Raw genomic sequence first — 72,089 nt, 5'->3', positions numbered from 1 at the left:
TGTGACATTGATGCGTAGGGTGATGACTATAGATGATCATCAGTAACTCCCAAATCCCTCCTTCTCTCTAGAATATTTCCTTTTTGTTTAGCTTTAGAAATTTGGTGATTTTCTTTCCCTTTCTCATCTCTCTCTGTTCCAGAAACATGAAATTATCTGAAGTTTGTGCTGCCATTGAACTAATTTAACAAGCAGAAGTATTTAATTAATTTAAATCAGATTATATAAAAACTGTCTCAGGAATTGGTAAAGGACATTGTTCTATTTTTTGTAGTTGTGGAAGATAGAAAAGCTGAGGTCTGAACTTTGCAAAAACCTCCATCATTAACAAAGCTAAATTTTTAGGTTATTTATCAAAATTACTCTTATATGTCTACTTACTAAGGATTTCTACCTTTCTGCATTTTAAACAATGCCTGCAAGTTTGGAACACTGTTTTCCTACATGTTATTTTTTCTTTTCAGAAAAAGATTCTCTTTTTTTTTGAAATTATAAAATTTGCATAGAGTTTATTTAACAGTTTATAAATAGGTATCATGCACCTATATTGAATGTGATTTTATTTATTGACATTTTATTTTATTTTTAAATTATATTTTGAGGTGACACATTAATGCGATTATATAGGTTTTGAGGGTGCAATTCTGTGATAAAAGAAATCAAGTATACGGTGACAAAAGATTTGACTTTGGGTGGTGGACACAATGCAATATACAGAGAATCAAGATTCTCTTTCAAATGACATGATTTTATTATTCCAATGTCTAATGTGTACTAATAATTAGGCAACAAACTATAAAATTGTGGAATTAAAACTAAATACTATAAATTATGTGCAAAATAAGAATAAGTTAAAAAATTTGAGATATTGTGATGTGTAGAATGTATACAAATGCCAAAATTTACTAAGAATCTTATAAGTCAGAGAGTTCTGCATTTAATTCATATAGATAGATATTTTGTGAGCTCCTGTTTTGTTCCTGGAAATATGCTGGCTGCTATGATACCATCCCTATAGGTAAAGATATAGCATCCCCTTGTTTTGTTTTTTTATTTTATAGTATTAAAATCTCTTGAATTAGTATTATTCTCTCTGTCCCTCCTACTATTTTCTTTGAACAAATCTCCATCCATCATCTCAGACCCGTATGCCTCCAGGACAGTCCACTTCTAATCCATCCTTTCTTGTGCTTTTCCTTGTATGCAGACCTGCTAATGCTAGTCTCCTGTATTACCTGTTCAGTGTCACTCTATTTCCTTTAGTTTAGCATTCAAATTTCTAGTCATGATATAGTAGACATATCTTGAGTTTGCTCTTTATAGCTCCTTTTACCAACATAGCAACCCCACGCCCCGCCCATGCATATATTTTTTGGCAAGGAAACTCTCCAAGGAGTGAGCACATGACTAAAACTAGATGAATCAAACTCTTCCAAGAATTGACTCCAGAGCAGAATGACAAAAAAGACCTCAGGTGGTTAGAGCTGAGTCAATGCAATGACTGTGCTCTAAAGAAAATGCCATGAATTCCTGCTAACTGAGTTACCTGGGAATCTTTTTAGTTCCTGTATTTCTTGTAATCTGGCTACATAGCTTCTCCATCAATTATGTGGTTTAGTCAGTTCAATAAGTTCTTCATTTTCTAAAATGTTGTCCATAATTAGTTTTTATTGCTTTTAATGAATTTATTAATAGACCTCTTCATAGATGTTCAGACTCATCTCTTACAATTCCCAATTCTGCATCTGAGACTTAATTCCCTGTTCTTCATTAATTCATAAGCTGTTTTTTACCATTGTTCTCACAATATGTCCCAGTTGTTTCTCATCTGGCCCTAGATATTTGCTCTTCATGACCCCTTTCCATGAAAACCACATTCCTTATCTGTACACCTCTAATTCCTAAATATCCTCTGAAATTCAACTTTCATTTTCTCCAGGAGGACTTCCTTTATATCCCAGATGCTTCTGCTTCCATAACCCACTTATCACATTTTGCAGTTGTGGCTTATCTGCTGTGAAAGAGGAAGTCCCATAAGGGTAGAATCTGTGTCTACCTTATTCATATTTTATTCATAGTGCCTAGCTCAGTGCCTAGCACATAAAAACAAATTAGCACATATTTGTTGAATAAGGAGTGAATGAATGAACAGAAGAGAAATTCATTTCATTCTTTAAGATACTGTATAATCAAACTCCAACTTGAATATAACCATGGTTCAGGCCTTGAGTCTCTGGCTATAACTATGGTCCAGGCTGTGACTTTCTGGCTACTTAAAAAAAAAAAAAAGGTAGGGAAGGAGGCAGGAAGAACAGGGGCTTGATTTGGTCCTTGAAGACAGATAGGATCTAAGAGTTGCAAAAAAAAAGTGAAGAAATTTTGGCCCCAGCATTGCGAATTTCGTACTTCAAAATGTTGCTTGTGAAATCTGCAGCTTTTTTCCTAGGGTAGGCATTTCATCACTATGTAGATGTGTTGATAAATGTTTTATCTCACATGTCAATTCTGACTTTTAGTGAGACAATGAGGCCTCATCCAGTCTTGACATAAATGAGTATGATAATTAATTAGCAATATCTGCCTTGGAAGAGGAATGAGGGAGTGATAGGTATTTTTCATTCATACATAGACTGATGTAATCCATTACCCTCAAGTTGCCTTTTTAAATCATTCTATGAATTTTCCATGGAGTATAAATGACCCCGGGAATTTTCCAGGGAGATGTAGAAATTGGCAGTTGGACTGAGAAATCTGTTGAGGGCTCATCTAAAAATGATAGAAACCTCAAATTGTTAACCTGTCTCAGACATATCTACTAGTATTTACTTTACAGATTTGTAAGTTAAGGGCTGGAGAGGAGAAGAGGGCTTGCCCAAGAATAGCCACCTACAAATTAGCAAGAATATTATTTTTTCTATTTTCTGGTCTGGAGTTTTCAGGTTACATAGTCAAATTTAAGTTTTATCTTTAAACCAAAGACTCTGATATAGGTAAAGTCATGTGTTAGTTGTGACAACTTGCCTAATTTACAAATATCTGGCTTTTGTTCAGCTCTCATTTGGATAGGAATGGTGGAGGATGTTACCCTATGTGTGAATGGATGTTACCCTTCCATTTTCAAATAAGTAAAAATAGTTAATAATTAGAACACACCATACTATATGTAATTATTAGCTAATATCTGACACATAGTAATAAATTAGTAAGTGCTAGCTAATATTTCCACTAAGACATTTTAATTTAAGCATAACATTTAAGTGACTAAACATCCAAATTTTTTGGAAGAACCGTCTGTGTGTTTTCAAGATTTCGTAAAATCTGTTGTGTTTAAGGGAATAGGACCTCATATTATAAAGGGTTACTAACCCATTCCATTATAACTTCTTTACAAAACCTTCTCCTCTACATCAAACAGTACAGGGACGAAGGCATCTAGAAACTTGTAGGTAGGACTTGGATCATGAAAGAAAGTAAAGAACTAGGAACAGAAGCAGGGCTGAAGAAGGAGGAAGCATGGACGAGAGACAAATTATCATGTGTGATACTTTAAACAAGGTGTTTTTTTTATTCTCTAATTACATAGCTTTTGTAATCATGTTCTATTTTCAAGGTTAATTTTTCCTTGTCTCAGTATAAATTGTATGGATGATTACATTTTATTTACACAACAGAGGTAGTGACAGCAGCAGATATGGCTTTGTTCTCTGCCCAACACTCTGAGGTCAAAGTTATTACCATCAATGAAATGAGAGATAAGCAGAGCTAGCAAATACTAGTACAGAGTCCTTCTTGTAGGCCAGTCACTGAGCTAATTGCTTATTTACATGATCTTAATCACTGTAGTAATTCTAAAAGGAAAATCATTTCCATTTTATGGAAAGACACATGAGGTTTGCAACACTTACCTTGCCCAGAGTCACATAGGTAACAACCAAGTATAAAAGTACAAAACCTCCATGTCAGCAAAGTCCGTGCCTTTAACCGTTATAATGGGCTGCAAGGAAGCACTCACCTCCCTTCTCTTTCTCCTGGTGATTTTCACACATCGGTAACATCCTCCACCATCCCTGTTCAAATCAGAGCTGAACAAAAGCCAGAACCTTGGGAAGCCCTCCAGCCCCATCTCCTGTCCTGGCTGGACGGGAGTGTGCTCCAGGTGCACCGTTTGGCTGGGCTCCTCTGAACTATTTGTGACGCCTTTGCCCCTGCTGTTCCTTCTGCTTGGAAGATCCTTCCTCAGTCTTGTCAGCTCATACTTCTATTTCTTGGAAAAATTATCTGACCTCCCAGGCATGAATCAAACAAGGTCCTCAACCCTTCCGCCCCTGGGACTGCTCCTTCCACTGTGGCCGACCAGGGCCTTAGACTTCCCTTAGTCACATTATGTAAGACTTGGCATTAAAACTGTTGGCTAACTTCCCACTTTCTTCAATAGATAATGAAATGAGAATAGGAACTCGGTTTTATTCTACTTCTATCCCTCATGCCCAGCACAGCAAATACCACCTAATAGATACTCCAAAAAAGTATTGTATGATTTAATAATGAATAATAATTAATAATAATAATATAATTTTGAATAATTCTATGAGGTAGGCATTGTACTTAGTTTTCCCATGTGTTACCCCATTCAGTTTTTCTAATCAATCTGGGAGCTAAATAATATTATTTCCACTCTAAATCAGGAAAATAAGACCTAGAGAGGACATGGGATTTTCCATTGTTTATACAGATAGTTTGTGCCAAAGGAAATACGAACTTTGGTCTCTCTAAAGTAGAATTTATACTTGTAAGCACTGCACTATTTTAGATTCCTTCATGAGGGAAATAATGCAAACTTTAAGACACATGATCTTGCAATGTCAACTTCCACTATTGCTTTCCCATTAAAAAAAAAATAAAGGATGGCTTAAAATAGCCTCATTTCCTGGTGTTCTCACACTATGCCCCACTTGTTTCTAAATCAGTGCCTTTGTTCTTGTGTTCTCCGTCCCAAGATGCTCATTGCTTTCTGCCTGCTTATTCAAACCTTACCTGTCCATTGGGGGATAGCTGTTCTTCCCTGATATCCTGAGCTCAAATTTACACTCACCTCTGAATTCACAGTATATTTTGTCCCTTTTAGTCACCCTTTTTCTTGTGTTTTTAGAGAAATTTTGTTAAGATTAAGAGTAGTTTTTGGAGTCAGAGTGTTTGTAGATGACTCAACAGTATATGAGCTTTGCCTTAAGGTTAGTATTGATTTTACATGATTGATGCCTCCATGGTGATTTACTTGGCCAGTAAGAATCTCAAGATCCATGGGCAGGCGTGGGAGTGGGCAGATTAGGGCCTCAGGCTCTGGGTGCCTGGCAAGGCAAATGAAGGCTGAGTTGCTGGTGAAGAGAATAAGGAGAATAAGAAAGACAAACCTACCTGGCCAGCATGGTTCAGTGATTGAGCGTTGACCTATGAACCAGGAGGTCATGGTTCAGTTCTCCTTCAGGGCACGTGCCTGGGTTGTGAGCTTGATCCCCAGTAGGGAGTGTGCAGGAGGCACCTGATGGATGATTCTCATCATTGATGTTTCTATTTCTCTCTCTCCCTCTCCTTTACTCTCTGCAATCAATAAAAATGTATTAAAAAAAGACAAACTTACAATTCAATGGGAGGAAATAAGTCGAGAAATTGATCTAAAATAGAAGTTCTGCCATAGAGGTTGAAGAAGACATTGGGGAGGTTGGGGTATATCCCAAAAGGCCATTATTCACAGGGAGGTTAAGTTTTGGTCCAGGGACTTGACCAAGTCCATGTAGGCGACAGTCCTCTGGAGCGTAAGGAACAATGAAAACCACACCGTCTGTCTGTGAGATCTGTAGAAATCGTTTGCCTTGTGGCTGTTTCTACCCTGTCTGCTTCTGACAAACAGGCTTTTTGTGGTTGTTATATTTTTTGTTAAGTTTGTATTTGTTTTCTATTCTTATGGCTAAAGGAGGATATTTGACCTCTGCAAAGCCGATCCCCTTGGCTCCCGACATTTGTACTGAATGAAGAGCCAAATGGAACAGGTGGAAAGGGAATATTCACTTATTTCTCCTGTGCCCTACTAGGATGCCCTAATCTCCATGCCACCTGCAGCATTTAGCAGTCCTGATTAAAGAGCACGGGGCCTGGCAGTCTGCGCAGGGCTGCTCCCTGAAGTGGCCTGGACTGCCGTGGGCTGCTAGCTGTGTTCTGGTCTCCAGACAATCTGTCATTTCTGCTTTGTCCCAATAACCTTTGGCAACAATAAAAGCAAACAGGTACCTGAAAGCCAGGGATGCTGATAGAGAGAATTTGCCCTTTCTACCTTTTAACAAATGCAGGTGTCATTGGCACCACAAGAAGTCATTAGGTCTTGAGAGAACATTCATTTAGAACCAAGATCACCTATGGGCATGTAATAATTTCAAACAAAAAAAAAATATATGGCACCATCTTTGTTATGTCTTTTACCCTCTCTTTATAAGGCTCTGCAAATAGGATGAACGATTTGGGGAGATAATAAATACATATGTATGTGTGTGTCTGTACCTTTCTCTTCCTTTATTTATGTATGTGTGAAAAGAGAGTTACAGACTCACATAATACATAACACACACAGTTATTTCCCCAAATATAAGAAAGAGTTAAATACCCAGATACATGAAGAAGGCACTGCAGTAAAAGTCTAACAACTGCTCAGCTGGCATGGCTCAGTGGCTGAGCATCGACCTATGAACCAGGAGGTCGTGGTTTGATTCCCCGTCAGGGCACATGCCCGGGTTGTAGGCTCGATCCCCAGTGTGGGGTGTGCAGGAGGCAGCTGATCAATCATTCTCTTTCATTGTTGATGTTTCTATCTCTCCTTCCCTCTCCTTTCCTCTCTGAAATCAATAAAAACATATTTTTAAAAAGTCTAACAACTCAGTTTCCATTGAGATGCACACCATGCTTTAGACTAGGACCATCCAAAAGCACACAAAGTTGAGAAAGATAATATCAGTGACTGAAGCCAGGCCTGTGTCTGGGTGATGAGGATAGCACAGTGGAGGGGGTAAGATTATGGAGAACTGAAGGCTCCATCTAATCTGGAAGGGGCAGCAGCCACTTACCTTCAATTAGTTCACTGTTGCCTGCAGGGTGCAAGTCCACTGTTGCCAGATTTTCCTATGTCAGTAAAACTGGAAAAATATATACAGGGTGTCCCCAAAATGTATACACACTTTGAATAATTATAAAGGCAGTGTTTGTACTTCAACTGTTTTTTTTTAACTTCCAGGAATATTTTAGGATGACTTCTTTTGTTCAAACCTCAGTCTGACTGAAAATAAAGAAATATCAATTGAGCTATCTGCTGTTAAAGTGTGTATACATGTTTTTGGGAAACCCTGTATATACAAAAAATTTTTAAATACAAAAAATTGTGGATGTCTAATTCTCCCATCCCAAACTCAGCTTTATATATTATCCATTACTCAATTGTCCCTTTGTCATTTGCTGTTGCCAGTTTCTTTCTTTCTTTTTTTTTTTTTTTACATATCTAAGTTACACCCTGGGCAATAGCCTCATTTCATAGATGAAGTCACTAAAGCATAGAGACATGAATTGCCAATTCGCACAGTTTATGGCAGAGGTGGTAGCTGAAATGTGATCTCAACTCCCCAGCCAATGGGATTTCTAAGATGCCTTATTCATGTTTCTATCTAAAACAACTGAACTTTATTATAGACGTTGGATGAGGGAGAAGTTATACAAGTTGGATGAGGGAGAAGTTAGAGAAATTGTTTTATTATGTCAGTAAATTTCAAATCATTATACTTCTCATGCAAATGGTAGCCCAAGTTATATTTGCCAGTCACGGATATTTGGAAGTTATTTTATTGGCTTAAAAATTATGTGATGTATCAACAAGCCATGTTTTTAAATAGATGGTATTAGAATAGTACTAAATCCCCACTTCTATCCATTGAAAGGACATAGAAGGGTTTGCAGTCAAAACCCGGCCAGGCTCTTCTGGGATCATTTATTTGAACTATACATTCTTACCAAGTCATAGTGAGGTTTATGGTTCTTTATGCATTCTGTCAAAAGTAAGAGTTAGAATGCCAGCTATATCCTTAACATGAAAAAAATTACTTAAAGTACATGTGCTAAAATATAAATATTACACTAGTGCAAACTACCGGACCATTGTTTTTGTGAAAGACCAAATTTCTAGAACAGAGGGCAGGATGGGCAGAAGAAAGAATTTATTCTTTCATTTAGAAAAAGGGATGGTTTTGTTAAGCATTTGAATCAGCCCTTACAGATAGTTAAGTCTCATGTAAGAGTATGAGAATTAAGAGTTAATATGTGAACATGATATAGTGTCATCCCTGACATGAAGAAAGCAATAATTATTGAGAATTATTAATTAGTGACTCTTATGCCTGTTATATTGTACAATGGCTTATTTTCCTGTGGAAAAATTTATTTAAGATCCCTGAAATAAAGAGAGATGATTGAACATCAAGAATGTACTTTTATCCTGGGGCACAAGCCAAAATTTGTTGAGAAGACAAAGTCCCTTTTCTTTGAGTCACATATCACTTTAATCTTACTTCTGAATAATCTGTAATCCAAGAAACTATTTGTTGAATCCAAAATGTTCCAGAGAATACTTCTATAATCAGTACTCCCTAAGGCTTGAATTTCAAAACAGTTTTGGTATAGTTCTTCTGTTTATTTCTTTCAATTTTTTTCAGTGACCATGAAGGAAAAGGGCTGAATTTACATGGACAACTGACCTCCAATATGTGGATTCAGTTCCTACATGTCAATTCTCCAACTCCTCGTGGTAGTCTCTGCAAAAATGGGGCTGTGAAGGACCACCAATATTAATAAAAATAATTTAAATGTTTATCTTTTAGTATTTGAATAGCTTTGTTAAAGAGAAGTACTCTACAGTAATTTGAATAGGGCCTGTTGCAACCTTCACCCTGAGATAATTATGATTTCAGAAATCCAAATTATATTCAACAATGTGGTTTCACAGCCTTCACTGTTATGAACATTGAGGCAGTGTTTCATTATAGTATGCACATTGGCCACCCTCCAAAGCTAGATCCTTCTGAGCATGTTATACTTCATCTTTCAGGATTGTATAATATCCAGAGGCCTTTCTCCACTCTTACATCAGTTGCACACTAGAGCTAATGGGCAAAGTGGAGATAGCTACAAGTAGCAGGAACTAGTGTTACTGCAGGACCTACGAGTAGCTGTTCTACAATGCAGAGTCTCATTTATAATGTCTGAAATTGAGCTTCCTCTTTAAAGGACAAAGACATTTAATTTTCAAAAATATTTGAGTTTATTGTCTAAGAAAAAAACTCTGTTTTAACAGGTTCATTGAATTTTATTTCGTCACTTTACTTATACTCATGTTTTCCTTTGTGGGTAGAATTAATTGTAGTTACTGGTTGTATACTGCATAAGGTAAAATCTCCAAGTTTATTTCAATAACATTTTTAATTCCTTGTCATTGTCAGTAAAATGTATATATTTTCTTTTCTATCTCTCTTTTTCCTTTCTATTTTACTACCAATGTTTTATGGTAGTAAAGTCAGATTTTATTGTTTAAATCTTCAGTTTCCCCACTACCTTCCTCATATCCATGTGTTATTTTAGTTTCTGAAAAGAAACCAATGAATCAATAAACATAAGCTGTAGGTAATGTTGATGCCACAGACAAATAATAAGATAACACCTCAAATCTGCTTTTGAGCTCCTCTAGTAACTTAACTACTTTAATTATTCTTATTTCCAAGTCCAGATATTCCCTCTGGTTTTAATTTTTAAATTATTTCTATATCTTTCTTGAGATTCCCTATTTAGTATATCATTGTCATAATATTTTAGTTTTATTTGAACATAGCTTATTTCATCCTTTGAGCTTCATTATTATACAGTAGTCCCTCTTTATCCACGGGGCGGGGGGGGGGGTACATTGGTACATTCCAAGACCTCCCCAGTGGATGCCTGAACACACAGATAGCATCAAACCCTATGTATACTATGTATTTTCTTATACAGACATACCTATGATAAAGTTTAATTCATAAATTAGGCACAGTAAGAGTTTAACAATACTAACTAATAAAATAGGACAATTTAAGAATATGCTATATTAAAAGTTATGTGATTGTGCTCTTTCTCACTAGCAGAAATTTCTTTTTCTTCACAATTTTATGGATAAAAGATTCATTTCTTGTCATAGATCTTAGCAACGTCAATAATATTTTTTTCTTTCCTTATTAAGTTGAGAGCTTTCATCTTTTCACTTAAAGGAAGCACTTTACAGGTTCTCTTTGGCATCTCTGAATTTCCAGCATCACTATTGTTGAGCTTTGGGGCCATTGTGAAGTAAAATAAGGGTGACTTGAACACAAGCACTGACAATACTTTGACAACCAGTCTGATAACAGACAGCTACTAAGTGACTAGCAGGTGGGTTGTATATAGCGTAGAACTGCTTACACTGGATGAAGGGCTACAGGGATGATTCACATTCTGGGCCGGTCAAAGTAGGACAGCATGAGATTTCATCATGCTACTCAGAATGGTGCACAATTTAAAACTCATGAATCGTTTATTTCCAAAATTTTCTAATACTATTTCAGACTGCAACTGACTGTGGGTAAATGAAACTGTGGAAAGCTAAACTGTGGATAAGGGGAGACTAGTGTACTTTTTTTGAAGTTAGCCCTCTATGGATGCCTTACTTCCCTCATCTTTCTGTTAAATTTTCATTTCTGTCTCTCTGCCAGTCTTTTGCTTACTCACATCAGTAACTTCTGCTTACCTTCAGGATTGGCCTTCCTGTTCATTTGCAGGTAAAATTGCTACAGTTTCCATGGGTTTGGAACTGGTGCCTACTTGGCCCCAAATGTAGTAAGAAGCCCTGGGTGGTGAAGGTTTTTGCCTGTACAGCTTGTCCTTCCCTGGTAGCATTATTGCAAAAATGGAGCAGAAAGGGTCCTGAATACAATCCCAGGTTAAAACATTTCATATAAATATTCTTACAAAAGTTTCAGTAGTGCTCTTTGAATAAACACTGCTTACTTTGTTGAATGGCTTTGGTTGATTTCTACAATCCTGGAATTACTGCTTTAGAAAACCTGTCAAGTCTTTGCTTTTGGGGAGTGGATTTGCTCAGGTCTTTACTCTGTCATTCTAGAAAGTCCACATTATTATTGAAGTTCAAAAGGAACTACTCAGTAGGCCAAGTCAGTATATAAAATTAGATCTCTGAGTCCAGTGGCCTTGCTCTTTCTGCTACAACGGCAGAATATCAATATACCAAAGAGTATCAGAGAACACCAAAGTGCCCTTCACGGCCCACCTCATCATCTCTAGCTTATTTAGGATGACTTTTCCTTACTCTGATGACTGTTCTTTTTTATATGAAATGTCTATTCTTTTCATATTGTATGTCATCTATATATATAAAAGGCTAATATGCAAAGTGTCCCCTAGGGAGTTTGACCGGGAGACCAGTAATTCTTTCGATCGCTATGACATGCACTGACCACCAGGGGTGGTGCAGAACAAATATAGGCCCCGGCCGGCAGCTGGAAGGCCCCAATAGGCCCTGATCGCTGGTCAGACCTAGGGACCCTACCATGCATGAATTTTGTGCACCGGGCCTCTAGTATTTTATAAGATTATTACTTTTTCAAATAAAACATGTTTATTTTCAAATAAAAGATGAGTTTTGAAAATATCAGCTTTATAATGAACACATTTTAAAAAGTCTGTCAACATCACTTCCAGTGTTTTTGTTTCTTTGTTTGTTTGTTTTTGGTAATCCTCAACTGAGGATATTTTTCCATTGATTTTTGGAGAGAGTAGAAGGAAAATGGAGAGACACAGAGAGAGAAACATTGATGTGAGAGAGACACATCAATTGGTTGCCTCCTGCACGTGCCCCGAGCAGGGCTGGGATGGATCCTGATACTGAGGTATGTGTCCTTGACCAGAATCGAACCTGTGGCCCTTTAGTCTGCGGGCCGGTGCTCTATCCACTGAGCCAAATCAGCTAGGGCACTTTCAGTGTTTTAGGCAAATCAACAGACCTATATGAATTTCTTCTTTTGTAATTGCACTGCCTATGGTAAGAATAAAAAACATAATATGCATTATACTTTGACGGACTATTAATGAGGAAATCATCCTTTCGACCTGTTAGAGTTTGAGAAAGGTGAATTATTAACAAAACAAAAATGAACCTTCATATTTTACAACTTTATGGAAACTTTGACTTCTCTTTATACTATGTTTTATTGACAAATAATGTGACTTTTGAAAATGTAGATAATTAGCATTGTTTTAAATATCACTTTTTTAAGTTTGCTAACTAACAATGAGGAGGACCACCTTACCTTTCTCTGTGAAATAATTCTAACACCAAACATAACTGATCAATTAATGATGATCACATGAATGTGTGAATCTGCATAGACATTCTGAAAACAGAGATCACTAATCAGTTGAATTAGCTAAATTAACCAATTCATATACACTGAATGGCCAGATTATTATGATCTCTGAATGCATAATAATCTGGCCACTCAGTGTGTGTGTGTGTGTGTGTGTGTGTGTGTAATATATATATATATATATATATATATATATATATATATATTATATATATGAGGCCCGGTGCATGAATTCGTGCATGGATGGGGTCCAGCCAGCCTGGCCAGGAGGAGGGGACATGGGCAGTTGGCCGGCCTGCCTGCTAGTCGAACTCCTGGTCGAGGGGACAATTTGCATATTAGCCTTATGTTATATAGGATTTACACTGAGTGGCCAGATTATTATGCGTTCAGCGATCATAATAATCTGGCCACTCAGTGTATTATGCTTGACAGAGTTCTTTTAAAATTAGAGTCAGAAAGAATTTCAATAGCAAATGTTTTTCTGTAACATTAGAATATATAGTGATGCACAGCTTCTTTCTCCTCATGGCACCAGATTGCTGGACCGAGGCTACAGGGACAGGTTGCACTGTTTCCCACAATCCCCAACGCTTCCTTTAGTGTCCTTTAGGGTCTAGTTCACACACATATGCTAATTTCCTGGCAATAGTCTTCATGGCTCTCTGAGTTAAGTTTTAATGTATTATATTTGAATGCAAGGTCTTCCCTATCACCAGCAACCAACCCCAACACTAAAGTGCCTGATAAATGCTGAATCATCCTTAAAAACATAGCTCAGCTGACACTTTCATTGTAAGACTTTCCTCATACCAATAGGCAAGGATAAATCCCTATTTATTGGTAGTTATACATCTAGTGTAAAGTGTTGTAACTTCAGGTTCACTTGGATTCCGCATGAAATTATGAGTTTTCCAAGAACATACTATCATCTTTATCTCTGACATCTCAGGACCTACCACATTAACTGAAGGATCAATGGGTCTCAAATGTTAGTCAGGGATTAAATGGCTAGAAACTCATAGGGCTGGTACTATATCCAAGTTACCCAACTTGTGCTCCAGGGCCATTTCACCTCTTATATTTCATTTCATTTTGATATTATTAGTTCCTAAATATTCAATTATGTAACCTTATGCAGAATAGCAAAGAACCCCTGTTGTGACTTTGATCCTCTTCTTTTTTCACAATATTTATGTTGTCTTTGCCTGATTCTCTGTCTTTCTTTCCCCTCAGAACTGTGATTTCCTTAATGAAAATGGCCATGAAATGTTTGTCTCTACATCCCTATATTCTAGCACAATGCTTAACACAGGGCAGGGATTTAGCAATATTGGTAGAATTTAGTTTAGTTAAACTGCATTCATATTTGGAGTCAACGTATTCGACTGAATTGTGGCTATAACGTAATCAAGTGAGATAATTGTTCTTGCTGTTCACAAGGGCTGGATAGATTTTAGAAACCTCCAACAGAAGGTCTCAACAAACAGGTATAGTGAAATTCAAACAGATGGCCAGCAATCATGCCAAGTCCATCCTTGTTTCCACTCCTTAGATAATTATTATGGTGAGCCCTGGCATGGATGGAGTTTGATAGCCAAAATAATCATCATTCACTAGGTTCATTTTTAGGAGACCCAAGAAGTCAATGAATGTGATGGTTTAGCTAGTTTATAATGGGCAGTTTTATGTTGGTTGAATCAGTCAAGTGAGTTAGAGGGTTTTAAAATTATTAATTTTGCTAAGTTATGAATAACTTTTTAGGAAGACACATACTTTATCTGTAGAAGTACGATATACTTTGTTTTTTCCCCTGGCCACCATTGACACAGAAAGATGTGGTCTTGTCTGTAAAAACCAGGTACAATTTTATGCCTGTCATTTAAATGACTTTTCTATTGTCTTTCAAATAATTGTAAGTATTCTGTACTTCCATCTGACTTTGTGGTTATAGAAACATTAAGGAATGTAACAGCTCCTGGGGAGCTTTTAAATAAAACTACAATACTCAGATTCCTCCCCAAAAACAATTAAACCAGAGTCTCTTCAGAGTAGATTAAAAAAAACAGATTTTCTGTATTAACAATAGGTATGACCAGGCTCTATTCTCATTTAAGCATTTTTATGCTGTTCTGTGTATGCTGTATAAAATTTGAGTTAAAGTGCTACTAGTAACCTTAGATTCCAGGTGTTTAATAATTTTTCTTTTTTAAAGTGATTCATTAAAAATGATAGGTTATCTCTGCTGGTGTGGCTCAGTGGTTGGGTGTGGACCTATGAATGAGGAGGTCACAGTTGTATTCCAGATTAGGGCAAATGCAAGGGTTGAGGGATCGATCCCCAGTGGGGGGTATGCAGGAGACAACCAATCAAAGATTCTCCCTCATCATCAATGGTTCTGTCTCTCTCCCCCTCTCCCTTCCTCTCTGGCATCGATGAAATGTATATTTTTAAATGATAGTTTAGGATTATTCTACTGATACATATTCAAAAACCTTCTCTATAGCCTATATTCCTGCTAATAATTGGCACTTTTAGGTACTCCTACCTGAAAATGTTTTAAAATAGGGAAACAGCATGTCCTATTGATAATTTGAAAAGACAATCAGGCATTCCATCTTGTTATTTACTAATGTTAGCTTTATTATTATAATAGAATACAGTATGACATAAAATTAAGAGCTTTTGCTAAACGCTGTAAAGCAATACATGCATCTGCGATAAACAACCTCAATTCATCTTAGGTTTTATTGCCACTTCACTGCACTAATGTGCAATAAACATTCAGTGTCATCTTTAAAAATATTCCTGGTAATAAACAGGAACTGTCCTGTGTAACAGCGTAACTTTATATTCAAGGAAGACTTAACTAGTATTACATGGTTTAGCAAAGCACTGTAGAAAAGCTACATAGAATTATTTGTCTTCCATTAAATTATGTAATCAATTAATACAATATAATATTATCCACATATACTAACAAACTAAGAAATGAGAGAAATGCCATCATTGCATAGCAGGAAGCTGACTAATAAGAAATATTCACATCTAATGAGCAAAATACAGACCAAACATTACTCATGATGAGTCTGGAAGATAAAATACTTTTAATAAACACATTAGATTGACACAGAAAAATAACAAGATAAACAGTAACATAGAAGTTAGAGCCATATTTTACTTTATTTTCTATACATGATATCTACACACGATACCAGAGGATGAACACCCTTGCTTCAGCCTTTATTGGCCTAGCTCATGGAATTTCGGCAGGACCAAATCAAACAATAAAGCACATTTAAAAAGAAACCAGAGTTTGTTTAGGAAAACAGAGTGTATTTTCCTACATCATTGGATAGCAGCTTTTTGAGAAAGACATAGCTCCAAACCTGGGTGTGGATCCCAACTGTCTCATTTGGCAACTAGCCTGATAGGCTTATGTTGTTGTATCCTAAATGTGTTGCTTAGACTATGACCTGTGGATTCTGGATGCTAATTTTAAATACATCTGAAACCCTATCGGACAAAAAGGAGACTTCAAAAATACCTTCTGCATAAATATTTATCTCTAAAACATCTGGGAAGTAATGAAACCGCCTAGAACTTTCATAGGGAGTATTAATGGACCTCTTGTCGTTAAAGCCCTTACATAGTATACCTACAAATATATTGCTACAGTATAAATGAAATGTAATAACATTACTCAATAAAAGCTATTTCCTGTACATTCTTTCATGAATTTTTATAGTTGGTGCTACATATGGTATAGCACATCGAAATAGTTGATATCAGCAAAGATAGCGGTAATATACAGTTGATTTTCTCGCTCTCACTAATGCTTTTCCATTTCATTTCTATATTACAAGAGCCTAATTTAGGGAACTGTGGCAGGACTGGGGCAGATAGCAACTGATTTACTACTGTACGCCAGACAGCAGTTTGCAATTATAAGCTTTCTCTACGTAAATAAACGTTATGCCCATATATTTGAAGTTCCACCTGATTCCTGCAAGCTGTTCTGGTCTTGAATGCAGGCTCTAAAGGTATTTCCATAGCACTTAACAACATTCTAACAGCTAAGAGCGGTGAGTCTTACACACTATTTTAAGAACACAACCTTAAAAAAAAAAGTAAAAAATGTACAATCTCATGCTGTATATTTACATAGATAATTTATATATTCTATTTTTGTTCACTAGTCATAAATTTCAATCTAAAGCTTTTAATGTACTGTATATAAAATACATTCAACAATTCTAGAGCTTGCAAAATATTTTTGCCCCTCTAAAGCATCTTTATAATGGGAATGAAGTGATTCATGGGACCCATGTGCTATCTCTAAATAGGCATGATGAGAACGGGAATATTTTTAAATTATTTTATTTAATTTTCAAAATTTTTGGCTGTTATTGAGTATCTATGTTTTTGTTGAAATGATTCTTCATCAAGTCCAGTGATGAAGGCGCAGATGATAGTGAAAACAGCCTGTGTAGAGCATTTCTCTCCTTGGACGAAATGTGCTCTACAAGGAGGGACTGCTCCTCTTTGAATTTTAAAATAGCTCTTAGCAACAAAATAGCATGTTAGGCATTTATAACAGGAGAAGGAAGGGGGGTCCTTAGCTTTGGAAACAAAAATATTGAAGTTATCCATCAGTTCAAAAAGCAACACAAAATGTAAGCACACCATAGTTTGTGCAATAAAGATATAGATTCTTTGAAAATGTTCTCCATTAAACATTTATAATTTTTTTCTTTTAAACACCTTCACATAAAAATATTTTTGACATATATAGTATCTTCTTTGTTTAGAATATTTGGAAATATATATCTACAAATTATCTAGAGTTATAGTTGTTTTATTTTTCTTCTACTTTACCTCCTTTCTTGGGAACTATGTCCCCCTTCTTCCCTCTCTCTTTCGTTCTGTCTCCTTCCATTGTGATTGTGTTTGCTCTCTCGTTCTCTCTCTCAGAATCCTGTCTCTTAGCTGTATTTTCTGCTCTGCTCTGCACTGCTGGACAGGGGTCTGTTCTTGTAGGAATTATGGAAATAAGGGAACCCTCAAATTCTTTAAGACAGAGGCAATAAAGCAGATGGGAATTACTGCGTTGAGAACAGAAAGCAATTTCCATTGCAGAGGACTGAACAGCAGAATATGAATAAAAGGGCCTACTTATGTGGGGTGGGGGCTTTGAGCTGAGGCTCTCTGTTTAAATAGGTAGCCCAGTAAACCAAGTTGAAGATTCCAAATAGCAGCGGGAAGGCTATTCTTGACAGGCGGTCAATTTTGCTGACACTGTTAAAGGTTTTCTTGGGTTCTGGAGGTTTGACTTCTGGCTTGACTTCTTTCGGTTCTATGGTCGCACTTTTAGAAATGGTGGCTAAGCCAGGGTCACCCCTGGCCATGTTAGGGGTGTAGCTGGTTGCTGTCGGAGCGTAAGTGTTGTTTTTCTTCATAAGAGGATCCTTCACTTTCTTTGGCTGTAAAAGAAAGAGTAAAAACATTTTGGTGGGTAAACTGTGAGATAAGCACGTTTATAAGTTGCTGAGTAAAAGTGACCTTCACTTTGGAACCTAAATCTGTGCTTTATTTAAAAATCTAAGAAATGTAATTTATGACTGAATTATTGGGCTAAATTAAAATTGCAGACACCCATATCCAGTCATAAGATTAACAATTTGGGAGATATAATGTGCAGCATGGTGATTATCTACACTAATAAAAGAGAAATATGCAAATTGACTGTCACTTCATGACGCCCACCAGCCAATCAGGAGTGGGTATGCAAATTAACCTGATAAAGATGGCGGTGGCCCCGCCCCCCAGCAGCTCCAGGCCTCTGGGCAGCACGCATGCAGGTGCGGAGCGGCTGGGCCTGGTGGGACGCCTGCTATGAGGGGGAGGTTGGGGGGGGGGGGGGCAGAGGGCGCTGGGAGCTATAGGAGCGGTGTTACGGCCGGAGTGAAGACAGAAGGCAGCGGCCAGAGCGAAGGCCTGGGTCCCAGGTGCCGGAGGAAAACCGGTGATGGCAGCCAGGGGAAGGAAGGCCTATTGCACGAATCTTCGTGCAACGGGCCTCTAGTAGCTTATAATACTACATCATATATTTGAATGTTGCTAAGAGAATAGATGTTAAATGCTTTACTACAGAAAGAAATGGTAACTATACAACAGGTGGATATGATAGCTAATGCTACAGTGGTAATCAATTCACAGTATGTATATGTATCAAAGCAATCACACTGTACACCTTAAACTGCCCCAATGACATGTGTCAATTATATCTTGATAAAGCTGGAAAAATGCCGACACAATATTTCCCCCACTTTTCTATCAAGAGCTGCGCTCTGTTTCCCTGCCTGTGACTTTGGACAGAGTGATGCTGTTGCAGTGTAGGAGCCTAACGTCAAGAGGCTTTGCAACCTCAGCCTTTACCTTCTACAAACATGCCACTGCCGCATGAAGAAGGCTGGGCCAGACTGCTGAGTGGCAGAGACGATGTGAGAGGCCCAGCCAGCATCAGGCTCCAGACATGTGAGAGAGGCCATGTGGGTCTTCTCACCCTGTGAGTGAGCCCAGGTTAGACTAATGGAATTACCCCCGGGCTGTTCTCAGCCCCAAATGCTTGGTTGTTATTTTAAGATCTATACGTTACTGTTGCTGTTGCCGGGTTGTTTGTTTTTCAGCAATAAGTTGCTGAGCCAGTTAGTATTATTTGCTCCTTCTCCCCAGGTTTCAGGTAGGCAAACGATAAAGCAGAATTATTCAGAATATCCAGAATTCAATTCTTGTTCATGTTAGCTGCTCATCAATGCCGTCTATGCAACAATTGGCAACTGCAGCATTTCTTAGGATTTCTGTCATGTAGACATTGCCAAAAAATTGAGTAGATTATTGTTTATAGCTGTGTGGCCCAATACAATTGCCAATAGCCACATGTGACTACTGAGCAATAAAATGTTGCTAGGCTGATTAGATACATGCTGTATGTTTAAAATACACATAGTATTTTGAAGACCTAGTGTGAAAAAAAGAATGAAATCTATCTCCTTAATAATGTTTTGTATGGTTTCCATGTTGTAAAGATAATATCTACACTAATAAAAGAGAAAGATGCAAATTGGCAGTACCTTAGTGACACCCACCAGCCAATCAGGAGTGAGTATGCAAATTAACCCAACAAAGATGGTGGGTTAATTTGCATACCCAGGCGCTGAGCGGCGGGGGCCATGGTGATGATGCAGGCGTTCTGCACAGCCCCAGCAGCTCCGGGCCTCTGGGCAGCATGGGAAGGCAGAAAAGTGGCTCCGGGCCAGAGCTGGAGTGAAGGCGGTGCTGGCAGCCAGGGGAAGGAAGGCCCATTCTTGCATGAATCTTCATGCATCGGGCCTCTAGTTTTTTATATATGGGCTAAAGTATATTATTAAACTTAATTCTACTGGCTTGTACTTAAAAATAAAGCTACTAGAAAATTTCAAAGTACATATCTGGCTGATGCTTGTAGTGTACTTATATATCTGTTGGACAGCGATAGTCTAGAAGAGTGGTTCTCATTCTTTTGTGTACAGTAAATTACTAGTAACATTTTTTAAAGTACTGTGTCTTGGACACAGTCTCATATTTTGATTAGGATTCCTCATGATTTGAACCTGGTTATTGACGTTGCAAAAACTTAGCCATCGATGAGCACCTAAACTTGAACTACCAGATGCAGTACTCTCTGAATAATTTGTATTCTTAAATTATTAAATCAGAATAAATTATTACTTCCAGAAGACCTGATGCTTTTCACTAGACACAATAGTCAGGAATTTTAACAGGTAAATTTATTTATTTCCCAGCTATGTGCCCTGTCTGCTATTTTTTTCCTCTCCAAATCCTTAAGCTATTTTGAGACTTAAAAACAAATATATTATTATTTTTTCTAATATTACTTTATTAAAATAAGGTCACTTTCTCTAAGTATACACTCATTTTGCAGTGAAGGCAGAGTTGGTTAAGCTTTATGAGGAAGAATAGAAATTTCCATAATTAAGTTAAAGTGATTCTGAATGTGGTCCAAATGACTACAGGTCAGAAAGAGATTATGATTTATTTCAACACCGTTAAAGAGCCAAACTGACCTTATGTTGAGTTCATTTCTTTAAAAATGAGAGTTTTAATATTATAGATACATTAAACAGCTTGTTATGCCCTTTAGATAATATGTATAATGTACTCTGGTGTTGAAGAGAGGCCAAGGGTTCCAGTCTAACCAAAACTTGTTGAGTGACAGACATCCTATTAGGTAAACTGAAATAAATAATCTTCTAAAGAAAAAGTTCATGGAGATTTCATCTCTTACCATGTCAATTTATTATAACTCACTACTAAAAATTCTCAAATTAAGTGCTTTTTTTGCAACATCATGTTGAATAGAATATTTAGAAATAACTGTTTGGTTTATCAGGAAATACTAATTTCTGAAAATATTGAGCTCCCCCATGTTCTTAAGAAGTTGGCATTTCTTTTAGCAATTAACCATAGAAGGATGGATTGTAAGCAGGCTGTGTATGCTCACTGGATAATGTGATGATCCTGTGGGAAAGTTCTTTTGAATTTTAAATTGAACCTTGTTAAGTGGTTGAAAATTTAACTCTCCTAGAAACATTAACCTAGTACCAGAAAAAATATATTCTTCTTCATCTGAATGTCAAGATGAGACCTAGATTAGAATAAGCAAATCAAACTGTCAAAGCCTGTGGGAAGATTTTTACAGAAGCATAAATAATTTATAGAAAATATTGTCTATTTAATGAGGATGATTAATGTAAATATAGATGTGTTATTACATATGGATGTATTGCAGAACATACATATATATTGACTAGTATGGACTAAAGATTGATAGAGATTAAAATATTTTCTTTGAGACATAGCACATGAAAGACTAATGTAGGGGTCAGAATGGGATAAATAACAATCAGAACTATGAGCTCACCAATGCCTCAACCAAAATTCCATGGTCTCCATAAAAATTTCCATTCATCTAACCACTAGTCACTAACAGCTGATATTTAGGAGCCAGAATCAGAAAGATGTTTGGCCTTTCACAGCTTGCTAAGAAAGTAGTAAGCTAGAAAAGCAAATTTCCCAATGTTTGCACCCCACTTTCACTGTATGTCACCCATGTTTGCCTATTACTCATTCTGAATAATTTCAGTAGAATATGTCAGTAATCCTAAGATGTACGTTTAAAAATTTTTCACAGCTCTGTCTCTGGGCTGCGTCTTACAATTCTCAGTGTTTTATGATAACCTGTCTCCTGGGTTGGCTCTCTCTCCTTCAGGCTGCCCTTCTGGTCTAGGACAAAGACAGCCATGGACGACTAAGGCACATATTTGACAATAACTTTGTCTCCACCTTCTTGGCCCTCTCTCTCCAGCTGGTATATGCAGTCCCTGTATCTTGTCTCCTCTCTCTACTCAACCTGAGTCAAAGTTCTTGGTTTGCAAATTCAAAGAATGTTTATACTGGGCAAGAATGTTTCAAGGCAGGCTGGATTTTCAGGGCCAGTTTCTGGTACACTTTGGCTATGATAGTGCATCTTGTACAGAACCCTTTTGCTTTTACTGATGTAGCTCACTGGGGTGTTGAACTGACTCATCTGTTGCTGATGGTAAATCTAAAAGAATTTTACCTTAGCAGCATATTTTCTTTTAATTGTATTTGACCATAGAGCTGTATTTTCAGGGACCATCACAAGAAGATAGCATTCAATGGAGTGGAATTCAGGGAAAACTGCTGAAGAGTGAATCCTCCTCGATTACTTCTAGAGGTCTTACAACCTCTGTCTCTGACTTTGCCCTTCTTCCTACCATCCCAAGACTCACTTGCATTTTGATATATTTTTCCTTCAAACCTCAGAAGTAGAAATAGCCTCTCCAACTGTTTTCAAATCTACTCTAAAATAGTTTCTGAGTGATATTCTCTCTCTCTCTCTCTCTCTCTCTCTCTCTCTCTCTCTCTCTCTCTCTCTCTCTCTCTCTGTTTTTTTGGTTATTGTTAATCCTCACCCCAGCATATTTTTCCATTGTTTTTTAGGGAGAGTAGAAGAGAGAGGGAAAGACAGACAGAAACATTTGATGTGAGAGAAACATTGATGTGAGAGAAACATATCAATTGGTTGACTTCTGCACGAGCCCCCACCAGGGCCTGGGCCAGGGAAGAGCCTGCAACCAAGGTACATGTCCTTGACCAGAATCGAACCTGGAGCCTTTTGGTCTACACCAATGCTCTATCCACTGAGCCAAACTGGCTAGGGCTGAGTGATATTCTTTTTTTTTTTTTTTTACTTAACTCCCTCATTTATTTATTTTATTTTTTCCTTTATTGATTAAGGTATTACATATGTGTCCTTATAGCACCATTGCCCCCCCCCCACCTCTCCACTCATGCCCTCACCCCCTGTTGTCTGTGTCCATTGGTTAGGCTTCTATGCCTACATACAAGTCCTTTGGTTGATCTCTCCCCCTACCCCCACCCTCCCCTACCTTCCCTCTGAGGTTTGATGGTCTGATCGATGTTTATTTGTCCTGGATCTGTTTTTGTTCATCAGTTTCTGTTGTTCGTTATATTCTATAAATGAGTGAGATCATGTGATATTTATCTTTTTCTAACTGGCTTATTTTGCTTAGCATAATGCTCTCCAGTTCCATCCTTGATAGTTTTCTACATTTTTCTGTGATTTCTGTGTGTTATGACCCTTAAAGCAAGCATGCCTCTATTTTGAGAAGAGAAAATGTTTCCTGCCCTTTGTTTCACTGATAATTGGAGATAATGCATTTTGCAAACACAGTTAAATTGAGGCATTATAGTAATGATGTTTATAACCAAAGGTATTAGGTTTAAAAAGTAACCAAAAGCCTATGATTTTCAAGTTATAAAAATTATAATGCTGTGTGTCAGTTTATTTGCTCGTAATGTCAGGCTTGTTAAAACTCTTCTCAGATCAATTGAAGCCATAGAAAATTATATTTGAGTAGAAATATTAATTTTTGTCTCCTTTATCTTCTGCATCTACTCTCCACTCAACCTTTCTTTAACAAGAATGAAATTATCATAGCACTTAATCATTGATGACATAAGAATTACAATCCTCATTAACCACTCTCTGCATTCTTCATCCATTTCGTCAAGTCCAAACATGCCATCTAATATGTTTAAAAAGACATATTAGTGCTATACCACAGGGGATATTAATGCATTTACCTTTTCTGGAACCACGCTTTTGCCATCCCAGGCATAACCTCTCTTGGTGAAATAGTTTACGGTGGCGAACTCAATCAGAGCGGAGAACACAAAGGCATAGCACACTGCGATAAACCAATCCATAGCAGTTGCATAAGCCACCTTAGGGAGCGAATTCCTGGCACTGATGCTCAAAGTTGTCATGGTGAGCACAGTTGTTACTCCTGTAAAGAAAGAAATTAAGTGAATTTGTCAATTGCTACTACACAATGGCATCACTGGATGTCATGCTACTTGTACAGAGGGAGAACCACAGTACCCCAGAGTATACGTTTTCCTGTTCATCACATTCTGGTCTGGAATGGATGAGTTTTAATTTAATCCCAGTGTAGTTTTCAGTTGATGGAATGGCAATTTGAAGGGGATCTCTTCTAGGGATAAACTACTTTGCTGTTGAGCTGTTAATAAAATAGTGAACTTTTAAAATGGGCATCTTGAACGTGGTGTCCTGGTTAGAAAAGGAAATAATATTCCCTCATTTTCTCCAACTCTTTGAAATAGAAAGCATCGATCACTATCTCTGATCCACAGAAAACTGAATCCTCAGCTCTGTTTGATATTCTTCCCGTGTACCTCTAACGTTATAAACCAAGAAGATAATAGTGTATTGATGATTGATAAGTGATAGATAACTAAATTATCTTTAGATAATACTTTGTTACATTATTAACTCTTCTGCTTTTATACTTGTTTTTTTTTTGCTTATTTTGAAGTAGCCACACTTTTGAAGAAATTCCTAAAATAAGTTGCATGTAACTTGCCTGAGGTTATACATTTCAGAAGGAACAAAGCCAAAATTTAATCACATTTTGAGATTTAAATGTCCACAATCTTTCCTTTTCTGTTATTGCTGCCCCAATGCCATCTTTAAGTCCATTGTTTTTAGTTAATTTATGTAATTATATGAGTTGGTATGTAAATAATGATATCCATTAATGTTCACATAACAAATTAATATTATCAGCCTACTAAATGTCATTCACCTTATAGTTAGACTATTGCAAGGTTCCTTATAAACCATTTGAGAAGTATTTAAAAATTCACCATAATCCAGTAAGGATGACTCAGGCTGCATGATGTGGAAAAATCGTGACCTGCTCCAGTGACTACTCTCAACCTGACCACTTATTAGCTCCATAACCTGAATAAGTGAATTAACTTCCAGGGACCTCAGTCTTCATATCTTTGGAGGCTCGATTGAAACTTCATTTTCTTGACTGTCTATATCATTGTTGAGGTTCTAAGAGAGGAAAATTTCCACACAGTCATTCACAAGATTTTTTGAGGATAAAATGCAGTAATATGTACAAGCCTTTTAAAGATGTAAATAAATTATTGCCTTAGAAGATGCTATCTTCCAATGGGGTCTAAAATTAATATCTATACTTCCCCCCACTTGATGACTTTTCAGAGAATTGGTAGGAATACAGAGATGGGGGGGGTGGCTAATTTTTATGAACTGCTTTAAACCATCCAGTATTTCCTAGTTTTCCATGAATTTCAAGGTAGATCATCTTGGCAACTATTTTAGAAAGTGATAGGATTTAGAAGAAACACTGAGACTTTTATCGAGTCATAGTTATTACTTTGAACTTTGACGGTGTTACAGAAAGTTCTGGGGCCTTGTCTATATTACCTAACCAACAAATGGCTTAAAGAATATTGGCTGGAAAACAGCTCTCAAATGTACATGCCGATATTAACTTGAGCAAAGAGCAAGGTAACTAAATACCAGTATCTAGGAAACAGAGCAACCCAGTTTTAAATCTCAGTTCTGTAATTGCTGAGTGACCTTGGGAAAATTGCCTCACAATTCAGAGCTTCTGCTCCATTCTTTAAAAATAATTATTTCTTTGTAAATTTATGTCAATAAGTCTAACTCAGAGGAGTGTTGTGACTATTAAATACAATACAATAGTAGAGTGTTTAGCACTTAGCCTGATATTTACTTAGGGCAAGATTAATTACTTATTATTATTGACAAATACAGTCCTTTTGGATAAATTCCTGCTATAGTGAATTCATTTCTTTATTTTTGTGAATTTTGGTTTATATAAGCAGCATAAGGAATTTGGGAGTAGGTGTTCTTAAATCAAATGCATGCATAAATTAAAAGCAGTGAAGAATAGCATAAAGAGGTTGTGTGTGTGTGTGTGTGTGTGTGTGTGTGTGTGTGTGTGTATGTGTGTGTATTCTTATAATTCCTGCTATAGGGGAGGGGAAAAGAACAAAAGTGTGTTGAGCATCTCTTAAGTTGCAAGTACTAAGCCTGAAAATTTACATATTTTATTTTTATCACTTAATCTTTTAAACAGTATAATTTGATATTAATTGTATTCACATTTTGACAAATGAAGCTTAGAAAAATAGATTAAAACTAAAACTTGAATCTGTCTGGCAGCAAAATTCCATGACCACATTGCCTCCAAATGTGAGCATGGAAGGTAAAAAATATGATATTTTAAGACATAAAACAGCCTTCAGCTTTGTTGCAGTCTGGGTTGCCTTTTAGTAAGTTCTTATAAATTACAACTCATGACCCTCCCAGGCATCTTACACAGCTCAGAGAAATATGCTGAGTTCAGACAAAAAAAAAAAAAAAAAAAGAATAGAAACATGTCTACTAAATAAATGTTAAGAGGCTGGGTCTTAGAAAATTGTATTTGTGATTTTATTGAGCTTGAAACATTAGAAATATAAAACTTGATGGACAGAAATACTTGCCACAGCTAAGGTTATGTATAGGTAGTTATGTTTACCGAAAAGGCATGAGTTGCCTGATTGTTGAAAGTGTTAAAAGCAAGGTTTTTAAAATAAATGGATACGTATTTTTAAAAAAAGCAAAGTTTTTGATTTATAAAACAGTCCAAAATGTTTTAGAAAATTTCCAAACTGGAAGGATCAGCTATGTTGGGGTAAAGTGGGGGAAAATTACATTAAAAAACATTTTTCACTGTAGTGCTTGATTCATTCTACATAAAATATAATGTAAGTATCTTATGTGTTCTAATTTTTAAAAAAAATTCTTGGGGGAAAAAAGGGGCTCAAATTTCGTAAGTACACAGAAGTGAGTGTCTTTATTTCTAACAAGTAGAGTCAAAGCTGGTTAATATTGACAAATGGTGATAAGGAATGTTTGGAGTGATCACCTTTGCTTGGTAGCTGACTCTTTCTGGATCTTGATTTAGTTGTGTTCTTAGGGTATTGTCAGAGCAAAGATTTGGTGGTTTCCAACCTAGAAGCACCTTGCAACATTCAGAAGGAAATAGTCTTTTCTGGGCATTTGGAGTAGAGTCTTGCTTTTTTTCTGAGATAACTGATTTTCTCATACGTTGCATATTATTGGAGGATGGCATAGGGATCTTTGCATATGAATGATCTCCAATTTAGATTTTAAGCTTCTTAAGGCTTCTATTCTGTAGTTAAGGGTCTTACATATAGCATTGTGCCAGCTGATATTTCTGGAATGAACCTTGGTAACCGCACCTTTCACCAATGAATATATGGTTGTTATTTACAAACCAATGATGTTGCCCACAAGAACCCCATTCCATGTCTTGTCATTGGGACAGGGTAGCCCACTGGTGGGGGTACAGCATGTCATTAAGGGCACAGACTGTGGATCTAAGGTTTTGGGTTTTCCTCCACACTACTTCACCTCGTAGCTTCTGACCTTGAGCAGGTTACTTAATCTCCTTTTCCTTAGCTTTCTTATTTCTAACACAAGGATAATAATAATACACAGGCTTTTCTTTTTAGTGTTAAGTAAGATAGTGTAGGTTTTTTTTCGTAGAACAGAGCCTGCAATAAAAACACTCAGTAAATAATGTGTATGATTGTATTGTTATTCAAATATTAAGCTCCAAGTTATAACCTTCATGAGGGGAGTGGTTTATGTTAAGGTCACTGCTGTATTCTGTGTCTAGCTCATAGTAGACTTCAAATAAAAATCACTGAGTGAAGGAATGAATCAGTAAGTTTATGGTAATGGAATCTTTTGTTTACATCAGTCTAAAAAGTATAATTAAGATAGTATAACACTTTTTATGAAGTACAGATTTCTTAAATAATAAATTAGGGAATGACTTTTCCTATTAGTAAAAGGTTATTACCCTTTAAGCAATTTTCCATTACCTTGCCTTAACTTGAAGCACCTAAGGGCATTTTAAGCATTTTAATAGAAAAAAATTGCATATTTGTAGCTCTTCAGAAATGCACACTTATAGGTAAACTAGAGGCCCAATGCATGAAAATTCATGCACTTGGGGGGGAGGTGGAGGTCTTTCAGCCCAGCCTGCACCCTCTCGCAGTCCGGGAGCCCTCAGGGGATGTCTAATTGACGGCTTAGGCCTGCTCCCCAGGGGGAGCGGGTTAAGCTGCAGTCTGGCCTCCTTCTGCAGGAGGAAACTGGGCAGGCCAGTCAGGGGACGGCGCCAGCCAGCAAGTGGCTGGCCTTCAGTCCCCGCTCCTGGATTGCCCCTCCACTGCCACTGGTCACCGCCACCCCCCCGATCGCCATCCCCTCCCTCTGCCCGCTGGCATGCGCCTTGGCTGGCCTGGCACTGCCTCCACCCCCTTCCCCCTGCCAACCGGTCATTCCGCCGTTCAGTCAATTTGTATATTACGCTTTTATTATATAGGATGAATTATTCCTGTACTGTCATATGATATGGTCATTAATGCTCTTGCCCTATGTAAGGAAACCCTGCTTTCATATATGTAAGGAAGTAGTTCTGCTGATATTTTCTTAGATTCTAAAAAAATACACAGGTATATGATTATGTAATATGAAAGTAGGCTTTAAATATTAATGTTTCTCTGTGTGTGTGTGTGTGTGTGTGTGTGTGTGTGTGTGTGTGTTTTAATCTAGTATGATACACTTTATGCCTGCATCATTCCAGTTTGTCTCCCAAAATATCAGATCAAATGTTCATTAATCACATTGATTTACTTTCACTGAAGCAGCTTGCTATTTAGGGCAATAATTTTAAAATAATAAACAATTTATATTGTACTAACTTCGTATTTTAACGTACAATTATTTTTTCATTCTATTTGCACTATCACCCAAATAACTTGCCCTCCAAACCCTCGCATGCATGTTTTGCTTGGCACTTACCAAAGACGGTCCTTGCTGGTACGGACTCTCTGTTGAGCCAGAAGGAGACTTGGGACAGAATGACAGTCATTATACATGGCAGGTATGTCTGAATAACAAAATAGCCAATCTTTCTTTTCAGGTGGAAATGAGTGGTCATAACAACATATTCTCCTAGAGGGTGAAACAGACAGTAACTTTGAGCAATTTGACCTTGAAAAAACAAGTTAATCTCTGAGGTTTTCCATCAGCAACAAAGACCTGGAGGTTAGACACGTCCTTTCTCCATGTGATACCTAGTTCCTGAAGAGAAAAGCTTTTATCCAGGAAAGAGAAAAAGAAGACACTTTAATAACATGACAAAATGGCTCTGAGGATGAGATTGATGTGCCAAGGATGTCGCCGATAGTCTTATATCCTTATCCTGGTACATACATCTAAGACATATTTTTCATATAATATCAGAAAGACGATATGTGTCTCTACATATATTTCATTATCATCTTTTGTTGTTCACAGTGTACCATTTTGGGAAAATTCTTCAAAGAATATGATTTTGGTGTTCTAAAGAGCAATTATTTGACATTTTACTTGTTTTATAAACCACTTCCTTACTAAAAAATTAGAATAGGAGAATTTCAGATCTTTTAAAATCATCTTCCTAAATTAAACAAAATCTAAGTTTTGGCATAAAATATTTTAAAAAGGAAAGAAAAAGGCAGCCAAATCAAAATCATGTTGTAATAATTAAAAAGGGAAGGAAAAACACAACAACAAAAATGGTCTCCTAAATTGGATTAAAAGAATATGTCTAGATATCAAGTGTTTATGCACTAAGCATGTCAAATTATTTTCCTCTAACTCAACAGTCTAGAAGAATTGTAATTCAAATATTCTTGTACATCATGTAACACTGAGGGAATCTTGTAAGTTAGATGTGACAATATTTCTGTTACATTACAATACAAAATTAAGGGGAGTAGAAAAATAGAAGCAGGGATTTAATTTTGTAAAGCAGAATTGAGTGTTTATGTAGACCTGGCCTCCATTCTTTGCTTTTTCAAATGTTAGTTACTTGAAGGGTAAATACCTTGCTTAACCTCTTTGACTTTTTCTCATTTGTTCAATTAAAATGATAGTGTTTACTTCATTATTCCTGAGATGCTGTGAGGATAAAATTAAATGATAGAAGTGAGAGTACTTTTTCAACAGTGGGAGTCACTTGCAGATTTGCAGTGTAAAGATAGAAAGATTAGAAATGTATTCTCTCCAGCTCAAGAGATAAACCATTCACTTTTTCAACAAAATTGTAGTCAGCATTGATTCCATGTACAGCTATTATTTTTTTCTTCCAAGTATTCAAAAGTTAGTATTTTCTGTAAATACTACCTTTTTAAGAGGAACGAGATAATAAAAATATCATTGGCAGAGTGGTTGGTATTTTAAATTCTGCTTCAGAGTATACTGAAATAGAAACGAAACAGTGATTATAGTTTTAGGCCACTTAGCCTCTTTGGATCCGTCTTGTTATCTGAAATATGAGTAGGTTGACCAGATAACTATAGAAGTCTCCCTATCCCACCCCCTAGTTTTCACATTTTATGGTTATAATTATTTCTCTGACTACCATGCACTAGGCCAGTGGTCGGCAAACCATGGCTCACGAGCCACATGCGGCTCTTTGGCCCCTTGAGTGTTCTAATGCCACTTCTTCAAAATAGACTCACCCAGGCCCAAAACCGACTTCTGCGCATGGGCCACGAAGTTTCAATCGCACTGTACGTGCGCGCTTGCACGTGGTATTTTGTGGAAGAGCCACACTCAAGGGGCCAAAAAGCCATGGTTTGCCGACCACTGCACTAGGCTGTGTGAGTGGGAGCCCTCAGGTTCCTTTGATGAAGGTTAATCACCATTGTTGCTCCCTGGTCAGGGAAGACAATTCAGTTCCTCATTTATTTTGACTGTGTAATCCTAACTCAATGCATCCTTAAATCACCTCCTCCACAGGAAACTGGAAAGAGGACCCCACAGTTTCTCTTGGTCATCTGTTATAACTCATTCATGAAGAAAAGACATTTCTGTTCAGCAAAATTAATGTACATTTCCTTTGATCAAATCTGTGTGTTGATTTAGGGCAGTGGTCGGTAAACTCATTAGTCAGCAGAGCCAAATATCAACAGTACAACGATTGAAATTTCTTTTGAGAGCCGAAAACCGACTTCTGCGCATGGGCCACGAAGTTTCAATCGCACTGTACGTGTGCGCCCACACGTGGTATTTTGTGGAAGAGCACACTCAAGGGGCCAAAGAGCCGCATGTGGCTCACGAGCCGCAGTTTGCCGACCACAGACTTAGGATAAATACGAAGACTTTGTAGTCATTGTGTGTTTTTAAAAAGGGATTACATATTATTTCATTCTTATTCTCTACTGGCCATGAAGTTATTCTTATGACTAATGGCAATTTAATTATTTTACTTCTCTGTATGTCATATTGTCATGTTCTTTAATCACTTTTATAATTTTTACATGGATTCTCCTTAAATAATTACTTAGGAAGCATACTGTGGTATAGTAGAATGGGACAAGGGCAATGCCTGGCATCTATTCCAAACTGCCTTTCCAATACATAAAGCAAAAAAAAAAAAACACTCTTCTTTATGTCATCAAGTAGCTCTCTTGTACTAACTCTATCATTAATAGTAATAGTTAATATTTATTATATAAATTTTTACATGTCAGATACTCTACTAATCAGTCTGTATGCTTTTTTTTTTCATTTTAGTCTCAAAGTAACTCATGATGTACAATCTCTTACTATCTCCAAATAGTGCAAAGGATAAACAGAGAAAGGTCTTGCCAAAGGTCACACAGTTAATAAGGTAAAAACAGCCTTTAAACCCTGATAGTATAACTTCAGATTCCACACTCTTAAACTGTGCTTCATCACATTGTTACATTTCCACACATGCCTGTCTTGCCTGTTACCGGTGTGTCAGAGTATGTGGTTGGCAGTACATAATTTGCAACTTGACTACCCAGCTTCAGATCCCCTGCCATTAGCTGTGGAAAAATAGTTAAGCCTCTCTGGGCCTCAATTATGTCCCATATGTAAATATGGGGATAATAATAATGTCTCCATCATTCAACTATGAGCTTTTTGAGAATAGGAACTGTATGTCCTTCTCCAGGCCTAAGCACAGTACATGAGGAAATAAGTAAAGGAATAAGAGAATAAATGAATGAATAACAGATAATTGTACTGGATTTGAAAGCTAATTATGTGCCTTTAAAGGTTTTGCTCTGCCAGTTGAGTAAGTACATTTAAAACTATGTCTCTGATTCATTTTCTTCCCTAAAATATGATGGCAGATTCCAAGGAAGGGATTGCACCTCTAAAAAACCCAAGTATTGGACTGAGCCTCATATATTTAGCTCCTGTGTTATAGAATTGGGTATTTTGACCTGCAAGAGGTCACTGGTAGTGTGTGTGTGAGTTTGTTCCATGTGAGTGTGGATTGCAGGCAAGTGGAACCACACCTTCTAACCTTCTAAAAGATTATCTGAATTGATTCTCTCCCCACAGAGATTTTAAGGTGGAAAAAGATGTTCTTTATTTAATCATTGTCAATGTGTGTGCTCTTTCCTGCCATCATTCCTAGTCTTCTGGCAGAGTCAGGGAGGTAATAGCACCGAATGTCATTTATCTTGATGTTTTCAGGGCTCCACTAGGAGATGTGAAATATGGGATTGCAGACTTTACAAAAGATCTTTGTTTCTTCCCACAGAAGTCTATCAAGGTGAAATTTTTTGTTGTTAATCCTCACCCCAGGATATTTTTCCATTGATTTTAAGGGAGAGTAGAAGAGAAAGGGGGAAGACAGAGAGAAACATCGATGTCAGAGAAACACATTGATTGGTTGCCTCCTGCATGAGCCCCAACCAGGGCCTGGGCCCGGGAGGAGCCTGCAACCAAGGTACGTGCCCTTGACCAGAATCAAACACAGGACCTTTTGGTCTGCAGGTTGATGTTCTATCCACTGAGCCAAACCGGCTAGGGCATCAAGGTGGATTTTTGATGAGCCAAAGTAGACCCAGAGGAAGTGTAACTACACTTGAGTGTCATATTGTGGAGTTGAATATGTGCATTGTACTGAACCCCTGCGTTTGAGAATTTGGTCATTATTCTCCCCACCAATACCACCAATATTCATTATGGGAATGATAAGAAAAAGCTCCAATTTTGTACAGATAAACTTGCCCCTCTAGCACAGAATGATGACTTTTAATGGACTGAATTTATGAGGTTCAGACAGCTTGGGGTTGATGAGTTGGGTCACTGTCTCTCACCTATTGCCCCTCTTTGTGACTATGCATCTTTCTGAGTAACTAGAATGCAGCTAGGCTGAATCCTTAGGAAGCCAGAGATGAAAGTGGTCTCCAAGTTAATTGGACTAAGACATCAATTTACATACATGAGAACTGGGGCATAGAGAAGGGATACCATGACAGGTCAGTCACTGGTGCTGTGACTAGAATAAAGGCACTCCTTCTGCTGAGTAACGTTTGTGGCTTGTATATACTTCTATTGCACGTGTGCTGCTGCACTTGCATTACTATTTCCCTGACATCCTCCAACTTCCATCCTAATGATAATAGATGGGGAGTTTCTTGAGGATAAGTTCTATGTCTATTATTCTGAATGCCTCTAGCAGAGTGATTATTTGGCTCCCAACTAATACAGATTAACAAAATGAAAGTTAAATCCTGCAGTAATCCTTCCTTGATTATTCTAGGCTGGATTCATTACTTTTTATTTACTTAGTACCTCCTATATTTCAGCTACTATAATAAATGCTAGGGACACACACAAAAAAAAAACAGATGTAGTCCCTGCCCTCACAAAAATGTTAACCATGGCACTTACCACTCATTTTGATAGTTATAGTTTATGTGTTTGTCTTCCCTTAGACTTCATGGCAGCAAGATTTCTGCCTTGTCTATCATCGATTCCCTAGTGCCTGCCATAATATTCAGCTTATAATAGCATTCCATTTCTAAAAAGTCAACACTACTCATTTTAATACATTTTCCAACATAACTTGTGAGGAGAAAAAACTTCAGTGTTTTCCACATTCTGTGATATTTTTTAGGACTATAGCAACAAGTATTACATATCATTTTGAGCATTCATTATATAAACATTGTAATCAATGTTTTATATTATCTCATCTTGAATGCAAAATTATAGAATCCCCATTCTTAGAAGAGATCAAAGTTTATAATTGGATATATGGCTTTCACAAAGTCACAAGGCTTCTTTTAAGGGACAGGACCAGAAATCCAGTCCACATCTTTCTCACTACAAAGCCTAAGTCCTGTCCACTATGCTACATGCATTTTTTTTTAAATTCATTATTTTTTAAATGTGTCAATTCTATGTGCATTTTTAATGTTTTTAAACCTGAGAAACAACTTTCTCCATTTTTCAAAAGAAGAAACGCAAATATTTGAGCTTTTAGGGTAGCCATAGATACTTTAAAGTAAGCAAAACACAAATTCTATTAAGCAGGGATTATCCTATAATCTCAGTAAGAAATATTGACCTATTTCTTAAACATGTTAGAATGATCAGGGTCCCAATATAAAGTCTGAAATCAAAGAAAAAAAGTTTGAGGAAGAAAAAAAAGCAATCCCACTCTTCCTTATTACTAAATTGTCTTTAGAAATTACAAATCAAAATGAATAAATTAATTTAAAATTTTAAAAACATCCATAAAAGCAATTGTTGAGTCTTTCTACACTTTCAGTAATTGAACATAGTTAAAAATATTGGGATTGGAGGGGGTAAATTTTACTAATTGTTAGAACCCAAATTTTATTTATAATTATATGCCCTTATGATCACAATTAAGTTAGTCACAAAATGGATACTTGCATAATTAAACTCTTATCTTATTTCTTGATACAAGTTTAAAATTTTGGATCCAGCTGTTTATTATTATTTGATCTATTTCTGAGTATTGCATTTGTAAGGTAGTTATAACTTTAAGAAGGATGGCATGCCACCTACTTTTAATTCCAAAATGGAGTTATCAGTAATGTGATTATATTTCTATAGGATATAGCTGAGGAAGATTCTTGGCTACAGATACAAATGGATTTGTAGAATGAATTGTTTTTTGATGTCCCATGTGTAATGATCACTGCTATAATTTCACCAGGATTCATTGAATCATGGCAGTAGATGGGGACTAGATGATATTAATACCTAACATTTATTAGTTTTTAAAATTATTTATTGATTTTTAAAGGGAGAGAAAAATCAGTCTATTATTCCACCTATTTATGCATTCATTTTCTGATTCTTGTATGTGCCCTGACTTGGGATCAAACCCATAGCCTTGATGTAATGGGACAATGTTCTAACCAACCTAGCTATCCAGCCAGGGCCCACAGAGAGCTTTTTATGTGCCAGGAACTGTGGTATGTATTTTTAATGGATGTAATTTTTTCTTTCCAACTACCTTGTGAGGTGACCACAAACAACTGGCAAGGTAGAGGAGTAAGGGTTTAACCCAAACATTCTTCCTTAAGAGTTCACATACCTAAATATTGTGCTATACTGATCACATAGAATCAGTTATTTATTTTGCAGATAAACACAGGACAAAGGGCATTAAATGAAAAGTCTAAGATGACAGGTCTATAGAGATTACACTAGTTTTCAACTCAACTGTACCCCAGTTTAGTGCAGTTTTTTCTCTTTCTCTTATTGGCATTTTGAAAGACTTACCGAATTACCACATTCTCACAAAAAAAATCTTTTATGCTCCCTCCTCCATATCTGGAGTTGCCAAGTGACGCTTACCTGTGCTGGACTGAACAATTCCAGAGTCTACGGTTTGTCCAAGAAGATCGTACTGGTTGAGGCGTGACCCATCTTCTGCTACCACCACTGAGCGTGCTGGCTCTCTGGTCCACTCATAAACAACTTCTGCCCTGGTATAAGCATCTAAAAGGAAGGAATGGAAAACAGTCCATGTGTCATGCCACTTTGCTTCTCCTAATGAGTTGGTGTGTTCTATCAGCTTCATATTTTCTAGTTCATGGTTCCAGGGGCAGGCTAGGGACAGAGAGCCCATGTCCCTTAGTTTAGGAACACTAAAACACATGTCCCTGATTCATTCAGTTATCTGTTCACTCTCATAACAAATGGTCACTAAGCATCTGCAAAGGACAAAGCACTTTTCTGAGGATATAGTAGTGGGCATTAGCGAGGTTCCCTGATCTTAGGGAATGGGCATTGCAGTGGTGGGAGCAACACCAGATAAGCTAATCAATGTATACTTTCAAGTAGTGTTAAATACAATAAAGCCATACACAACAGGTAAGGGGATAGACAATGAAGGGAGTGGGGCCTGTTTTAGGGACTCAGAGAGGGTCTCTGAAGAAGTGACATTTATGTAAAGGCATGAGAGAATGAGTCATCTTAAGTCATGGTGAAGAGTTCCTCTGGATAGGCAAACTAACAAGGTTCTTCCTCCAGGGCAGGTAAAAGTGTGGCATGTGTGCGAACAGACAGGAAGACCAATGTGGCGGGAGTGAAGTGCATGAGAGATGAAATAAGGGTAAGGCAGTAGCTTGCATCCAAACTATGTCAGGCTACTATGAGGTTTGATATTCCTACCTATAAGGATAATTTGTGGATTAGATGAACTGATGCATATACAAATGCTTACTGTACTGCCTGGCACACAACTAACACATAATACATAATACCATTGTTAAAAATGAAATCGGTAATCAGGAGAAAACATAATAGTTCTTGACATAAAACATTTGTTAAAATGGGAAAAGAATGGGGAAAAGGGATTTATCACCAAAGTTCTATTTAGCAGACAGCTTGTGAAGTAGTATATCCTTGGGTTTCACTATAGAATGAGACTCATAAAAACAGAAATTTGTCTCTCCGTGACTAGTGCTGTTAGGAGCCTGAAGGCCCTTTGCTATTTTCTTTGCTTGCTGTCTTCCTACACTACCACACTTTTCTTCTATGAATCATATACCTTCACTGAAATAATTGTTTAGATTGCTTGTCTAGAGAGAACAGACAGCTGGTTAGGTAAGTCCAGGAGTTGACTCAGTCCTTGTATGTACCTCCCCTGCAGGAAACCAGGAATGCATTATTCCCACACACTTTCTGCCCGCACACTGGTCAAAAGCAGAAGGGTAGAGGAAGACCAGAGAACCTGGCTCTGGGGCCACAGTTCTCTTGGCTCCTCTAATGTGTGCCCTCATATTTAGTAACAGAAACCCAGAACATTATTATGAAAGGGATTGATCTAAGAGACCTTCAAAAGCATTAATATATACATGAGTTTTATGCATTATGCAAACAGACCTATAACATCCTGAAGACTTTGATCAGGGTAAATTTTTTCCTGGCTGCATCTTTTAGGTGTACGCTTAATTATTAGGAAACAGCTAATTGTTGTCCTTTGTCAACTACCAGTATTTCCATATGATAAACAAGCTGATTTATTCTTAAGGTCAAACAAATGTCAGTAATGATAGAAAAGAAACACAATCATCTCCATTTATTGGAAAGAAATGTTATCTATTTGGTTCAAGTATCCATACTTCAGTTGTTTTTCTGTGAATACAACTTCAACAGAAATAGAATTTTCCTCTAAATAGTTAAATCCATTCTTTCTAGTCCAGTAGATAGAAAATAAGTCCTTTCTCAAATAACATTAAAAAGTGCAGTCAGGATTATTACTTACTAGTGGGGGGGGGGGTGTCTTCACCTTCTCCAATCTGGGACCCCTCGAAGGATGTCCTACTGCCGGTTTACAGGGATTGGGCCTAAACCGGCAGTTGGACATCCCTCTCGCAATCCAGGACTGCTGGCTCCTAACTGCTCACCTGCCTGCCTGCCTGCCTGATTGACCCTAACGATTCTGCCTGCCTGCCTGGTCGCCCCCAAATGCCCCACCCCACCAGCCTGATCTCCCCCAACTGCCCCCTGTGCCAGTGTGCTCGCCCCCAACTTCCCCCCTGCTGGCCTGCTCACTCTAAACTGCCAGCCCCTGCTGTCCTGATCACCTCCAACTGACCCCCACTGATAGCCTGCTCACCCCCAACTGGCCCCCCTGCTGGTCTGCTTACCCCCAACGGCCCCGCCCCCCACCAGCCTGATCACCCACAACTGCCCTCTCCTCTTGGCTTCTAACAGCCTCTACCTCAGCCCCGCCATCATGGCTTTGTCCAGAAGAATGTCCGGAAGGTCTCCTGAAAGGTCTCCCAGTCTAATTAGCATATTACCCTTTTATTAGTATAGATAGAGGCCTGGTGCACCGGTGAGGGCCGGCTGGTTTGCCCTGCAGGGTGTCCCGGATCAGGGTGGGGGTTCCCTTGGGGCGTGGCCTGGCTGAGGGGCCTGTGGTGGTTTGCAGGCCAGCCATGTCCCCATGGGGTGAGGGTCCCCGCTAGAGGGGGCAGGGCCAGCCTGGGTGAGGGGATGAAGGTTGTTTTCAAGCTGGCCACACCCCCTTCAGGGTGGGGGGTCCCCGCTGGGGTGCCTGGCCAGCCTGTGTGAGGGGCTGATGGCTGCTTGCAGGCTGGTCAAGCCCCCCAGTGGGAACCCTCACCCCATGACGGTGTGGCCAGCCTGGGTGAGGGGCTGATGGCTGTTTGCAGGCTGGCCACGCCCCCTGGCAACCCAAGCTCCCAGCCCATCCTTTTTTTCTTTTTTCTGCACCTCCTTGAGTGGAGGCCAGGGCCAGCTGGAAGCAGATATCTGGGATTTATTTATCTTCTATAATTGAAACTTTGTAGCCTTGAGCAGAGGCCAGGGCCGGCCAGGGTGGGTGGGAAGCTTGGCTTCCTCCATCTCCAGGGACAACCCAAGCCTCCTGCTCACTCCAGCTCCAAGGCTGCCGCCATCTTTGTTGGGTTAATTTGCATACTCGCTCTGATTGGCTGGTAGGCGTAGTGGAGGTATGGTCAATTTGCATGTTTCTCTTTTATTAGTGTAGATAGGTGTGGCTCAGTGGTTGAGCATTGACCTATGAACTAGACGTCGAGGTGCAATTGCCAGTCAGGGTACATGCCCGGGTTGTGGGCTTGATCCCCAGTGTGGGGCGTGCAGGAGGCAGCTGTTTATTGATGTTTCTATCTATCCCTCTCCCTTCCTCCCTGAAATTAATAAAAATATAAAAGAAGATTATTACTTTTAGAATGCATTGCAGCAATTCACTATTTAAACTTTCTTTATGCTCTTTATAGATCTAACAAACTTAACTAATTAGAGATCTCTCGCTTATGTAAAGACTTAGCCCTCTCATAAAAAAAAAATTAAAAATGAGAATAAATTTACTCACAGCTTCCAAATTTTAGTGGGCAGGCATGGGCATCCATAGGGAAGTCCTCCAGATGCATTGGGCATTCAGCTCTCACTGTCAACCTTATCATTTCAGGAAAAATATGGGACACACAGAAGAGTCCTATAGGTTAGATACTTCCTGATACATACAAATGTGATATTATTACCTATAGCAAATATATTAACAAAGCAGGAAGACAGGCACAAATGGTAGCACTATATTGAGCCATTAGTAATCAAATGATCTAAAAAGAATTATTTATAATTATGATGATTTTTTTCCATTTTTGTTTGTTTTGAGAAAGTAGGTGACAACTGATTCTGTATGATTGGGCAAGCATTGCTAATGTTTTCCAAAACAAGTATCGTCAATAACCCACCTAGCAACATTAAATCCTTCAAGGATGAGACTGGATGTAAGCAAATACTTGCAAATTTACCAATTCATCCTTGGTTAAGAAGAATTCATAGATAGAAAGGAAAAAAAAAGGGAGTTTCTCCTTTCCTATGAGCAGTTCTCCCTACCTCCTCCTCTAAAATAGCATCAAATGTAAAAATCAAAGGAATGGGCGAAACAGGAACTGTGTCCTCAGGCTTTGTGTAATTGAGATTAACATAAGTGTTCTGTAGAGTGAACATGTGATCTCACTATATCACAACTATTGTTTTATTTAAAAAACCACTGCCTAACTGAAGCCAGGATGATGTTGTGTTTCCCTTTAGTCCATATCTTCTGGGAATGTGAATTCCATTCATGCTTTTAAAAGAGTACTTAAGAAAGGAATTTGCTGAAATAATTTTGCTCTCCTTTGGTGGAATTGTGAGGGAATTTATGGCCCAATTCCTCACATGATCTTTAGAAAATATATTTATCCATATTGATACTGTTGTAATTAGCTAGTTATTAATACTAGGAAATAAGCAAAAGGAAAGCCAGACATTATAGACATTGCCATCTTGGCAGCTACAAGGTAGATTATTTCAAATTTCAAATATCAATAGATCCTGCTTGGATAATCTGGAAAGGTCTCAACACACCTGTAGCTGATCCTCTATTTTCTCTCTTTTTTTATCTTTTCATTTTTTAAGACCTATTATACTTATACTAGTTGAGTCTAACATCTAAAGTGATTCTTGAAGCATTTTTCTGTCTTTTATACTTAAATATTTTATTTGAATATTTAATATTACTTGAATATTAAAAGTAAGAAGCTAGGAACTCTGGGAGCTCTCTCCAAAGGCAAAATATCACTCTATTTCCATGCTAAACAGAATCCTCCAAGTCTAGGATTTTGCCTTCATTGTATTTCCATACCAAAGGAATAATTGTATGGTCTGAATTACCAAGGGCTGGCCAGATCTACAAAAACAACATTTTAACAAGTCAACTGGGTATGAAATAACTATTTCCCTTAAAAATGAGTCATAAACATATATAAATATTTTAAAATATTTCTATTTTCTTAAAAATATTCAAAGTTTTATTTGAGTCATGTTTCCTTCATTCAGCCATAAAAAAGATGCTAGGATCTCTGGTAATCTCAAATTGTGGGGAATGTTTATAAAGCAATAAAGCATAAATATATACTAGTCTTCAATTTAAGCAATATTTAAAATATCTATATTATTAATCTAACTAACAATATCATTATGAATTCATATACCCCTTCAAAATGTATACTTCTACATGGACCTATCATTTCTAAAAATGTTGAACCTTCCTTTGTGTTTTTCCCTTTTTTATAATTAGAAAGATTTCCATATATACACCTTGAGGTGGCTTTTAGAAATTTGACCTAGACCTTATTGGAATGCAGAAATGTATGAAGTTAATTGTAGGGAAAAGAAGTTACTCATATTGCACTAGAGCATGTGGGAGAAATGCATTGAATTACTTAATATATACTAGTATTGTAAACACTTTTATTTTATCTAGTCATTTTACATAACACTTAATACTTGTGTAATAGTTTAGCTAGCTTATTTCTCATAGCAGAGTAATTATTGAAGTTGAATAATAGGGAAAAAATGAAACCAGATGTCCTACCATTGCCTATCAGCTTGATGATTACCTACCCACGGAAAAAGGAAGGACAGAAAGATCCACAAAGGGACATGGTCCTCCTTACCTCATGGTGTACAGCAAGGTACCATCCTCCGTGATCCTCAGGAGTTTGTTGGGCATGGTCATGTTGTGTGCCACTGACTTCTTTCCATTGTGAAAAAAGGTATCTGGAGTCCAGATCTTGCTTGCCATGAGGTTATTTAACCGGAGAACTGTCATGGGTCCTTTAAATTTTAACCTTTCATCCTTCCAGCTTTGACGGAAAAATACATCTATGGTATATTCCTAGGTAATTATGGAAAATGGCAAAGAGTTTACTGTGCTGTAATTTGCAATGCAAATAGCTTACATTGACAATGCATAATTTTTGCAACTTTAGAAGTAAAATATGAGCTCAGTGATGTTTCTAGAAGTAAACTTGTGGTGGCCTGTACATGTCAATGTCAGGTGAATCACTGGTTGGCATAATAATTTTCTGAAATACTTCTCGGATCTAGTTATCTCCTCAGATAAATGAAAATAACACCCTGTCCCCAACCCACCTCCACTACACCAGCACCTGAAGAGATAGAATATCTTGCAAATAAAAATGGAAGTCATGTTAGAAGTTATTACATGTAAGAACACTTTTTAATGAGACAATTCAAATTATAAAGATAAAGCATAGTGTTTTGGAGGGCCCTTCATTGTGTCTGGAGACCTCACATTCAATCCCAAATCATTCATGATTCCAATGTGAGTGTAACAATCCTATCTCCGTTTTTTACTAAATTGAACATTTTTTATCATAGATAATGTATGTACAGTTTCAACTCTACGCAATGGAGATGAATATGAAAATAAGGAATCTGTTTTGCTGATAATTTGGATCTTTTCCAAAGAAACAAAGAATATAGAACATGGGTGTGTGTGTATGAGTGTGCGTTTGTGAGTGTATGTGTGTATAGGACACATGAGAAATGTGTGAATCTCATCATCATTCACAGCCAGCGACTCTGTCTATTTGAATAAACACAGCTTTCCTTATGGCAATACCCAGAGACAAACATCTGCTAATCTGAATACAAGCAATGTGACTTACCGGCTCCTAAAATTGAAAACGGTAATATCCATCTTCCTTGCAGGATTTGCTACACTGACACTAAATTTGGAACTCAATGGTTTGAAATAAAGATTACTGGATTCTCCATTAATCTTAGCATGCTCCAAACTAGACGGAAGGTTAACTTGAAGACATCATCCTACGTTTACTTAACTCTGATGCATCAGAAAGCTGCTTCTGTTGTTTTTTAAAATCACATCCATACCAGCTTTTCAACTTGCAAACTAATGTCTTGTCTAGGCATTTTGTGCATGAATTTAACTACCTGTCTCTTTCTCAGACTTTAAGCAAGATTGGGTAAAGCCTGAAGGTTCATTCTTGGCGCACCGTTGGCTCTGCTGGGCCTTTACTGATCACTTTATATTGGGTAGTTTATAATGCACTAAGCATAGTGTGAAATTCTGATTGAAACAAAAAGTGTAACATGATGCTAATCTATCTTTGAAGACAAGGGAAGTTACCTTGTTTGATGGCTGGGCTTTTCTGTGTCTGGCAGTATCAGATGAAGGCACTAAGATGCCTGAGATAGGAATTTACTCACCAAGAAACATTTGTTTAAGCATCTGTTAAATTCAGCAGAGGGAGAAATGGTTTGATTTGGATGCTGTAAGAAAAACTCTTGGAGGAATAGGGTGGTCATAGAATGGTCTCTTTGGTGAGGAGAGAAATGGCAAGGGAGCCTGCAGATTCATTCTATCAGGAAGTGACACAAAGTAGTAGTGCTGGGGGGCGGGGGGAGGGGGGAGCTGTGGGTGCATTTACTCTGGGCTGTGCATGTCCTCTTCTCTGGACAACAGGCCAGTGTATGAGATCATGATGATATTGCCATTACTCGGTAATCAGCCACATATACTCTCTTCACTGTCCAACTGAACTACTTTAGCCTGGTCAACAGTAGAGGGAATGGCCACTTGTAAATGAAAGTTCCAAGGATGTGATGTGTAAACTGTCCAAGTCCTCATGAATCTAAAAACTGGGTTCATTTGTTTGCTTGCTCCAAGGATATTTTTGAAGATAAATGTTAATGTAGAATAAACTGAAAATATATTTGTTATCAAATCTTTGACAAGATCTATACCAAAGTCAGTGATTTCAAAAATATGTCTTGAAAAAATTCTCACATTTACATGGATATCATGTTTACTGCCAGCTTTACTTACCTGTGCTAATAACAGACAATGAAATCCCCAAGTTCATTTAAGATATTCTCTTTTCAAATGTTGTACTGGTCACACACACACACACACACACACACAGCAAAACTAATTGGATACGTTTTCATTTCTATTTCTCCTCTGTTAGAAGTGAAAATGAAAATTGAAATAAAAGGAGTTGATAAAGATCAGCTCCTGCCTACTGGAGTGTAAATATTTTGTCTCCTGTGTCTTGAGAACTGCCCCTGCAATATTGCCATGGTAGCAGCAGGTGGCTGCCAGCAGCACCTTGTAGAGCATGACCTTGCCCCCAGTAACAGTTCATTAGGCCAAGTTAGGCCAGAACCTCTTCTTCCGGAAATTATAACAAGAGGAAGGAGAGGGCAGAGCCATACTATAATGGTTACAGAAATAAATTCTAAACCTGCTAACTAGAACTGAATTGTCTGTGCCCCCTGAAAGGCCTTAGGCCATTTTCTTGCCTTCTCTAAACCTTGGTTTCCCAATTGATAATGGGGATGATAGCAGCACTTATTTTCACTTGCTCTTTTGTTAAGTTAGTTACTGTAAGTAAACAGTTTGTCTGGAACCTAGGAAGTTCTCAGTAAATGTTAGAAGTTATTATACGTCTCCTATTTTATTATTTTTATGAACATATATTTATCATGGATTTTTATGTAGCTGGGAATGAAAAATTGCTATTTCTTTGAAATGGTGTTAGGGCAGAAAACCCGAGGAAAACAAGAAGGTAATCATAACCAAGCAAAGTAAAGACAGAGGCAAAAGAGAGGACTCCACAGAAGGTTGTCTGAACAAATAGGAAGCAGTGGTGAAGAATTTGTTCAGGGATCACAGTTCCAGCCCCCGCCACTCAGGTGAAAAGTCTCTCCAAGTTACCTTGTTCAATAGAGTAGGTCCCTCAACAATGTAAGGCTTGTTCTGAAGACTGGGCAAAACGTCTTACGTTCCTAAATAAGTATTGTAATGAAGTGTTCCCGCTTGCACCATTTATTGCCATCTGTGTGTGCTTTGGCTGACTACATTGTAAGCACCATGGAAAGCAGGGCTCTGTGGCTGTGCTGCCTGGATATTTCTGTCAGAACCTAGTGCCCTGAGAATGTGCTGTTTGATTGCTAATTAATGGCTTTTAAAACAAAGTTAAGGAGTTGTCCTAATTTTGTTTTCTATTCCAGTTGAAGTCAGATGCTTAGGGAGCTGTGGAGCCTCTAGGGACAGACAGTCTGAGGTCAAGTTGCTCCCTCGCTGGGTCACTTTCCTCCTTTGGAAAATGTGGATAATAAGAATACTTAGCTAAAATGTTGGGTATTAGGATTAGATGAGATATGGTCTATAAAACCCTTAGCATGGTGCCTACCGTATCGTAAGTGTCCAATAATATCGAGTGTCATAATGGCTATTATTAATTAGATACTTTATTAGTTCCCACTTTAAAAACTAGGAAGCTTTTCCTGTCTTAAAAATAGCTTTGTCATTCCGCCTTCTAATTCTGACAGTTTCTAAATCATGCTGCTCTGTCTTATGCATAATTCTACTATAACATGGTTTACATGATTAATCTTCTCAAAGTGGTCGGGTACCATCTCCAATAGTCACTTAGCAGATCAGTTGCAGACCTATGGCTAGTGTGATTACAGAACAATTCAAATGTTGTCTGGCTCCAGATATTTAGGCAATAGGGAGTATCAGTGGCCTAGACGCTGCGCCTTCGTCCTATCTAATATTTGACCATAGGCCATGCATGGAAAGTAATTCATGATAATCATGGGGTTAATGATTTATTAAAAATCCTACTGTGTACCTCTGGTCTAAGACCAAAAATAGATATCATTGGTTTCTTAAGTCACAGTTAATCTAAAGCAATAACTCAAAGGCATGCCAACTATTTTTCAGGAGGAAAGTTTTTGATTGCCTAGGGCTTTATTCATTACTATCTCTTTACAACGCCTATTGAGCATCTACTCTTTTTTAGGCATCATACTAGGAGCTGGAGAAAGAATAGCCATTTATTAATAATAATAATAATAATAATTATTATTATTATTGCCTGAGTATGATGTCTGTAATGTTTCACTTCCTCTCTTGATGTTTCCATTGATTAGAAGAGCACAGATCCAGTATAAACCATTTGAATGCTCTCCATTCCCTAATACTATTCTATTTGTGGATGGGAGGAAGGAGAACTAATTTAACTTGATGGGTGAATTTGGAAGGAAAAATCAATCTTGCCAATCATAGCCTCTTCCTCTTGACTTTTCCATTTTGGATGCTGGCTGTTCATAAAACTCACAGTTTTCTGTGCACCTCTATGCTAGAAGGTTCACGTGGACAGTCTACACCCTAGCAGAGGGAGGCCAACACTGCCTGTTGACTAGGGTTAATCGGGCTGATCCTGGGGTTTACTCTCAGAAAACCCACTTTTCTGCAGATAAAAGCCACCTTCTGCAATAGCATTATTAGTAATAAAGGTGATTTTGTCATATTTCATATCCCTTACTCAATGTCTTATTTCTCAAAAGGTTCAGAACTCAAGTTGGGAAAATGGTGATATTTATTAAGTCCCTTGAGACCTTAATTTTTAAAGATAATATAGACTCTTAAACCTATTCCAATTAAGTAATAATTCAACACTTTTAGTAAGCTAGCAGCGCACTGATACTGTGAGGAATGTGAAACTCTATCTTTAGTATTTTTGCATCACGTTAGGAAAATAAGACATTTTATAAGAAAAATAACTTTACAAAGCAGTGCTCTATGTGAGGTTAAATTGTATTTTATAGTCAGTAAATGTAATTAGAATGCTGAAAAGGAAAGTTATTTTGATATTGGATTAATTAAAACATTTTTTTTCATAAAGCATTTGGGTCTTGATTTGGGCCTCTGTGGAAATACAGGATTTAGATGGGTATATAATAGAGGAAATTTCCATGAAGGGTACATAAGGAGTTCAGAGGCAAAATTAATAATTATTATTTATTGAGTACTATCAGTAGACACTTCAGTTGCATATCTCATTTAAAATTCCTAACAATCTGAACAATAAAGATTTATTTTAAAAAATCCTAACAATCTTATAATAATAGTAACATACCCACTATAAGTTTAAGTGATTTGCCCAAGGTCATGCTGTTGATAGTGAGGAGATTTGCATTCAGCCAGCCTGAATTCTAGAGCCAGTCCTGCTAACCCCCAAGTTGTATTTGTCTCACACAAATGATTAAATAGTTAATATTTAGAACAAGTGAGGACACGTTAGTAAAATCATTTATGGATTGTATGGAATACAAGCATACGAGTTTAAATTTGACCTTAAACGTGACTGAGATCTATGAAATCTTCTTAATTAGAAAAGTAGCATGAGAGAATGGTGTGTGTGAAGACGGCGTTCCCACCTGGAAGAATCACAATAGGTCCTCAGAGAGCAATCAATATAGCAGCTATTGTATCACACAGTATTTCAATAAGCGGTCTACAGACTAACCACAGTGGCAAAAATGTTTTGCTGGAGTAATAAATCCACGATTGTGGCTAACTTTTATATTTCTATTTCTTCCAGAGTAATAATGGTTGACATTTGTTTAGTGCTTATTATACGCCAAGAATTTTAATTGCTTTTCATGTATTAATTCACTTAACACTTGTGATAACCCCATGAGATATTATTATTATTACTTCCATCTTACACTTGAAGAAACTGAGGCAGAAAGATATTACCCAAGGAACTATCCTTATAAGTGGAGGAGCTGGTCATAAACCCAGACATTCTGGTTCAGAAATCTGTATTGTTACCCACCACTCTGCTTTCTCTCATGTGCTCCACTGACCCTAATTTGTAACAGTTGGTACATTTCATAACCTGCTTCAAGATCTAAATTATCCTGAGCCCGCATCTCCCAATGTTTGACTCACAGAGCATTAGGTCTATAGAATGTCAACAGGTATTACATGAAGAAAAAGGATTTTGGATAAATACAATTGGAAGATACTAGATTATATGACGTTAAGCAGTTTCCTTACTGCAGGACTTGTCAGAGCATTTACCCTGCCAAGGTGGGTGCGCTGTAAATTTCACACTTTGGGAAATGCTGGTCTCAGTTGATATTTTCTATAACTTTTATTCTGAGTCATCTGAGCTACTATGAAATCAGGACTTTTACATTAATATGGCATTTCAAAAATAATATTCAATTAATAGATCTTTGAAATGTTCATAATGATGTATCTTCATGGCCTCTTTGTGATTTTTTTTTTTTTTTTTGCTTATATAGGAGCTTGGCTGTTAGGACTTTGGAAACATTATTTAACACCTGCAGAGCTCTACTGGTGCACCAGTTCCCATCAGATGGAAGAGAAATGCATGTCAATCATTGGGGTTGGGAAAAGAAAGAACAGGTATGCATTCATTTTATTCACACTCTTGATAACAATTTAATGAATGCCTTTTGTAATGAAATGAAATACTTCTTACTAGTACATTTTAACTGTTTCTCTGTCTAATTCTGGTCAAATATGCATTAAGATTTTATATTCATTTCCCCTTTTTAGCCAAAAAATTCAGAAATCGCAATATTTATGGCTATTCTATAATATTGCTGGCTACTCAGAAACCTAGAATCCTCCTCACTGAAATGGAAGATAACTTACACTCACACTGTTTGGAATACAGAACATAAACCAAGGCAAAGCTGTCACTTCAGGGATGGAAATAAAGAAGGCTGTAGTGATTGATAACCATAAATAGTCTTGGCCAGAGAAGTAAATGGGTATTTTCTATTATATAAATATTATGTATTCATTTTATATTATATATTATGCACATAGGCACAAAGCTGTAGTCAAGTTATTTCAAGTTGTTCCCTAAATACTTAGAATATATTTTTCTTTCAAAAGTAAATTTAGAAAACATCCCAAGAGAGCAAAAAAAAATGCAGTGTTACTCACCATATCATGGTCTGAAACGGGTCCGAAACTGGTGACGAAGATGTCAGTCTTCACTTCAGTTACGCGCTCTGATGAAGCAGAAAATTGGGACAGTGAATGTCTATCAACAGCCCTTATTAGATCTCACCGCTACACACTTAGACCCAAATGGGAAATTTATTGGCTTTGATTAGCTATTTCTAAAATTGGTCCACTGTGTAGTCCTGATAATTTACTGCTTACACATGAAATTTCACAGTTAATATTTTTCAATGGAGAACAGAGCCTAAATATGCTACTTTGGGAGGTGGAAACTTTATGGAGAAGTCAGCTGCTGCTTAATGAATTCTTCAAGAATGTACACACTTTCCTAAATGATACAAGGCCATTTCACATTGCAATAAAAAGGTGTTAGCATATGGCTATGGTTTAAGCATCTATATTCTTACACAGCTTTCCAGATCCGTCAGGATTTAGCTACTCTTGGTAACTATATACTGTACGGTAGAAGCTTTATTAACTCTTTATGGACTAAAGGGTACGCTTTATAAATTATTGCTTTCTGTCACTAAATCATAACTGAATTACCCAAATTACTCCCTGGAAAAACTTGACAACTCGTATAAATATCTTCAATTTTGAGGATAAGAAGAACATATTATGGCACAGAAAAGTTCATTTAATAGATTCAATTTCAAGTTCAATATGATTTTATCATATTGGTCTCTGAGGCATATATATCAACCAATAAAACATATTTATTGTAGTTTTCTAACAACTCAACACAGACATTTTTAAGGAAATACATTCACTTGCACAAAAAATAGAAAAATGTTTCTTTCATAAAAGGAAACAATTTGTTGAGAGGTGAGAATGAAAAACAGATGACTTTGTAATTTCCAGCTTTAGTTCTGAGAAATAACACCCCAGTATATTAAGCAATTTATTTTATTTATTGGGACATGTATCTCTGGCATAGGATATTAAAATGGTGATCCAATATATGTGATAATAAATTCTTTGAATATCAATTTTATCCCTCAGCAATTCACTTGAACACAGTCAATACTCTCTGAGCAAATTTCTCTCAAAGAAGTCATTTTATACAATACACATAATGTGTACCTCACAATATAAAATAATTTGAAGGTGGAGATAGCCCCTTCACTAACCAATACAATATGTTTGGCTTCTTTTTGTTTGTTTGTCTTTGCAAACAATTTTGTTTGTTCCAAAATGCATAAAGAGATGGTTGACATAAGAATTATCTGGGGTTTACCTTTTAAATTTTTCAAAATGGAGGATATAGTCTGAGACAAAAAATAGAGTTGTGTTTTTAGAACTCACTTGGGACCTCAGTTTTAATATTCTGCACCAACTGTGCAGCTTTAGAGGAAAGAACAGCTGTCAGCAATAAGTCTCAGCTATATTAACCATTTGCCCCTTATATGGGTTCCCATGCTTGTAAGCCCCTTCCAGCAGTCATTCATTTCCAAGGTTGAGTTTAGGTTCCCTCCAGATTATAAACTATGAGATTTATGATGAATATCTCAAAAATCTGAGTGACATTTATGGCATTAAAATTATATTCACTTTTATGTTTGTAGCAGGGATATGCCATTAAATGCATGATAATTTGAGAAATATATGAATGCCTGTCTGCACTGGGCAGTGCTGGGTGGCGTGAGGCAGCTCTCCTGGACTCCTTTATCACGATTACCTACATCATGAGTACAGGGAGGGTAACATTTCTGCTCTGTAAGGTATTTCCCCAAGGTACCTAGCTTTACAAAAATTAGCTTACCAGATGTTTTGGGAGCAGCCAATCTGTTTTATCTAGCATGATAAAGTGTTCTTAAGCAGTGAGATATTCACTTGACAAATATATGTGCTGTTTCCCTCTGATGTTTTTATCTTTCTAGTAGGTTACTGGTCTACATAAGTGACAAATTATAAAGGCCCAGAAGTCTATTTGTAAAGATCACTGTACCATTCAAATAGAACATAAAACATGGTTAAGTTTGCATATGTTTATTGCCAGACATAATTGATTCTGTGCATGTAGGGATTGGGCATAAATGGAAAACAGGTCACATCAGTGGCTATAACCACATTTTAAAGTCTATTTATTATTTTATCTATCCTTGCCCCTAAGTGTATTTACCATACCAGTTCATCATCTTCCAGTACTTATTATTTTCTACCAGCCATCTCCCTCTGAAGTTTCCCAAAACTCACCACTGTACTATTCCAAGGCAGATACCTGACCAAGAGCCTCACCACAGGAGTCTCTGAAATGACCTTTTCACCATTCACTATCATGGAGTATCACCATCCACATAAATCCACTATTAATATCTTGATGTATTCCCTTATATTTTTTCTATTCAAATATGTGCTTAATGATTATCCTCAAATTGCATTCTCACTCAGTTGAGTTCAGTGTCAGTAAACAAGGGATAGACACCTTTGAGCACAAGTATGTCTCTCACTGTAGCTCACCAGGAAGTCCCTAAGTGGCCCCTGAAGTGATTCTTCTTTTTTTAATTTTATTTTTATTTATTATTATTTTTTAAAATTTCTTTATTGATTAAAGTATCACATATTTGTCCCCATCCCCCCATTCCCATCCCACACCCCTCCCCACACATGCCTCCACCCCCCTGTTGTCCTTAACTGCTGGTTAGGCTCATATGCTTGCACACAAGTCCTTTGGTTGATCTCTCCCCTTTACCCCCACCCTCCCCCACCCTCCCTCTGAGGCCTGACAGTCTGATCCATGCCTCCTTGTTTCTGGGTCTGTTCTTGTTCATCAGTCTATGTTGTTCATTATTTCCCCTAGATGAGTGAGATCATGTGCTATTAGAAATTGATTCTTCTTTAAGGCAGAGAAATCTGGGGTGCAAAGTTTTAAGATAGCCAGAGGATGGTTGTGAATGAACTTCAGCCAAATTGTAATTAGTGGTTAACTTGCTTTTTTGGCAAAGAAATGGTGGTCTAGAATCAAGATCTTCAGGTTCAGGATCAGGCTTCAATGGAAGATGTGCTCATATGCATACTCTTTGAGATTTAGGGGAATGGTTGAGGAATATTCTTTTCCCCAAATCTGGGAAAATTTAGTCATGTCTTCCTCTCCCCTTCAGGTTGAAATCGCCATGGGGTGGGAGGAGGGAATCTATCTATATAAATTATTTATTATTTAAGGAATACCTGAACATTAGGATCTAAATCATCTGCTCTAATGCCAGACTTTATTGACTTAGTGCTAGATTCTAAAGTGTTATTAGAAATACTCAAAGCCTTTATCTGGATCACATGAGGAAAAGACAATAAATTTTTATCCTTCCAAATACTCTAGTTAAGAGCATGCAACGTGAGTCAGGAACTTCTAATGAAAGTCAGCTAGAATGTTTATACACCTAGCCAAAGTTAAACATAAATGAACCCCTAAAAATGAAAATCATTTCAAATAACTTGTTTGGAAGACATGTTGAAAGAACAGATTAATCAGCATATTTTTTCAATCAAATATTTTCTTCATAATAATCCTTCACTGTCCAATGTAAAAAACAACAACAGAATTATCTAAACGCATACACATGTTCATGTTTTCAAGGGTGTAACATGGAATAGAGTTATGTAAAACAGAATTATGATGATGATGATTGCTCTTCTTACAATGATTGGGGAATATCTTCAAGTAGTTCATCAATGTAAATGAAGATTTTGTTGATAAATAAATCAATTCAAATAAGTCTTTTAACAAGCACAAACTGCAAAAATACACTTATATATAAAACATATATACCCACATACAAATGCACACACACACACACACACATATATACATATACATATACATATATATATATATACTATATTATATACTCTAACTGCTAGACCACAGTAGATCTGTTCTCACTTGGGATGTCTTATAATGTTGATAACCCGCTGATAAGTATTGAAATAACAGATGTTTTTCAGTGATAATTCAAAAAGATGATTAGTGCTTGAGGCAAAAATGAGAAAAGCAGTGGAGTATAGTAAGCAGTAAGCACAGTGGATTCTGAGTCAAAAGACTCAGATTTTAACTGTGATTTTCCTGGAGAACAAGCTGCATGATTTTAGGTACTATCCTTTAATCCCTCTGAGCATCCGTGACTATTAATAATGAAATTCTCATCTCAAGAAATAATACCTGCACAGATGACTGCATTGCATTGGAGTGAGGGTTAAATAAGATTGTGATGCCAAAAACACTATGAGATGAATTAGTTGGGTATATTAAATTCGTCAGCAAATGTGTGTGTAGCATTTTCTGTGTCAGGCAGGTAACAGTAACACATTGGTGAGCAAAAGTGCAAATGTTTTTGTTCTTCTGTAGCATATCTCATAGTCTTTGAGAAAATAAGTTTTATATAGATTAGAAACAGATTAGATAAATAGATATTATATGTATATTTATATACAAATACACAAATTATATTAATAAATTTCAGATTACTGGGAATTCTCTGAAAGAATGTCTTTTGAAGAGATGACTGTAAACTACTTGAAAGATGAGAAAACGTCAGGGAGAGGCAGATCCAGGGAAAGACGTTTCAAGGAGAGGAAAGAACAAGATTCAAAGTAAGTGTGTTATGTTTAGGAAACAGAAAGTTTGCCCTCGCAGGTGTACTCAGTGGGTTGAGCATAGTTCCATGCACCTAAGGCATCCTGGTTGGATTCCAGGTCAGGGCACATACCCAGGTTGCAGGTTTGATCCCCAAACTGGGTGTATGGGGGAGGCAACTGGTTGACATTTTTCTCAATGTTTCTCTCTCCCTGCCCTCTTCTCCCTTCCTCTCGCTCTAAAACAAAACAAAACAAAGGTTAATATGTCTGGAGCCTGGTGTTGTTGATGATCATGATATAAGATGACATTCTAGTGGCAAGTAGGCCCACACCTAAAGATCTTTGTGCATTTCACTAAGCAGTTGACCTTTATTCTAATGCAAAAAGAAGCCTTTGGGTAATGAAGTGAAATTATGTCAGTTGCAGTTTAAGAAGATGGCTAATACTGTGTGAATAATGCATTCCAAGAGTGTTCAAAAGGGGGTTAGGAAGGCAATCAACAGTGAAAAATTATAGGTGGTGTTTTATTAGAAATGCCTATCACAACAACTTATTTACTAAGGCATTGGCCATAGTTTCACTGGAAATGCTGTCTACTGAGGCACTCAGAGTATTCACTACGCCGAGTTCCAAGGACTTGTACCTTACGAAGGAGGTCTACTGCCTCCTCTAAGCTTCTTTGTGGTCTATCAGTCCACAGAGGCAGTCACTATATGGAGACTAACTGGACTCACATTAGTCATCAGAATAAAGTGTATCTTTAAGTTTTACTTTGAAATGGTCCTGTTTGGAAATTGAAAATATCCTGGACTCCCTACATAAATATCAATGTATCCTCCTGGATTGGGCAATGTTTCTGCTCCCTGCCAATCTTTCTGGAACATCCTTCATTTTCATCCCTTAATGTGTTAGACTAGTTGGCAGCTTTCCCTAGTTGGTATGTAGTGCTACTTAATTTTGTATGTGCTTAGCTGCTAAAGATGCAGAGAGGGTGGAGACTCCCACTTCAAGGTGTCTAAATAGTTCCTGATCCTTTGTTGCCTTTGCATTTCAAGAACTCAGGTGATACAAGCAACTCCCAGGGTGGGGGGAACAAAAGTAAATTTTACTGTGGCAGACTTTTATCTCAATTCCACTGAGAAATTTCCTACTTTGCTCCTTACATTATGGGCAGTTTCTCTAGAGAGAGGGCTAATGGTTAGAAAAAAGTATGGTTGCTGTGTTGGAGGAATGGGTTTCTTTCCCTCTATGTTAGTTCTTGATTGTGTAACCTGCAGTCACTTTGAGGTAAGATACTTCTTTTTCCCATTTTAGTTATATGAGAATAATAATATAACAATCTTGGAGAGAGGCAGCATCCACTTAGGACTTTGTCCTCTGATGTTTTCTGAAGTGACAGCATTCCTGATGATTAATAATGAGATTGTCATCTCTAAGGCACTCCTACATTATTTTTCAAATAAATAATTCAGATTTTACCTGAAAAAATAAATCATCTATAGAAAAGATGTATTTTAAAAAATCAACATTGTTTCTAGAAAGAAGATGGGAAATGGAAACTAAATGAAAGGTCAAAATAACTGCACAAAAAATCAAGTGCATCCTTGTACTAGTCATCTGGCCTTTACAAGGAGAGCATAGCCTCGGTGGCTACATTTTATCTTAGGAAATTCTTGGCTCTGCACTGGTAGACAGTTTCTACACACCAGGAAAAGATGAGAGTAGAAAGTTCTGAAACATGCTGGCACATCCCTTTGGGTATTTGGTTGGATTCATTAGACGGGCTGGCTTCATGAGCTGACTGGCGATGTCAGCCAGCAAAGGCTAAGAGGTGCTCTCTGTTCATTTTAACAGTTCCTCTTGGGTTTTGGGAACTGCCTTTTCACTGAAATTCAACTGAATTATGGGATATCTAGATATACGATTTCTGTGGAAATAGATTGCATTATGCCAAAGTCTGAGCATCTGCTACACACCTTGCATTGAAAGTACCAGATAAAACTACAGCAAATTCAAAACGAAGAATTCAAGAATAGAATTTCAAAAGATAACACTCAAAGCCATTATCTGGGACAATAAATATAATAACAATAACAAATATTGGATAAATCTAAGTTTTTAAAATTTGTTTTTGGTATTGTCAGTATTTCAGAATCTTTTTTATTTTATCAAAAACTATTCCATTGTGACAGAAATATATTTTGTCCTCTAACCTTTTGGTTTAGCTTTTTCACATAAATATAAAACATGTGTTTTAACTTTAGTTAAACATGAATAAAATGATTCCCTATAATCTCAACATCACACAGGGTGGAAAAAATAATAAAAGATCGCATGGATATCAGAAATTTTATAATCTTGAGCTAGAACAAGGCTGAAATTTTTTATAACATATTAAACTGTACTGCTTTCTCTATTCCTTAGTAATCTAAACTTCACAAAGTTGCATACAATTTCAAATTGAAGTTAGTCCATTTTTTCCCAGAGCATTTAGTTTTGCAACTTCACATATTTTGACATAAAGACACATATATAAGCCAAGATCCCAACCTAATTCCCCAAGGATCCAATGCCACCTGGCCAGCTGCACGCATATCCAGCCCAGTCAACTTACGTGGTTGGAGATGTTTAAATCTTAAAGCAGAAGTTTCTTATAATAATTGGGCTAAAAGAAGTCTGAAAGGTCTCATACAGATACAAATAAATCCAAAATTAGTGAAATTATATAATTAAGGAGAAAGTCTGCTTTGAGGCAAAGATTGTTTGTTAAAAAACATGTTAGTGCTAAAATACCTTAAAAGAAAATTCTAGTTATATTCTGTTTGCCAATACTTATCTAACTGATACCTCCAATTAAGTAAAATATAAAACAACACAAAACATAAAATCTATAACACAGGAAAAAGAAGAAAATATTAACTGAATATCTGTTAAGTAGGGAAAAATAAAGCCCATTCTTCTACCTATATTCCTGCCCACCAGTTCACTTCTATCTACTCCCATCCATCTGGGTTTGTCACCTGATAGTGCATCTTTTTTCTTTGCCTTCTTTATCTATATGGTTTCATGATGAAATCTTTGAGAGGTATCCATCATCCTATACATTATTTATTGAGATTAAACTTAAGGCAGTCTTTAGAAATTATAACGCTATTTTTAGGAAATACCATTAGTAGGGAGGGGGGTGAAAAGTTGGGCAATTCCTTTAACATGTGACTCAACCAAGATCTCACTTCTTTGGCTCTATCCTGGTTGAGTTCCATTTAAAAAATGTATTTTGCCCTAATCTGTTTTCTAAGGAGTGAGATAAAATTGTTTATCGAAGCAAAGGTCTTTTGTGTGAGAATGAACCGGTGAACAGGAGGAAGGTCAACCCTCAGCCTGGTGGCAAGCCCCAGACACTAAACTGGATGTCATTAACCTGGCTTACACTAGTATTTTGTCATATCATCAATAAAGTGTCACCTGTATATATGGTGGGGCAAACGGGAAGGTAAAGGTGTCACTGGAAAGGCATTGCTTGTCATTAAAAACCCAAACATCTTTTCTTCTGAATTAAACTTTGGATCTATGTTGCGGGTTCTTTCTGCAACCCCCTTACCAGAGTGCAGGAGGCCACTCTGTTGGTGGCTGAACTGCAACCAGATGGGTACAATTCAAAGGGAGCATTATTTAATTTTTTAGAAAGTTGGAGAGAATTCACAGAATTGAGGTTTCTTTAGTTTATTATAATCATAGTCAATAAGGAGACACTTGGGAAAATGAATATCAGAAAAGTATGTAGTTTGGTCCTGATTTGAAATGAACAGAGGAATCCTGACTCATCTAGGAACTCCTCATAATGCTGCTCTTTCTCCTTTACCGTGACTTCATGTTGCTCTCCTTCCCCTTCACTACCCCCTCACTTCTCTCTCTACTCTCCTTATTTTCAATATCCTTTTTGCTCTCCTTTCTTCTCTAACCTGTACTTTCCTGTCTCACCATCTTTCTGGCTTTTGCCTTCACCCTTTCCCCAACCATTGTATTCTTCTATACTGACCATGCTTTAGGTCAGTATAGAAGGCCAAGAGCCTTTCAGAAACATTCTTCAGGCCCTGGTTGCAAGAGGGAAGCAGACCTCCATACCCTCCCCTCAAAGACAAGGAATTTAAATGAGCACAAATTCCACAATTACTGACAATTTTGATTTGTATTTTCTGGCTACTGATTGTATTTCAATTCAGGTTCACTTAAAGGTTTCTTCATTTATTTTGTACTTAAAATATGAACAAAGTCAACTTATTTTTCTCTTTGTGTTCCTAAATAGAGTATATGAAATCATTAGAATTCCACACATTCTATTCTTTTTTATCTCAAACACAAAGCCCCTTCCAGTATATCTTGCTTATATATTATCCTTTTATTTTCATTTTCTCGGTATTGCTCTTGGTCTTGAAAAGGTAGCCTTGTTAAATAGTGTTATAATATCTGCAGACTGATTTCTGTCATCTGGATGCACCAAGTTAACTATTTTGTTTCTTAGTTATTGGACCCTGGGTATATTTCCACAGAGTAATGCAACCTTTTGATGCAGTGCGTGTTTCTGGGGGGGAAAAAAACAGGTCATAATGAATTTGCACACACAGAGTTTCTTACATTAGTCTCAAGTCTCAGCTTGTCACATTTTTATATTTTCTGAGGGCATTCGGAACAAAATATCCCTGCCTTCTGCACAATGTGCTGTTATTTTTATAAAACCAGACTTTTGCCATAATAATGAAGAGAGTGAGCCCCTTTTTCTTGTAAGAGTAGATTATCCCAGCTGTGATAATAAACCTACTAAGAGGAATCTTTTACTCCCTTAGAAGTCATTGACAGTCTCAAATATTTCCTCTACATATTTTCATCTGAAAGCAAATGGATTTTTTAAAATAATTCTTTATTGTTGAAAGTATTACATATGTCCCCTTTTTTCCCACATGGATAATATTTTTAAATGGTCCATTTTTATAATGGAAATGTACTGGAATATATAACCTACCAGAAATCAATGGTAAAGAAATGAAATTAAATAATTTTACAGAGAAATATATTTTAGGTCATTTCAGTTTATGACATCCAGACATAATGGAGTTAACATTTTTCTCTAATTCTGTAGCTGATTATGTTTTTTTTTAAATCTACAGTCTGTATTTAATACTATGAAGAGTAGTTTTCAAAAGACAGACATTCTCAAAATGTACTTAAAAATTTTAATGACTCGACTCTGAAGATTTTTGTAATAAACATATACCATTATATCCTTTAAGGCTAAAAAATGCACTCCAAAAATTATAAAAATTAAGTTAGTCATTATTATTGAAGTTTCTTCCTAAGTCTCATATCCATTAGATTGAATTTCAATATCATACAGGATGATACATAAAATAGAAATAGAGGAAAATATTTGAGCTACTTTTTGATATTTTAATGTTTATTATATCCTCAAAATCACTTTTAAGTAATAATAAATATCAGAAAAATTATCTTTAATAAAGATGAAAGGACATTATTCTTTTCAATTTTCCTGAGTCCTTGAATTTGCTATTACAACAGCAAATTTTATCCATTTCAATTAAGTAGAATATACCTTAACTATAGTCAACTACCTATTTCTCTTCTTTATTTTTTTCTTTATTGATTAAGGTATTACATATGTATCCTTATCCCCACATTGACCCCCCACCCCACTCCCATTCATGCCCTCAACCCCCTGGTGTCTGTGTCCATTGGTTAGGCTTATATGCATTCATACAAGTCATTTGGTTGATCTCTCCTCCTTACCCCCACCTTACCCTACCTTCCCTCTGAGGTTTGACGGTCTGATCAATTCTTCTCTGTCTCTGGATCTGCTTTTGTTTTATTTGAGGCGATTAATAGATAATAAAAGTAAATTCTATCAAAATAGTATTGTTGCTTTATGAATTAATATTGTTGTTTTTGCTAACAGAAAGGGTGTGTGAATATGTGTATTTGTGTGTGTGTAAAATTCTTTAACAAACTGAATACTTTGCACAGAGCTTAGAAAGAATACTCATTCACATGTAAAATTATTAAATGGGATTTCTTAAACTAGAATAAAGACCTGGTTTTCTAGATGTCTTTTAAAAATTCTGCTGATTTTGTAAGGATTGAAATCATAGAACCGGAAAGAGAATCAGTAAAGAAATTAGATGCATGCTCATCAGGACGTTAAAAAGTCTTGCTTTTTAAAAGTTAGGTTACTATCCTGAGTGTTTCTGCTTTGCATACTTTCCTTCCCTACCTGCAGTCTTTCTATTTATTTCAAATTTTATGAATCAGGAAATAGTTTTCCTGAAACCAATTCAGATGCTTAGATACACAAAGACATTACATTAATACATCACATACACCATTATACGCTCCATTTTGTGACCCATACATTTTGTTCCATAAGATTTTTTTCTAAGGACATAGTAAAGGAAAACTCGGTGGAATACAAACCCCAAGGAATTTGAACAGCAAGTTCTAGAATGAATGTTTGGAATTGGTAAGAAAGGATCCCTGGTAAAATCTCTGACATATTTGACTTGTGTCTTTGACAAAGCAGTTTCCCTCCCATCCCCGAGACATTAATGGCATTTGGCAGCGTCAAAATAGACCCATGATCCACATTCAGGTGATGACATGAACCAAAGTATTTTAAAAAATTAAGTCTAAATCCATGCTGCCATTCAGTTTTGAATTCTTAAGCTTCTTATTGTTTACATATCTTTACTGTCTAAATGAAGAAGAGATGACTTTCTTAATATTTCTATTTAATTTTAATATTGTTACTAAATAGTTTCTATAAATTCTTTGGAGAAGGTACACCATCAGTAATAGTTGGGAATCCTAGATTCTAACCTTGGTTTCTTGTGCAACTTTGGATGTTAATTTATTTCTTTGCTTCACTTGTTTTACTCTGAGATCAATATTTTGTTTTGGCTTCATTAGTCTTTGTTTAACTAAAAAAGATAGGTTGATTATCTTATTCAAGGGTTAGTCAAGTAAGTGTGTAATGTCTAATGCTGTTTACTTTTATTGTTATAAATATTGTGTTATTAAGTCTATCTTCTTCCTAAGCAAAATTTTATTTGTATAAGCAATTAAATTCAATTGGTTATAATAATAAGTTATTAATATAACCAAATAGCAATACCAATACAAAGAAAAACACACTTTTACTTCAGGAAATAAGGGTTTAAGTTTTGAATGCATGGTTTATAAAAATCGCTACCATCTATCTTATTCACCTTTTATCTCAGAGGCGGTGTTAATCTAATGCAAAATAGTGGATCAATGAGTAATATTCCAAAAGTAACGTTTAGAGCAATAGATTCAGAGATATTCTACTTGAATTCAGTGCAGGCACAGCAATGCCGAATGAAGTAGCTGCACTCTTCAGGCTGGAAGGAAGAATATTAACCCCCATTTTTCCCTTGTCTAGTAAAAGTAACATATCTTTAATGTTATTATAAGTTTGTATCTGCCTTTTACTACATATGCATGTGTACATGGAGCTTCCCTGGTAAGTTCAATATTGAGCAATCTATTAAAAATAGAGTTAGTCATTTAACTACATGCTGCCATTTTTATTACGTTACCATTTAGAAGGAAAGCTAGGCTTTAAAAGTAAGGGTTTAACGTTGTTCTCTAAAATGAAACAATAATGTGACCCACCTCCCAATCCTGGTCTTAGGCGATTGTCATAACCATCTAGGAGTCGGTCCAAAATCCTGGTAAAGACAGTGGTATTGTCTTTAAGTTCATCTTGTATTGAGGGCTGTCCATAGCTGAAAAAAGCATAATAGGAGGTGATAACTAAATGATAACATTTCTACTAAAACCTTTTCCTCAGATTTTCCTACTTTCCTTCCATTGAATCTTAATTTGAAAATTCCTTCTGGTGTAGTGAAAAAAACAGGTCTTATTTTAATTCCTACCATTTTCTCATACTCGTTCTCATGGGTGATAAGCTCTTTATTCTAATATTTCTAACCATGGAAGGAAAATTATCAGGAAATGAGTTCCTTCTCTTTACATTCATAGTTCTCAGAACGTAAACGCAATGCTCTAATGTGTTTTTTTCTGGGCAAACAAGAAGGTTAATGTATATTGGGGGAGAAATTTTGGGAGATTTCTTCCTAAGAAATTAATAGTTTTATTTTCACTTATTTAACATGGAACATAAGCTAAAATTTCACCTCCTAACATCCTTTTCTTTATCTACTTCGTGTACATTTTTTTCTTTTTCTTTTTTATCCTCACTTGAGGATATTTTTCCATTGCTTTTAAGAGTGAGTGGAAGAGAGAGGGAAAGACGCATCAGTTGGTTGCCTCTTGCACTCACCCCAGCCAGGGCCTGGGCCCGGGAGGGGCCTGCAACTGAGGTATGTGTCCTTGACCTGAATCAAACCCCAATCAAACCTGGGACGCTTTAGTCTGCAGGCGGATGCTCTATCCACTGAGCACAAACGGCTGGGGCTGTGCTTTGCTTTTTTAATGTTCTTTCAAGATAATACAGATGAGATAAATAGATAAAACGTGTTTCTTAGTATAATTACATTTTTACATCATTGAGTAGTTTCCATTCATCTGAAGGTTTATGAACCTATTTAGGTAGTTTTATAATTTGTTTATTCAAGCCTCTAATTAATTGATATTTTTGTCATTTCTGGTCTTATAAGTAAAAAAAAATACCTTGAAAAAGATATGGTCCAATATTCTTAATTTATGATTTACTAAGCTGTAGTGTAGGATTGGTGTTTTGTTTAAGAAAACACAGCTACTTGCGAGCAGAGCTTGAAATAGGACCCGGTTTTCTTCACATTTTAGTCTAAAACTTTATTTCTATTCTTCTATATTGGAGTACTTGTTTATACTTAAATCTTTATAGTTGAAGGTGTAATTATTCTTTACCATTGCTAGTCTTTGAGTTTCAACCACATAGTGACTGCAGTTCAAATATTGTGTATTTCTTACATCAATCACATTATTATATTATCTGTGCTCCTTGAATCATATTTTATGTAATGATTAGGATGACACCTCCAAAATCCTGTGAGAGAGAAGTCTTCTAATTTAGGATGGATCACAGTCGCTGATATATTTCAGTGATAGCTCTGACCTTGAGTAAAAACAATGTGAATTAGAGTATAAAGGAGGAAACGTCCACAAAATAACACTTTCGTATTTTCTGTTTAACATGCTTTGGCTTGAATCTTGTGTGTTCATATTACTGATCAATCTAAAAAACAAGTAGTAACGTATGAAAGTAGGATCCACTTATTTTACAGGAGCAAGATATATAACCAAAATATCATTTCAAAAAAAAAAACACACAACATGATTGTTTAATTAAATTTATATCAGCAAAATGTAATTGCTATTTTTTTCTGGTAAGTTTTAATTTGATAACATTATAATAACTAAATGCAATTCACAATAATCAATGCATAGAATATACCTCTATTAAATGATCTTTAGTTCTCCTAAATTCAACATCAATATCATGCAGATTAAGGGTTTGCTCTCCTTTGGTAAAATTAAACATCTTAGTAGTTTTTGAAATCAAATTTTTAATGAGCTCTGTGTCTTCCAGCATGTCTCATTAGTCGATGATAGCAGTAAAGCAAAAATAGTTTTCTGACTGCAATTATTTACAAAAACTCTGTTACAAAACCAACTGTCAAATGTATCTTTCAAGGATATTAGAAGGTCATCCTGATAAAAATGGGAAAGAAATGTTAGCACACCTTACGTTGTGAGGGGCCAGATCAAGTAATTAAAGGAAGAAAGCAATAAAATGAACAGGGGGAAAGATGAGATGGGTGACATGACAGGGCACAATTAGATTGTTACCATGATTCTTAGAATATGGAGTTAGTTATCTATTACTTTTACCTGCATTCCTTTTTTTTACAGCTTATATCACATTCAGGAAATGTTTTCCCCCCTGTTTTAACCTGTAAATGTTGTATTCACCATTTTTTTTTGCATTGGAATACAAATGCCAAAAGATATGTATCCCCACACTCTCAGAAAACCAGTTCTGTTATTGCAATTGAAATGGTAACCTGTTTTAAAATGTGATTTTATAAACAGGTATTCTTTATTTCTAATTCACTATGCCCCATTGTAATTGTCAGAGAATAGCCCTAGGATAAATATAATTGATTTGCTATTAAACACTCATGCCGATGTAATGTTTCCTAAACTAAATATATAATTTGGTGAGAAATGTCAGTTACAGTACCTGATTTTGATTCCATATGAGCCACTAGATAATAAAACACTGTGCACTACCTCCATCTACAGGTCATTACAATAGTAACACTTCATGTAATTTTTCAAAAGCAGTGAAGAACATTTAACTCCTCAGATTAAGAGTATCTGGCAATAAAGCATTTCCTGTTCATCTGGTAGTCATTATTTACCACACGAAATACCAAAAATAAAAGCAACTTCTCAATTTTAAAAATCCTCCTAAATTTCTATCTTCCCAGGCTATTCTCTCCCTCTGCCTTACGCATAAGGGCTCACTTTCCATTACATTTTGAAGAATCTTAGATTTTTATAATACGTCTAAGACTTTCTTATGGGCCATAGAAATAGACTACATAAGAAATATAAAAGTAGATAAAGAATAATCTGAAATATTTGGTTATTTATATCATTGCTACTATAATATCTTTATATGCTCGTTTGGGTCTAGCAAACATTTTGAATATGGTTAAGCATATTATTAAATTTGTCTTATAACTTGTCTCCATAGTAGTTATGCTTAAATTAAGAATTTCAATTTTATCTGATATTCTCAAATATTTTTCTGGCATATTTTACCTCTAGTTGTTATATAAGTAATGTTTTCAAAACATATGTTTTTATTGAGACTTATGACTTTCAAATTACATATATTATTTTGAACTTTTCACTACCATATAGTCATAAATTTCTCTACGATTTTACTACTGGTTAAAAATTTTCTTGTTAAAAAATCAACTGACATAGTATGCAGGCATTAACTGAGGTAACTTTTCCATGAATAAGAAACCGCTGGTTTTGTTCAGTTACAGATGAACTGTGAAAAAAAGTTCAATTTAAGACTTAAATGTTGAATTAATACATTCCTCAATAAAAGCATAATAAGTGTATTCTAACTAACATACAAATAAGGTGGTTATTTTTTCATACTGCTCTTCTTTATGCTTAACTGGAATTTTATTGCAGTTAAGTTTTTTGAATTCCCTTAGTCATGAATTCATCCAAGGGCAATTTTCTTCCCACTGAAAGAATAAAATGAAAAGTTACAGAAATTCTCATGCAGATGTAAAAGAAAGCGTCCCCACCTTCTTCCAGTCAGTGTGCCCAGAAGGAGGGTCCAGGCCCAAAGATAGTCAGGGAGACGCAGGCTTTTCTTCTTCATCGCGGGCTTGTGCAGCTGAAAAGTAGAACAAGTAGAGATCAATGTCTCTTGTAAGAAACATCAGGTTATAACCACTAGGGCTGACTGAGGCAGTTCAGATGAATGCTTTGAAGTCAGGAAATGACCTCACTGGGCTATGACACCTCATTGGAAGCAATGGAAACCTGGACCTTCCATTCTCCACTGTCCCTTCCATTTCTCCATTCAGAAATATACCAGTGTCTTAATTTCTCCTGTAAAAGAATACAAGTTGAAATGCTTTCAGGTTACAATATTGCTTAACATAAAAACTGTGAGTTGTTTTTCTCTCTAGGTTTTATACTTCCTATATAGTTTGCATTACTCTCTTCTTGTTTTTTTTTTTTGTTGTTGTTGTTGTTGTTGTTGTTTTTATCATCTGAGAAACCTGACCTTTCTGATTTGTCTTCCCGCAACTGAACTATGCATTGAAATGTTTAAGCTGGTGTCTGTCACAGAGAGAGAATATTTGGGGACCAGAATGGGGAAGGTTAAAATGCTTTCATGACTGAATCCATCTTTGCATTCTGGATTTGCCTTGATTTCAGAAGCAACTGTACTTATCTTTTTCAAAAAAAAACCCCAGCAACATACGAAACACACTGTTGAATGTCAAAGTCGTGCTTGTATTTTCTGCCTGTGATTGCCTTGTTAAATATGCTCACTAGTGCTTCAGCGAGGCTAAAGGACACACTTTACAGTCAAGCCATGTGCTGATCTCCCTCGCACACGCATACCACACTCACATCAGTGCACGCAAACATGCCCACACATATCTTTCAAGCCCTCTCGTATTCTGCCAGGTTGCTGTTAGAAAATGTTTCATCTCCAACAGATGGAAGCTGAGTGCTTTGCTTTGCATAAATAAGGAACTCTTTTTTTCTCTCGTAGGTAAAGTGTAATCAATCACCATCTGATTGTTGAATTTAGACTTCGTAGTGGGATGCTGGAGAAATGGAGTACGGAAGGCTTAGATAATTTTTTTAAAGTATGGTCTATTTGTGGAGTCAATTTTTAAAAGGCACTGCACTACCTAGTTAAGGAGCAGATATGGCAACACTTGATTTAATGTGCTATAATTCATCCCAGTCATAATATGAGAAATGTTCAAGGTATTTGTTAGCACTTTCCTAAATGTATAACAAATCTTTTAAAACCTATTTTTCACTAAGCACTCTATAATTTAATGCAGTATGCCTTTAAATACAGCTACCAAATGCTTTCCACACTCTCTGGGATCATTTATATCAGCAAAACCCATTACAAACAGGCATGTAAGCAATACAACATAATGTGTTTAGAGTGAAATGGTCTAGAGATAAGAACTGTGAGCATCATAGTTTTCTACTTAATTTACTGTCTGGCTCTGACACAGATGAGTTGTATATGACAGGAAATATTAGATAAATTATATTTTGTTAAAATATTGCATCTAAATTACACGATGATAATTCATCCTTTTATTAATCTTTGACAGCTGTTCTGAAGGAACAACAGTTTCTCTTACCCTATTAATACGTGTCGGTTTTTCTTTTGTTTTAAATTCCTGAAAGGGTAAATGAAACAAAACAAAACCCCAAGGCAAGGTACCATAGCTTTTTGTGCTCTAACATTTTGGAAAGAGAAAAACAAACCTACCATGGCACTGGAGTTGTTCAGTGAGAAAGTTTCTTGCAAATACAAGCATAATAGTTTAAAAGAAACGTTAAGCTGCCTCCTTCCCCCTTTTCCACCTTCTACCTCCCCCCACCACACACACACTCCAAACACCCATATTCCCTGGCACCCATGTCTGTCCAAGGATAAGTTGAGTTGTTTGTGTTAGGAATCAGAGAGACCCCCTGCACCAGAGGGCATTTCAGCAGCGTGTCCACCGAAAAGGGGGAGAAGAGGCATTTTGCAGCTGGAAGGAGAGGATGGCTTCCCTGGCCGGGAGGGAACATTGAGACAGGTTTTCCGTCCCAGCCTTCCTAACTTCAGGCTGTGCCCACCAAAGCCCCTCCCCACCTCATCCCAACTCCCTCTGGGGGAGAAGGAAGGGGGTGGGATGGAAAACAACAACAACAACGCGACCAAAACAACAGGTCACCACCCACCCTGTGGGATACACATTCAAATCTGCCTAGGAAAGGGGGGAAGAGAAACAGAGTAAAGAAAAGAAAATGCCCCTACATCGCTGCGGTTTTCAGCTTGACAGAAAAACATGCCTTCATTCTACCTGCGATGGGAGCGGGCTCGGTCCCGGTCCCCGGCTCCCCGGCTGTGGGTAGCAGTCCAGTCTCTCCCGCTAGGCAAAGCCGCGGCGCGAGCGCTGCGTGTTGTGGTCGGAAGCAGCACTTACCTCAGGCCCCCTGTGGGCGCCGATCGATCGACCGATCGCTCTGGACCCGGCAAAGTGTGTGCGAGAGGGAATCGTGGGGAGCCCGGAGCAGCCGGAGTCAGAGGCGAGCGGAGGGGCGTCTGCGCCCAGCCTCTCACTCACTCGGTCTGAGCCATCATGGACTCTGCGTGCTCCTCTGCCGAGGATTTCACACCCAGATTGGCTCCCCCAAATCCAATCCGCGGCTCCACAACAAAAGATTTCTCTTTACCGAGACAGTAGTAATACGTCCCAGGGCAAACCGGATGTGAAATAGGCGGTGACTTCATGCCAGAGAGATTTTATTTTAGAAAGGAAGGTGGTACCAGTCTCTGGGTCTAGAGACCAATCCGCCCATTTTATTTTTTTATTTTTTTTATTTTTTATATGCAGCACAATTTAACTTGCACCGCTTTGGCCCTAATCTCCTTCCCGAGCTACAGACTCAGATCCTTCCACCATCAGATTGCTGCGAGCTTTCCCTGTTTGTGGGGAGTCCAGATGGGGGAGGGAAGGGTAGACAGGGGGAGAGACCGAGGACCCACATTCAGAATTTCTTTTTTTCCGCTTTCAATTTAGGAGCACGCTATGTCAACGTGTGCCCGTTAAAAACAAAGCTGATCAGGGTAACTGTTCCGCCTTTGATCAAAATTGTCATCAGTGCATGCAGATGAATGAATGCAAGCCGTGGACCAGGGCGATGCAGGGCTGCACATGTGGCGCACGCTCCCCTCGCCTCCATCTCCCGCACTCGCACTCCCACACACATGTCTGAGTGCCTGTCTTGCAGAGTCACGAATGGTGAGGAATGGCCGGAAGAGAGTTCTGGACAGCAGGGAACCGGCTACAGGGTTTAGGGAATCTTTCGCACTTTCCCCGGTCGTGAGCGCTTTCCAACCCACCTTAATCTGTGGCTTAGCTAGAAGGACAGCGAGAGCACGCTCCGAATAGGGTTTTAACCTTTGGATGCAATTGTTTGTTTACTTGGTGATGGAGACAACACAGGCTCCTTAAATGTGAACTGTGCTGGGTCCCTAAGACAAGGAGTCTTTAACTTGAAATACATCGCCCAGATCCTTTCTAGGTTTGAGATTCATATCTCCATTCCCAGAATCTTCCCTTTGCCTCCAATTCCATCATCCTAGGGATTAGGAAAACGGGAGAGGGGGAGGAGAGATGAACAAAAAGACGTCAGGACCAAACCCCCTTCTGTGTTTACTTCTGCCCTCTTCGGTTACCCGCCCTGGTGGCTCTCCACCCACGAGTAATTATACATTTAGGGAAGGAGGGTGTGTTTCAATCGCAGTCTCACTAAATTTCTAAGGAGTCAGGAAAGGCTGTAGTTCTCTCCTTGGGTTTTGTGAATGGGTGTTTGTAGCAGAGAGGAGATGGGTGCTGTCTTCCTGGGATGCTTACTGAAAGGACCCAAAGCGCTGGGAGCTGTTCCTTCAGCACTTTCGCCAGAACTAGGGAGAAAAGATGGGGTGCCTCCACGTAAGGCTTCTGGTAAATAAACTTTGAACTTCCAACTTTGGTGAGCTCCTAGCCATTTTTGCCCCCAAGAGGACTTCTAGCAGAGGAGATACTTCTGATAGGGGCAGGGCTTGGCTAAGCAAAGGAAACACCAGTCCATACCACTCATAGGTTTGGATTCTACAAGTGTTCCTTGATTTTGTGCTGCAACACAATCATCTTCCATGATGAAAACTTAAGGCAGGTGATTGAAATGACAAGGAATATAGCATTAAAGACCACATTCACAGTTGGGTTTGGTTATCTTCTGAGTTTTCAAAGGGAAATGTTAATGGGAAATTATTTCAGAAATAAATCTTGGAGGAAGGGAGAATTGAAGACCAGCTTATGATACACTATTTCTGGGCAGGAGTTGCCTACTCTGTTGAGACTTAACCAATGTTCATATATGCGTAAAGATACCCATTAAAGAAACCTCATAACTTCCCTATGTTACATGACCCAATTTTTATTTAATTAGTTTGTCCATTAATTTAGTTATTTATTGAGCAGTTCTGAGACTAAAACTCACTTTAGTAAGGTTTGAAACCCGAGGTTAACAATAAGAAAACATTGTGTGTGTTTTTTTTACCTGATAATATATAATGCAATTCCATAGTTTTGTTTTGACTCAACAAAGACTGATAGTCCTAAAAATGTGATCTTTTAGTGTATTTTTCTCTTAGTTGAATTGTTGCAGCTTCTTTTACTCTCCTCTGCAAATTGAGAATAACTTTATTTCCTATACCTAATGAATACAACCAAATCACCATACTGATGATGTTTTTATGAGCAGAGCCACTAAAACTTGATCATTTGAACAGTAATCTCTGAGAACAAATCCAATCACATCTTGCTTCAGACTGTAAGAGTCATGTAACTATCCAACAGGAATCAATTGCATAGCAATTCCATATATTTTCAAACAAGTATTTATAAAGAACTCTTGGTTATATCTTAAAATATAGCACACATATGAAAATGAAAATGTCCATACTATTATTTTCTATTTCAAAAACTCAAAGGTAGTTTTTACCAGATGATTAATGTGTAACTTGTTTTGGGATATGTATGTTTTTAATAAGTAAATTTAATAACTTGTGGGTGTTTAAAATTTGATAATTTGACCATTTGAAAAAACAGCAATTGCAACTATAAATTATGATTGTGTTTATTATTTCCCATCTAAGGTATTATTACCATTTGCACATAATACCAGTGAGAATAAAATAAAAGACATTAATGAAAGGAAATAATTTACCTTATATTGTCTTGTTAATTTAACCCCTTAGATAATAGTTGAAATTATTTTTATTTTTTACCTAGGGGAATGAATCCCTTCAAAGTGTGTGTGAATCTGATGGAAGTTTTGAAATAACAATAACCATAATGTTCAATATTCTTAAAATGTTTACTTGGTGCCAAATAATATGCTAATCAGTTTGCATCCATCATGCCATTTAATTCTGAAAATATGACTGTGAGAGATAGTCTTAATATCTCCAGTTTACGAATTATTCAATAAATTTTGTGTTATAGAGAGCATGAGACTTGCCCAAGGTCCCACAGCTGGTGCATGTTCATGTTGGAATGCAAACCCAGATCTTCTGACTTCAAGGCTTATCCTCTTAACCACATGTCTGTGTTACTTTATTTCCTTACTCTGTGGTAGTGAGCTCAAGTTAAAATCTATCTTACTTATCTTATGTCTATCATTGACCATCTTCATGCCTGTCACATAAAATATTCTCTGAGTATTTATTCACACCGAGACTTTTTATTTTAATGATCTGGTACATCCAACTGCAATGTAATAGGCTTACTTTAGTATTTCAGAGGCTTCTGCTATTTTCCTCCTGCCTTATGGGCCCAGCTGCAAAGGCCTTCCAAACAGGCACTAGTTCTGGGCGGAAGGGATTTGAGGTCAAACCTAGGACCAGGGATCCTGGGGAGGCCTAATAGCTCTATTTCTAGTGTTGCAGTCTGGTACATTTTGCTTTTTCTGTCAATTTTAAATGGCAGGGAGCCCTGACCTAATTGAAGAAGTGGCACTGATTCTTTTCAACAGAAATGTTTTTACTTTTTTCAACTAAATGTGAACCCAAATGATAAAAAAAATAGTAAGAGTGTTCTCATTAATTCAGCGTGGCTTTTTATCATTTACAAAATAAATTGGAGTGAGGGAAAAGAAGAGACAAGTAAAAATGATAAAATATCAAATACGCTTCAGCTGAAATCTAGAATGAAGTGGTCATTTTCAAAGTAATTGCATGGCTCAGATATATACACTGAAATTATATTTTAATGTTAGCATACTGTGAAACGTGGTTATCAGTTTTAAACAATAAGCATACAGGTTACAATTAGACATGATTTCCCTACATTTGTGTATATATAGTTAGATTTTATATAGAATATTTACATTCACTAAACTAGCCCTTTGTTCTAATTTCCCAGTATAAAATAAAGACCATCTTATTAATGAACTATTCTAGCACATCCAAAAGGCTAGCCCTTCATTTATAATTGGTATTGAAATAAAGGTTTGGTTTGGGGAAAGGAAAAGATTATGATGTATGTAATCGAGTAATTTTGAACCTTAACCTAGATACTTTTATTTTTCATCTAGATTACTTAGGCAAATTCTTTTGTCCAACCTGGAAGGCTAGTTTAGTATCTCAGCATAGTGAGAAACATGGTAGGTATCGAGAAAACAAAATCAAATTTCCCCCAAAATACTTGAGTCCTAAATATTTGGCATTAAAAGGGACTTAGAAATAGTTAGCCGCAACCACTTTGACAGATCACAGAGACTGTGCAGTTTTTCCTGTGATCTTTGCAGAGGTAGAACCCAGGTTAGCCCGGCACACTGAATGCTCATCCATGGACATATGTCTGAAGTCACTGACACCTAATAGCTGTATGTTACTGAAATTTTCTGAAGCTCATGTTTTAAAATGAAGTAACAGTACCTCCTTAGCTGGTTATGGCATAACATGGGAAAAAATAATCCTCTTGTGTAACTCCTAGAGGTGTCCAATGAATGCCATTTTCCTTCTCTTTTATCTGAACATAGAGTCATTATTTTTTAGCATTTTGGTACATTGTCAGTAGTATGCTCATGTAACTCATAATACTGATTATATTCTCCATATTTTACATAAGATTTAACTGAAACATAAAATATTCAGTTGTCAGACAAGGTACTATGACAAGCTAACTCCCACGCCACTTTAATCCTAGGCCTGTGTTTTTATTTATAAGGTATTCAGAGAAAAAGGACACTTTTCACTACACCTGTCCTAGGCATAGAGTATTTTACACACACTCCAAACCAAGGAGATTTGAAGAGTCTATGCGCCATGGTAGATTCAACCACAGCACGTGTTCACACCACAGCTACTACAGCCAGCCATGGATGCCCCCAGAGTACATTTTACATTATTTTTCCCTAAGATCTAAGAAGGACCCAACCAATACCCACATATATAAGTCATATATATGACTTAATAGTCATATAAGTAGGACACTATTTAATTTTCTTCTGTGGAAGTTTTCATTTATCAGCAACTCATGTGTAACCCAGATTCACCCATTTTCCTTCAAAGTATTCTCACTTTGTCAAACCC

General features: G+C 37.0%; 1 protein-coding gene across 1 annotated transcript; it reads right to left on the bottom strand.

Moving 5' to 3' along the window:
- Positions 1-17,647: 17,647 nt before the first annotated feature.
- Positions 17,648-64,571, bottom strand: GABRA1 (gamma-aminobutyric acid type A receptor subunit alpha1; the record flags this gene model as incomplete). The annotated part of the gene is made up of 9 exons (XM_079772711.1): positions 17,648-17,959; positions 23,730-23,932; positions 28,888-29,040; positions 35,737-35,880; positions 39,251-39,333; positions 41,382-41,602; positions 48,533-48,600; positions 60,827-60,939; positions 64,495-64,571. 9 exons carry the CDS (start codon positions 64,569-64,571, stop codon positions 17,648-17,650), a joined length of 1,374 nt encoding a protein of 457 aa, XP_079628837.1.
- Positions 64,572-72,089: the final 7,518 nt, after the last annotated feature.

The sequence above is a fragment of the Cnephaeus nilssonii genome (assembly GCF_951640355.1).
Source record: "Cnephaeus nilssonii genome assembly, chromosome: 5".
Classification (NCBI taxonomy): domain Eukaryota; kingdom Metazoa; phylum Chordata; class Mammalia; order Chiroptera; family Vespertilionidae; genus Cnephaeus; species Cnephaeus nilssonii.
Note: the sequence above shows the minus strand (reverse complement) of the source record. Positions and strands in the feature narration are given on the sequence as shown.